Below are 72,089 nucleotides of genomic sequence, written 5' to 3'. Positions count from 1 at the left end.
AATACCAGTGTTCAGCTCTATTCTGACAAGAAAGGCAGAGTTATGTTGATCCCTCTATTCACGTTGTTAGCCATTGTTTTAGTGTATTTCACACCAAGCCATATTGGAATCCCTGCCTAATAGAAGTGATCAGGAAATGTTTCAATGGTTTCTCTCTATTTTTATTGCCAGTAGTAGTTGCTTTTTTATTTAAACAAAATCTCTGATGTTACCAGTATCATCTGTGTCTCCCAGTACATGGTAATATAACTAATTGAACACATAATTAGGTAATTTAAGCCTGCTGTAAATGCTATGTTATTTGGAAGTGACAAGCCTTTCCTTACTCAGTTCCAGGCATAGTGGTAAATGCTTTATCAATACATTGTATACCTTGTGTAAAGCTTGGCAAGGTAGACATCATCATTATCACCATTTCAACATAAAAAGTTCAGACATATAGACAGAGTTAGGACACAGGGTTCTCTGACTTCTAAGTCTGCAATAATTTCTCTACTACAGAATTCTTAGTAATACAAATTACAAATGTTAATTTGACTTCCACATTTCTATAAATAACATGACCAGTGATAAAGTTACATTTTTAGTCAAGCCCAGAGCTGACACATTACAAGTTCGTTTCTTTGCAATAAACTTTGACTTAGGACCAGAATAGAACTAGAATTTCCCTTTTCTAGCTGTCTTGTAAATACCTAAAGATATAAATATGCATTTATTAAAGTAATTTTCAGTGAATAGGCATTTGTTTTAGACGCAGGGGCTTTCAGGAAGCACATCCGAAGGACAATCAATTTGACAATCCTTTCATTTCAGACGCCTCATCACTAATGTGCAAAGTCCTCTCAATTGATTGAAAATATTAGCTCTGTAAAAACAGCAGTGATTACAACCTTCCTGTAGGTTTACAGCATATAGAGAGTGAAATTGTATGGCCCATTCAGTCTGAGTTGCCGAACAGTAATAATTTATAAATCATTTATAAATCATTTTATTTCAACTTTATGCCTAAGTCTACAATCACCTTGTCTCTGTATTGCAAACCTTTGTTTTTGCAACAGGAAATATTTAAGGAAAGGTATTTTGGGACCTACATTTCTGAATATAATGTAGAAAACACCAAGTGCCTTTCCCCTAGTGGGTTGTCTTGTACTATACAACAGTTTGATTCTATCAGAGAGAGACTAAAAATGCACATGAACTTCTCATTTTAGTTCATCATGAGGACTCTTTGTGACATTTTCAATGAGGTTAAAAGAAAAAAAATTCCCTGTTGTTGCAGTTTTCAATTACAGGGAAAGCCGCTAGATACTGTGTCCCACACCGTTCTAGGGCACGACCTCTCTCTAATCTCTTTTTGTCCCCATGTGTTATTTAACATGTGGGGCAAGTTTTGTGTGTCTCATAAGCTGAAATATGGATCACATTAATATTTTTAAAGGGATAAGAGGGCAGTTGGATTCAGGAAAGAGGTCAGGTATTGTATATCTAAGTGGATAGAGAATGAAGCTGCCCTCACCCGTCCCGGCAAACCAGTGTCACCTTCCTGTGCCATGGCATGGGGACACCGAGTTAAGCATGATGTCCTTGAAGTCTCTCACTTTGCCAAGTGTGTGCTCTCCACTTTGTGTCCTGAATCTGCCATTCTTGTATCTTCAAAAATTAAGATTTTTTTCTTCTACACAAACTCTTCATTGAACACAGTGTTGCACCTCTCACTGATTTTTGGCTTTGTGTTGTTCTTGATCAGTTTTAATGATGCACTATTGGTAGTGATAACACCATGAGGCACATTTTCTTATCCACTACAATGCAAGTAAGGCATCCAAGTCAGCATTCTTCCTCAAAACCATCCCATTTGGGTTTATAATAACTCTTTTCATGGAATGCACATGTCCCTGTCCCTAATTGGAAAGCCCTTACTCTTCTTAAATATTTTTCTGAACTGGCTTATTAGCTACAAGAGAAAACAAATATAAACATACAATAATCACAAAATGCATATACAGCTGAAATTTTATTTTTTTCTTCACCTTTTCATATACGTAATCCTGTCTTTTGTTTTCTCCTTTGTGGTGGTAACACAACACCATTTTAAGATGCAATCTCTGAATCACATTTTGGATATTAATAGAATGCTAAAGTCACACTAGCTGGAATACCATTTTCTTGTAACTGCAGGAAAAGAAATTCCCTTGCTTTAAAGCCCTGAGATACTTGATGACTTAATTGTTTTTAGCTAGTCTTTGCTGTATAAAAAGCAACAAAAATATGAAGTGTTTTTACAATATTCTATATACGACAATGCTTTTTAATGGTCCAAACCAAAGCGTATGAAAGCCTAAGAAAATCTCTCTTGGTTGGTGTTTAATTAGGCGTCTTTCGAAGTATGTGCTTACTTAGACACCTTTTACAAGCTCCCCAGGCTGCTGAATAAGTAAGCAAAGCCTGAGGGCGTAAGAACTGTGCAAAGTCACCTTGTTGATCTAATCCTTTGTTTGAGTTCCTTTTATTGGATGGAGCACTAGTGAACCATCCAGGTGAACCTGATGACAATTGACCAGTGTCATATGAGGAAAGGTGACTACAATCTCTGAGGCGGAGAGCCATTTGCTACATCACCCAGTGGGCTCTGCAGAAGAAAGAGCTGCCTCCCCTTATTCCCTTAGTTCATGTGGAGCTGAGCATGTACCCCTCCCCTTTGCCACTGTGCACTGAGTCCTTCCTGGTTGCCCATGTGATGGGCATGACTTTCAGTTAGGGTGTCTCCATGCCGTTCCACCTCCTACACCTTTTGTAGACAAGAGCTTGTAAAAGGCAATATAAAATTAATTTTCTTGTCTATTGTTAACATAACCAAAAGTTAAATATCTGCACACACGGATCACTTTATAAGGTATATAATGTCTAATTACTATGCTGTACAACTGCAACTAACTTAATATTGCATGTCAACTATAATTTCAAAGTATTTTAATTTAATCTTGATTGTATTTTTTCCATTACCCTTTAGGCCCCATATACTCCTCTCCCTCAGCAATCACTACATTTTTGTCCATGTCCATGAGCCTTTTTTCCTTTTTGCTCAATCCACCCTCTCATATCCCCACATTAGCTGTCATTCTGCTCTCCATCTCTGAGTCTGTCCCCATTTTCTTTGTTAGTTCACTTTGTTCATTAGATTCCACGTAGGAGTAAAATCATATGGTATTTGTCTTTGACTGGTTTATTTCACTTAATGTAATATTCTCCAGGCCTATCCCTATAGGGAAACAAAATAAAAAATAAACAAATGTGACTGAATCAAATTTTAAAAGTTTTTACACAGCAAAAGAAACCATCAGCAAAATAAAAGGACAACCCACAGAATGGAAGAACATATTCGCAGATACATCTGATAAAGGGTTAATGTCCAAAATTTATAAAGAACTTACAAAACTCAACAACAACAACAAAAGAAAACAACCCAGCTAAAAAATGGATAAAGCGCCTGAATAGACACTTCTCCAAAAAGAATATACAGGTGGCTGATAGACATATAAAATATTTTTTTTAATTTATAAAAAGAAGCCAGAAAAAATGTCCACAAAGAGCTAGCACTTTAACTTCAATTCCAGCTCTTGGCCATCACTAGCAATATAGCTGTAGGGACCAATATCAAAATGTTATATGTTCTTGAAATTGATGAAACATATTTAATATCATGAATTGATCATAAGCATTGAATAGTATAATTGATTTGTGTAGATTCATGTGGTATCTAAAGAGACAGAACTCAAATAGACAAGGATTGTTGGAAGGATAAGCATGCTAGGCAGCTCAGATATTGTAGAGAAAGGATAAATAGTGTCAAAATAAAGCAATTTACCAAGAAAAAAAGAAAATTGTTGAAGGCCATGCACAAAGTCATAGCTCTTGATATGGTGTATGCATGCCTTCCAAAGACAATGTGGGGTGGTTGGGAAGGGCAGAGTTCAGAAAAAGAAGCCTGAGACTTGGTGTGAGGGATTAGCTGTGAATTTCAGCCTTTAATTGACGGCTCCTCATGCTCTGGGCCACTGTGACCCTGCCAGAGCAGTGGCAGTCACCCACTGAGCCTCACTAAGTTATGCGTTCACATGGAAATGGGACTGCCACTCCAGGAGGGAAAGCCAACAGTGGACTCCTGCTTTCTCACCACTTGTAGCTGCCCTTTAACCACTGAGGTATCTTGAATAATATTTTTACTTGAAATAACTTATTGGATGTCTATTTCCTATATGAAGACTTTGCCTCACTCACAATATATGCCATTTTATCACTTAACATTATCACACACACACACAACTAAAAAACAGGTGATTCCATTGAATGTACTTAAATATGAAATGTCATTTTTCCTCTGATTGTATCTATGGCATTATTCACTCACAGAAACATTTGATGAAAAATCCGCTAACTCATTTAATACATGGGATGGAGGTTTGATAAGAATCTGATGGCTCTAAATGATTTTTTTAGTATTTATTTCACCTGTTTTTACAAGTAATGTCTCTTTCATAATGAGTAAAATTAACAAGGTAACAGATGATTAATCAAATTTTAATCAGTGATATAACCTGGCAATTCTAATTCCTCATGAGAAATCAATAATAAAACCTCTGTATTTCAGTACATGGAGCTACTATATTAACCACAGTGGACAAATTTCTATTTATTATGGTTTTTGAGACAGGACAATATTGCACTGTCAGATAGTTATTTTTTTAGAGAGAGAAAATAGCCATGCAACACAACTTAGGAATATTTATCTTTACTTTGTGTCAAAAAGCCATACCATTACACTTGGTAATGGAAGTGCTGCCTCTTCCAGCTTTCATCAGCAGTCAAAATGCCATGCAATGTGCATTTAATTGGACTAAAGTGACTATTTGACATGCAGAACTGAGCTATGTCATCAAGACTCCACAGGTAGTGAACACTTGGTGAATGGTGGGTGGGAGAAAATGTACATTCTAATAAGGGGTCAGGGGACTTCAGGAGTTCTACTGTGTAATTACCTAGCAGCAGGTGAGATGGTGCACGTCAAATAAGAAAATTATAATTCTATCACTGAAGAACAGGAGATTATATATATATATATATATATATATATATACACACAGACAGAAGCCAAAGTTATCTAAAACTGTGTTACTCTGTGATAAGCTTTTAAAACTCTCTTTAAGTGGAACACACAGTGTAAACTTTCTGTAATACTAATGTTGTATGACAAGGTGAATAACTACTTCATTGGCCAGTCTATTCATGGCAGGCTTTGTTCAAATGGCAGTCGGTGGGGGCCAAGTACTGACTTCAGTAAAATTGCTTGCGTGTAATAAGAGGTAATATATGTTATGGGATTACAGATATAAACTTTTAAATGTTTTTCCATATTCTATAATAGTGAATTTAGTTAGAGTTTATATATTTGTTCTGATTATGTGAATGAAGGATGAAAACTTTAGATTAACTTGAATTTTCTGGTAAACAGAGCACTAGTCCACGTACAATAGTGGGATGTTAGTGGGTGCCTACTGCAGCAGCTGTGCCTGGAAACTCCTCAGGTAGGATGTGTGATTGCATTTGCTCACATTTGACTTGTGTTATTATCTTGAGGAAAGCTTTCCTTTATGAACCTCAAAACTTCAATATAATAACACAATAATTAAGCACATTAGTAACTGCATTGTTTAAAACTCACAAATTAGATTCTAGTTTTTTTAATTCAATTTTTCAAAAGTCAGAATATATTTTTAATGTAATTAAAATAAATAGTCTTTCAACTTGGAAGCAAGCTCATATAAATTTAATGTAGAAAGAAAAAAGTGCTGGAAGAAAGATACATGTTCTAGATATCCAAGAAGTGTTATGTACATAACCTCTGTTTATCCATGTCTTTATGCTGAACTCATTTAGGGATTTGATTTGGAGTATCAGTACATTGTTTCTCCTGCCCAGTTCTTCAGTGAAAGAAGGTGGATACAGAACTCAACATCAGGAAATTATAAGTTCTTCAAAATGAAAAACTTCCAAACAATTGTCTTCTGCTGCATGGGTGAAGAACATAAGGTGGAAAAAGCAGAAGAGAAGACTGGGGGAGATTTCGGGAGAAAGTTGGTTAGAGTGAGAGGCATAGGGAATGAGTGAATGAATTTCAAGTTGGAGCTGGTCCAGTGGGGTTCTTGGCAAAGGACAGATGGGAGAAGGAGTTAGTTCTGGAGGATAGAGAAAGAACATATGAGGGACTGGCAGGCAGAGCTGGCTCTGTGTGTAATGAAACTCCTAGGACAACAATAAGGAATATCTATGCAGACAGAGTTCAAGATCTGTCTTGCACAGTGATCTCAAAGAGAGGAAATGATGAGAAACTCATGGAGGTGTAGCCTCACACAGTCACACACAACCTTTTGAAGAGTGTATTCAAGGAGGGTATAGACTTCTGCAGTCATGACACATGGAAGTCTCAGTATTTGAAGGCTATTTGTTAAGCACATGTATAAACAAAGATGAAGCCCAGTAACGAGGGAGAGTCAGAGTGAGAGTCATCCCAGGGCGGGATTAAACAACATATTGAATAGGTCCCTGAGCACCAATGACCAGGGGCACTGAACAGTATTTTCTCAAACTACGATGTAGTTTTAGAAAGGATTTATAAACTTTTGTTCCTGCTTACAAATTGTATGATTCTATGGTAATCTAGACCTTTATCTAGATAAAATAAAATAAAGACATGAAAAACAATTAAAAAGTAATACTTATTTTTAATACTTAAGTGTGTTCTCATAAACCTCATACCTAAAGACTATGAAAAATAATATAAATATAAATATAAATGTAAACATAAATGTAAATAGTGTGTGTATGTTTCCTCTAAAGGTTGTTAAGACATCAGGACCCAAGAAAGGACACTGGAGAAGCCAACAACACAGAAAATTATAACATTGTTTGACGTGGTTCTCAATAGAGTTAATATTTAACTCTAAGTAAATATTTAGAGTCAATATTTAATACAATTACAATGGGGAAAAGTCAAGGGTCTAAAGGGAGGTAAGCTTTCTCGTCATCACTCAAATTAGTAAAATGATGACACAACTAAACCATGGTAAGTTACATATGTATCATGCAATGTCTAGAATGATCACAAAATAGCTGCACCAAGAAATGAACTAAGAAAAAAACTATAAATAACAAAATAGTTCATTGCATAGGGAAATGTGATGGAAAACCCTGCTATTGTTTCTTTGTTATAACTGTCCCCATCTTTATTCAGGAGAGGAATTCTGTGTTGCATCACCTTCCCTCATTGGGCAATTTCCTAAGGACTGGAGACTTCTCTTGAGGAGTTCCAATGTTGCTGAAATGTTACAGTAAACAGGAGAGCTGACTTGCAGGGGTATTGTTATAATTTTTACAAACAGTTACTACTGTTGTTACTTAACCTGCTTATGTATTACATTGACATAAATCAAATCTGTGTTAACCTTGCTCTAAGAGACAGAAGGAATTTTTATGTCCAGATGGTCTTACTACCTCAAAAGTGTTAAGCAAGGACCTTCTGATTGAAGTAAGTGCTTTGCTCACCCCTAATTTAACATCTTTGTGAGGTATAATTGATATATAGTTAACTGCATGTAATTAAAGTTTAAAATCTTACATATTGCATGATTTCATTTATATAACATTCTCCAAATCCAGTATACACTTGGAGTACATGTCCACATTTGTCACGTGTCACATGTGATAAAATGGTGCAGAACTACACACACATACACTATGCTGATGTAAATTCCTGACTTGGATATTGTATTTTAGTTACATGAGATGTCACCATCTGGGAAAATGTGTTGAATGGTAAATGGGTTTTCTCTGTACTATTGCTATAGCTTCCTGGGAACCTATAGTTATTTCCAAACAAAAGGACAAAACTGGCATTGACAGATACAAATGACCATGTATTGTGCAACTCTAACTACATAAAGTTCTACAAAAGGCAAATAAATCTATAAAACCAGAAAATAGATCTATAACTGACCAACACTAGCAGTGGTAGAACAGTAGAAGCGACTGACTGCAAATGGATATGAGGAAACCTTGGGGGATAATGAAAATGTTCTACAACTGCATAGTGGTTATGTCTACACCACTCCTTAAGGTTACTAAACTCATTGAATTACACAATTTTGATGGGTGTATTTTATGGAATGTAAATTATACACCAATATAACTGTTAAAAATGGGTCATCCTAGTGATCATGGAAAAATAAGGCCATGTTGAACTTTTCCTAACTCTTCGGTTAGAACTTGGTAGCACTGAAGTTTGAATTGCAGAGTGTTTCTGTAGGAGCCGTGGGAAGGCAGCCACAGATCATCTATGCTCTAGGGCTCCAGAGGTCTTTTCCAAGCACTGGTGCACACATGTCAAGGCAGATGGCTCAGGAAGGGAGCCTTGCAGGATGTATTGAAGGGAATCTTTTATTCCCGTAGCCACATTGGCTCAGCATTATTATCTGTTCTTATAAGGAGAGAAGACGACACTCCTATCAACTTCTACTTCTGTATGTCCTTTACAGTTTGCTGTCTGTGGATATGTATGGCACACATATAGGAAGCTGTAAAATAGGTGCCATTGCAGAGTACGTACTCATTCATTGCAACAAATCATGTTGTCATCTTTACAAAGCTCTAAGGAAAAAATACATGTTCCCACAGATGAAAACCCTCTAACCTCTATAACCATGGTTGAATCTCTCCAACTATTTAATATCAAGATTCCAGTGCCCAGCATGAGAAAATAAGACTAGTGTTACATTTGGAAGTTAGGAACTTTGCAGATTTTAGATTGATAACATATTATTTATAAAATACAAAGTTAAAACAATTCTTTGTGGTTGTTAAGCTTCCTAGGTTAAACAAAACCATATCTTGTCACAGAAGGTAGGAATCTGAACCATTCAAGAATGTATGGCCTGGGACAAATATTTGAAACATAAAGTTGGATTTAAAAGGTAATTAAACTATAGATGGCTCTTTAAAACAAACAAACAAACAAACAAAAACAATGCAGCAAATAAACTAGAACTTGGTAGCACTGAAGTTTGAATTGCAGATTGTTTCTACCATAGCAGATAGTCATCTACCTGCTATGGTCAAAATGGTTGGGTCCCCTTCAAATCCTTATGTTGAAATCTTAGCACCTGAAGGTGATGGATTAGGAGGTGGAGCTTTGGGAGGTATGAAGTCACCAGGGGAGAGTCCTCATGAATGGAAACAGTGCCCTCATAAAAGAGGCTCCAGAGAGGTCTCTCATGTCTTCAACCACATGAGGACACAGCAATGTGGTGTCAAGTATGAATCAGGAATGAGCACTCCCTTGAACATGACAATGCTGGTAGCTTCATCCTGGACTTCCAGCCTCCAGAACTGTGAGAAATACCATGTCTGTTGTTTATGAGGTACCCAGTCTGTGCTACTTTGTTACAGGAACATGAGCAGACAAAGACATTGCCATATTTTATATGGTGTATGTAGATTTTAAAGGGGATGTCTTTGTCTGCTTGGGCTGGTATAACAAAACACCACAAACTAGGAGGCTTAAACAAGAGAAATGTATTCTGTTGCAATTCTGGATGCCAGAAGTCCAAGGTAAAGTTTCCAGCTGATTTGGTTTCTGGTGAGGAATATTTTTGTGGTTAGCAGATGGTCCTTTTCTTACTGTGCCCACAGACAACAGAGAGAGAGAGAGAGAGAGAGAGAGAGTGGGTAAAGGATTTATAGGCTTAAGGCCCCAGCCTATGATCTCATTTAACCTTTATCACCTCCTCATAAGCCCCATCTCAATAGTCACATTGGGTTTACGACTTCAATTTGTGAACTTTAGAGGGATACAATTCAGTCCACAGCAGGGGTGAGATAAAGATAGACATGGCATATGTTAAATCTCTGCCATGGGCCAACGCCTGAGCTGGGCATATTCTTTTAATAGTCTCAACAAAGCTTCAGAGTAGTTTTACATTGTCCTACTTTAGTTTTTAAAGAAAAATGATGGAGATATCAAATATGTTTATCAAGATTGCACAACTACTATTAGAGGATTTTTTATCCAGGTGTTTCTGGTTTAAAAGCTGGATTTCTTACTTAATTTCTTTTTGAAAAATGATGGGTGGATGAGTTATACTTTCTATTACATGAGTACTTTATTTCACACAGTTTCCCCTTTGTAATATATGGAATATTTTGTTTCATGAATGTTTTTCTATTAACATGCTTCATACCTCCTCAGCTAAGCTTCAAGTTCAGCTATGGCCAAGGCGCATGATTCCCACACATACAGATGGCTTCCCAATGAGCTTCTGCACCTCTCTGCTTTTCTTCCTTGGGACTTTGTCTAGCACTGTGGACACTTGCTGAGCCCAAGGGCAGGACAGTCTAGATGTAGCAGGTTGTTAACACACTCAGATACCACCACCCCAAAACAAACAAATGACAACAACAACAAAAAAACTCATGCTAATCTTGGAAAATACAGGATGGGACAAAAGTAGATTTACAGATGAGACTGGGCGTATTCCAGGTGGTGTGGCCATAACAACTAGACAAAGAACATGTATGAATGACCTATGGCCATTGACAACAGTGTGGGGATTGACTGTGGGAGTGGGTATGCAATGGGTGGAGGAGGGCAAAGGGGGAAAAGTTGAGACAACTCTTATAGAGTAACAATGAAAAATGATTGTAAGAAAGTAGGTTTCTTATAAACATATGAACTTGTATAAACTTGTTCATATGGAAAACAATACAAAAATTAATAAATAATAATACAAGTGTAAACTCTGTGTTTTGTGTACTCCTGACTTTACGCCTACATTTGCCCCACCCTGTATTGTCGGTGAGGAACAATTCTGAGAGGTTCTATCAGATTCCTCAAAGGGGGTCCAGGAGGATGAAGCCTCAGTGGTCCAGAGTAGTCAGGTATGTATTATGCTTCCTCCCCACCTCTAGCCCATACTTCTCAGGATTATCCCAGTGCCCTCATGTCCTGATCTCAGAGTCTACTTTCAGGAGCCGTTCCTTAGAAGGATGCCCCTGGTCAGCCCACCTCCAATCCAGGGCAACTTCTGCAGTAATTCTTTAAACCTAATGACTCTTGGGAACACATATCAATTTATTTATAGCAACTAATTTTAAAATGGCATTACTTTGCAGTGCAGATTTAATAATAATTAAAATAAAATATGCATTATTTAATTAGTGATAATGTCTAAAGAAAAACCATTTCCTTCATCATCATCATCATCACCATCATCACCAAAAGCATTAAAGCACAATGACTCTTCAACCTTTCTTTTTCACCGTATGAATGTCATTTCCAAGTTCACCTATGGCAAATGAATTTATAGTATTCTGAGTGATTATCATCTTTTTTACACACATAAAGAGTATTATTAGATTCCCATTGTGTTCTCTCATTTGTACCTCATAGCTATGAGTTAAATAGGATGGATGTTATCATAATTTTATACATCAGGGGATAAAAGCTTTGCAGGAGCTAAGTCAAGCTCGGCTACTCTGTTTTCTTCATATAAACAGAAAGATAATGATTTATAGTCTATAAATCTAATGTTGTACTTAGAGCTGTGTTGTTTTGTTTATAGTAATTAAATCTTTAAAGAATTTTATATGTACTTTTTGACTAATCGTTTATTTCCTGATCGCTATAACTTTAATTAGAATTGCAGCCTCTTATGACCCAGAATACTAAAGCGAACCCAATTTCTTCAACCTGGGTCTCCTGCTTTCTTAAAGATTAACATCAACTTCGTTTTTAAGAGGAAGTACTTTTTTTCCCTGAGATACATAGTGTCATATCTATCTAATTTATTTTGATGTCCAGGAGGAAATGTGTCAATATAGGGTGACATTATTTCTGTATATTGACTCTTACCACTCACTCAGTGAACTTCCCCATCTCCAAGCCCTGCATAGCTTCTGACCAGGAACCGCACCCCTTTGCTTCAGGTTTCCCATAAAGACCTCCAGCTTTTTCTATATATGGAAGCTTCCATGGGAGAGAGCTGCCACTTTATCACGCAACCATTGTTTCCCAATACTGCCAACATCTCCATCACCCCATAGGGCACTAACCTCTGCACATCCCACCTCCTTCTCAACAACGCGAATGGGAGCAGTGCCTGTGGTCTGCCAGTGCTTGGCCCTCTCCTAGTGAGGATAGTTACAGACTTCAAGCTCTTTGTGAACAGACTGGTGCAGTGCCCGACTGTTTTAGGAAAAGTCAGTTTTCTACCTGTCTTTCCATTTGTGTGCTTCTCCTTTACTCTCATGCTACTACTATACTCACAACATTTCTGACACCAGGTGTGTGGGGTTTCTACTCCCCCACCAAACAGCTCTGCAATATCAGCTAGGTGTCCTACAATGTGACTCAATTCTGACACTCTATGCCCGAAGATACTACAGATTAAAGGCTCAGTCCCAGGAAACTGACTGCCCCTCACACACACACACACACACACACACACACACACACACTTCAGATGCCAATAGCAAGTAGTAGTTTCTATGGACGCCATATTCTTTTCCCTATAGTGTGGGATGATATCCTGAACCAAGATAGCATGTTGCATGCAGTACACTGAGTCAAATCTGGCTACAAATTTGGAGGTTTCCATGATCCCTTTCTTGAGTTTCATTAATTGTTAGAGTCACTCACAAACTCAGGAAAACACTTACTGACTTTACCAGCTGTTTAAAAGACATGATCAAGGATACAGAAGACAAGCCAAATGAAGGACAATGTAGGGGGAGGTCTGGGAGCGTTCCAAGCACAAGAGCTTCTGCACCCTCCTGGTATGTGGATGTGTTCATCAACCAGGACGCCTTCTCAACTGTTTACTTTTGGGAATTTTTATGCAGATTTTATCACTTAGACATTATCTATCATTAACTCCTTGCTCTTATCATTCAAGATGATGAGGGGTTCAGGGCCTGAAAATTCCAAGGTCCTAACCATGACTTGGTCTATTCAGCAACAAGTTCTCATCCAACAGCCATCCAGGGGCACACTCAGAGTCACCTCATTAGAACAAAAACATTCCTATCACCCATAAAATTGCCAGGTTCTCAGAAGCTCTGTGCCAAGAACCAGGGTCAGAGACCATAAACATTTTCTGTTACCCACATAGACACAATTATGTTCTTAATAAGTGCTGTCTGTGGTCATGCTTATGTTATAAACAGGCAGATGTTTTCAAAAAGGGGATTTATGGGCCATCTGAGACCAGTGTGCCATCATCACAAGATTGGTCTCAATCTTGTTGCAAGACCATCTTGCAACAATATTCCTTTCATAATTCTGCAAATATATTCTGGTAAATGGAATGGGAGATGGAAATCTTTTTTCAAGAATCCATGTTTTTATTAAGTACACTGAATATTGTGAACAAGGTATAAAAATTAAAGTCACTGAGCAGACTTTATATCTTTCATGAGTTTGATGATATCCCTAGATGTGATCCTTTAAGGTCATTTAACATGCTTGTTTTGTTTTTATTAAATTTGATAGATTCAGACTATAGATAGCTATGATTATATAATTCTGAAAGAAATTGCTTCAGAATATAACAAAAATACTTTATCAGGAAACAAATAATTAGGTAAGTCAATCTGGTATTATTAGTCTGCTTGACAGTGTCAATGATGTTAAAACTGTTAACTAGCCATAACTGGTGTGGCTCAGTGGGTTGAGTGCCAGCTCATGAACCAAAGGGTTGCTGGTTTGATTCCCAGTCAGGACATATGCCTGGGTTGTGGGCTAGGTCCCCAGTAGGGGACAAGTGAGAGGCAACCACATGTTGATGTTTCTCCCACTCTCTTTCTCCCTCCCTTCCCCTCTGTCTAAAAATAAATAAATAAAAGTTTAAAAAATAAAGAAGTAAAACTGTTAACTAATGAACCAGAGTAACCTCAAAATTATTCTGACACACTATAATTTTAAGTAAGACTTTAGTTTGAATAGTGTCATGTCTTCAAATGGAAGAATTATTTTTGGTAAAACTTTCAAGTGCAGGACAATCTCTTTGTTTACTTTTTTGCTCTGTTTTACTTTTAAAAATGTTCAGGACTCATATTTTCCCCTTACCAATTTGATTACTGAGCTTTCATATCAAATGTATGTAATAAGAAAGAAATCAGTTCCTTTTGCATTTTCATAAGGAGCAAAGACTTAAGACTTAACGAGCATCAAAGTTGCATTCCTTTGTAATGTCACTTAGCTGTCTGGTTTCTCTGAGAAATTCACTGAGGTAAAAATCTGATAAGGTAATAATGGGGTTAAAACTAGACCTTCAGATACAATAAAACATTAGTAAACAGTTAAGGGATAAAAATGAAGTATTTCCATATTGATACAAAAAGAATGGAACAAAATGATGGGTTAGCTTGTTAAATAAAGAAACACAATGTCAATAAATTATTTTACTATATGCTAGTATTTTACACAGAGCAAAATCCTTGTTGAGACAGCTGTGACTAGAATATTTACCATTCAAATGTCTTCAGTTTAAGTAGATGCCTGCCTCTGATACTTCATGAGGAATAGTAATCTCCTCTGCTTGTTTTTTGTTTAGTCAGTGTGGTGTGTTGGTTTATTTTAGTTTAGTTTAGTTTAGTTTAGTTTAGTTACTCCAGTGCAAGTGCCATTCATTTAAAAGATACTGAGATAATATCTTGATTAAATTACTAAGAATATTGCTTAACTTTTATGGAAACTTCAAAACAGAAATATGTGCACATTTAGTTGTTAAATTAAAAAAAAACAGCAAAGAGACTATCTTTTGTGGGTTATTAGAATATCACCATAAGACTTGTTCTTAAGCAAGTAAAACTCAGGGAATATTTCTGGATATGTCTACCTATCAATGAGGTTGAAAATTCTCCCTTAACATTATTAATGGTAAAAATTACCAACTAAAATATTTTTCTTGGGTGACAAAAATCTTCATGCTTCATGTTTTAACTATTGTAGGTTTTTTTCTAATTATATTGTATGTATCATTATAGAAATTGACACAATTTCAACAACAACAAAAGGCTCCTGCAATCCCATCATCAAAGATACATTATTGACATTTTGTTATATTTGTTTGAATATGTGTATACACATACATACACATGATTGAAATTATATATACTGTTCAATTTATTCAATATTTTAGCCTTCGTTGATGTGACTCTGGGTTGAGTGGCAGCCTGTGAATCAAAGGGTCGCTGGTTTGATTCCCAGTCTGGGAACATGCCTGGGTTGCAGGCCAAGTCCCCAGGAGGGGGCGACCACACATTGATGTTTCTCTCCATCTCTTTCTCCTTCCCTTGTCCTCTCTTTAAAAATAAAAACAAATAAAAAATATTTTAGATATACTATGTAAGTGGTTTATAATATTCATTGCATTAACATTCATTGTGTTAATATGCTATAATTTATTCAAATATTATGTATTTAAAATTATTTTTCATTTCTGCTTTTATATGCAATGCTGGGATGATCATCTTCATTCTTAAAATTGGGTCCACATTTGTAATGTTTCAGAAGGGAAAAAGAATTCTCAGGACAAGTAATGTAAAATTTCATCCCTTGCAATCCATATTACCAAATTATTTTTGTAATTTTTTTTACCAGAACTCTGAAGTCAGGTATATATTGAATTCTACCAAATGTTACATTATAGCATATTAAGTCTAAACTGTTTTTGGTTTTAAATTTCACCATTATCCTTGCTTGTTACAATGGAACTATTCCAAGTATGAGGAAGATAATTGACTACTGTCAAAAACTGTGATAAAAGTCTATGTGCCACCATTTATCTATGAATAAATAATGATGCATTTGATAACCTTTATATTGCACAGAAATACAGTGCTCTAGTACTGTTCAGTTGTATGCATTTAATTCATTTTAATATCAACTTGTAAAATATTTCTGTTAGCTAACCAAAGCATGAAAGCACCCTGGAAATGCATAATATAGAAGACAACAATAGATCTGAAAACTTTAGAGAGTTGTCACATCCTTATTTTTTTGACTCTCAGGTTGAATAAGGTTAGGGTCATATGTCAATTTGAATCAAAGAACTGTAGACAAAGTCAAAGCTATAGCTGGAAACAATGAACCATAACACCTTCAGCTAAATTTTGCTGCCTCAGAAGTATCCTGTCAAATGATGCACAAATAGACAAGGGACTAGAAAGCATAGCAAGATACCCTGACCATCTGTTGGTAGATTTTTAAACAGAGGTTGGTGCCAATAAGGCAGTAAATGTAATGTCAGGGTCAGCATCTAAAATGTTAAGGTACTATCTTTTCAAAAACCATGATGTGGGTTGAGACCCAAACATCTTTCCTGTGCTAAAATCAAAAAATGATGTGAGGGAGAATTTTAGCTGCATTTTGCATGTTGCATTCAGGATCAAGTGTAGAAAGAGATGGTCTCATCTCTTAGGTCATGTATCTCAGTTTATTACTATTGCTTCCCATGGAGAAAGCTTGTGTCTCCTTTCCAACCTCCTACTTTCTCCATTCTGTCCTGCCCAGGGATTATGGTTACAGAACAGAATGCACTGAAATGTTGAGATCCTCACTCCACACTGCACTCTTAAGATAATACTTGAACCTAAATTCCAGATTAGCTCTACAAAAAAAAATTATATTTCAACTAAAGTAGGTAGGGCAGGCCTGATTTAGATGCACATATGTTTGTTTGTTTTTTTAAATTGAGGTATAATTGACACATAACATTATAGTAGTTTCATATGTGCAATGCAATGTTTCAATATTTGCATATACTGTGAAATGATCTCCACAATAGGTTGAGTTAGCAGTTGTCATTATACGTACTTACAATTTTTCTTGTGATAAAAACTTTTAAGATCTACTTTCTTGACATCCTTCAGTTGTGCAGTACAGTATTATTAACTATAGTCATTATATTGTATATTCATTCTCATAACTTGTTGTATAACTGACAGCTCATACTTTTTAACCCCCTTCACCAATTTTAACCCCCCAACTCCCCTCCTCTGGCAACCACCAATTTGCCCTCTGTTTTTATTACCTCAAGTTTGTTGTTTGTGGGCTTGCTTAGATTCCATTTAACAACTAATTTATAAAATGTTTGTTTTTCTCTGACTTCTTTAACTTAGCCTAATGCTCTCAAGGTCTATCAATGATGTCACAAAAAGCAAGATTTCATTTTGTTTTATGGCTGAATAATATTGCATTGTGTATATATACACTGTGTCTCCTTTATCCATTCACTCTTCTGTAACCATTTAGGTTGTTTCATGTCTTGGCAATTATAAAAAATGTTGCAATGAACACGGGGTGCACATGTCTTTCCCAATTAGTGTTTTTGTTTTTCTAGCATTAATACCAATAAGTGGAATTGCTGGATTATGTGAAAGTTCTGTTTTTTAACTTTTTGAAGAAATTTAATAATGTTTTCCATAGTGGTTTCTTCAATTTACTTGCCCATCAACAGTGTATAAGGGTTCCCTTTTGTCTATATCCTTGCCAACACTTGTTATTTCTTGTCTTTTTAAACAATTTTATTTATTTATTTTTAAATATAGAGGGGATGTGTGGAAGAGAAACAACAATGTGAAAGAGAAATATCAATCATGATATTTCTGATTGCCTCTCACATATGCCCTACTGGGGACTGAACCCACAACATAAGCATGTGCCCTGACCTTGAAATTGAAACAGTGAACTTTGGCTTTGTGGAATGAGGCCCAACCAAATGAGTCACACCAGTGAGGGATATTTTGTGTCTTCTTGATAATAACCATGCTAACAGGTGTGAAATGATATCTCATTGTGGTTTTGATTTTCATTTCCCTGATGATTAATGACGTTGAGCATCTACCCATGTACCTGTTTGCTATCCATAATTCTTTGGAAAAATATCTATTCGTATCTTCTGCCCATTTTTAAAATGGTTTGTTCATTTTTGTGATTAAATTGTATGAGTTAATTATATATTTTGTATGTGTTAGCTCGTTTTTAGACATACAAGACCTGTCTGGAAAAAAGTCCAGCCATTATTAATATAATGTGAATAGTTTGTGTGACATTGATGTAACCTGGTAGCCAAGGAGAGTGGACTGGAATGCACATGCATAAACAATGACTTCACTGTTCTAGTCAGTGGGGGGTAGTAGGCACCATTGAGTGAGCATACATACTGTGTGGCTGTAGCATTCAAAATGACTGAGTGAGTAGAACAAGAAAACTGCCTCAAATTTTGCATTAAGCTTGAACATTCCTCCATGGAAACTATTCAGAGGATTCAGAAGACTGCACCTATGGGCAATTGGTGATTGGCAGCTTCATCATGACAATGCCCTGCTTATAGATCACTTCTCATGCAGAGTTTTTCAGTGAAACAGCAAATCACCCAGGTGACTCAGCCCTCTACAGCCCAGATTTGGTGCCCTGTGACTTCTGGCTTTTTCCAAAACTAAAATCACCTTTGAAATGGAAGAGATTTCAGGCTATTAATGAGAATCAGGAAAATACAACAGGGCAGCTAATGGTGATTGGGAGAACTGTATGAGGTATCAAGGTGCCTACTTTGAAGGGGACTGAGGCATCGTTGTCCTGTGTACAATGTTTCTTGTATCCTGTATGTTCTTCAGTAAATGTTTCTATTTTTCATGTTATAGGGCTGGATTCCTTCTGGACAGACCTCATATGTGGCACATAGAAACTGGCATTCCAGTCAGAATAAAGAGGGCTGAAAAAGGAGAAGAAGCCAAAAACCTCGTCAAGAGACCTTATTAGTGGATGTGACATCTCAGTTTATGAGTTTTCAATAATGAGAAGAAACTTGCTAGCCATGGGGCTGGCTGAAGGATGTGACATCCTGCACACAAGTTCAGCATGGCACTTTCCAGGATCCTTAACTAGTTAAGAGTGTCTGGATGATAAAACTGCATGAGTCAGAAAAGTTCAGTCTGCAGAGTTTGAGGGGTAGATGCCAGATAATGGGGCAGACTTGGCCATGCTTTGCATTTTGAATTTTGTCCTGAAGGGGAGCAAGGAAGGGGTTTTAGAAGTGAAGCAACAACTTTTTAGGTTTCTCACTGGTTAAATTCTTAATTCATCTTTCAGCAGGTAGAATATAAAAAGGATCAGAAACCAAACCAACCCAGAGCCTGGAAAAGCAGTCACAATAATTCATCTGTGATGTGGTGCAGGTGACAGAACAGAGAAGTTGTAAGAACCAACAGGAAGTGATGCAGTTGAGCATGACTCAAAGTCAAAACTGATGGGCCTTGGTCACCACTGGGTTGGGAGAGATAAGGAAGAAGAAGGACAGATTGAGAAGAGCAGTGTTGTGAAGACCCATTAGTCCTGGACACAAGGCTTTTCCAGTTCCTCTGCTACTGACCTCCTAACTCATTGGACAAAATGTCTACAATGAACGTATCTTGCTATGGGCAAATGAAAGACTATGTAGTAACAATGGCTAATGCATTCTTGGGAGGTTAGCCAGAAGGACTTTCAGCTTCTCAGAAAAGGGAAGAGGAGGATGATGGCATTTTTTCCAACACACTTTCTTCACTTAACTTTTGATTCAGTAGGAAGAAATAAAATCAAGTCAGAGCCTAAAGTCAGTGTTCAATGATAAGCATATACTCAAAGCACAATTCCGGCCCTGTCATTCCGCAAAAAAGTGCATTACAATTTCAAGTAACTTTTATTCCCAGCTAGATTTTTTCAAAGTATGGATTGTGTCCTACCATAGTAGCTTGATGAGGAAAAAAAAGTATGTTGCAAAGTTAAATCTTTAAAGACAATCTTCTTAAGGCTCACAAACTCCACTCAGCACATAGCAATGTGAATATAGCATTTCTAAGTTGCTATCCTTCTCAGAGCAAGCATTTATATAGCATATAAAATGCACCACACACTGTTCTAGTGGCTAAAGAAATAGCAGTTACCAAAACAGGCACAAATATCTGTCTTCATAGAGCTCACATTTTAGGGAAGGACAGATAATACATAAGATATACAAGGAAAATGCAGAGTATGTTAGATGGTGGTAAATGCTGAGGGAAAGCATGAAACAGAGAGAGGGAACAAGGAGTGTTAAAGATGGCTATGATTTTAGATAGAGTGGCCACATCTGGTTGCTTTGAAACGGTGATATTTGAAAAAATATCAAGATGAAGCTAAGGAACAAATGATAAAGATACTGGGGGAGTGGGGGTGGGAATCTTTCCCATTTGGGGAGAAGAACATACAAAGGCCTTGAGATGGGAGTGTGTCCAGAGTTTTTTCAGGAAGAGCACAGGCATAAAAGGGATGACAGAGAGAATGAGAGGACAAAGAGTAAGGTATGGGATCGGAGAGATAGTGAGTAGCTGTATCGACATGTCCAGGTAAAACTGACTTTTATTCTGAGAAAGATGACAGCCATTGGAGAGTTCTTAGCAGAGAAATGGACGGTCTGACATGTTTTAACAGGCTCACTCTGGCTGCTGTGTTGGGAATAGGTGATGAGAGGGAGGTCAAAGTGGGAAGAAATTTAGAAGGCTTCTGCAATTATCTAGGCAAAAAATGAAGGCAGCTCCACATTTGCAGCAAGATTGTAGAAGCATAGGAAGTTAGCATTGGACAGCGGAATACACTATTAAAGTTTTCATGCTGAGGGTCAGAAGCCCATTTCAGAGAGGTTTGAACTTTAGATGCCAAGATCTGCTGTGTTTGAGTTGGAGACGTGGGGGATTCAATGAGTGGTTCCAAGAAAACTGGCAGAACTGAGACCAAAGAAGAGCTGATGTCTCAATCTGGACCAAAGGCCAGGAGAAACCAATGTTGCAAGTCGAGCAGTCAGGTAGGAGTTCCCTCTCACTCAGGCTTTTTGTTCTACTCAGATCTTCGAATCCTTATCTGATGCCCACCCGTTTGAGTGAGGAAAGCCTGCTTTACTCAGGTTGCCAATTCAAACATTAATTTCATCTAGAAATATCTTCAGAAACAACCAGAGTAATGTTTGGTCAAATATCTGGGCATAAAAGTGACCATCACACCAAGCTTTGCTCTGGCCTAGCTTTAAGAATGGATGTGCATGCAGCAAATGGATGTGCTCAGCACCAAAGTCCAGTGCCTTCAACTTTTCTGGGAAGCCCTCTGACCAGGGCTCTTCAAGTTGATCCAGCCCACAGTCTCTTCTCTGTCGGGATGCTTGCTTTTCGGGAGGCATGGGGAGAGCAGAGCTTTGGCTGTCCTTAAACTGCTGAAGTATATTAGGTTGGATTTGTTAAGTGTTTAATGCACGGACATAATAAACTACAGGAGTTCAGGGGCTACTATTTTAAAAAGATACTTTTATGGGAGGTAACCAAAGTTAATCTTGCCAAGTATGGTGTAAAGACACAAAGCTTAAAATAGATATAAATTTAACATGAAGAAGGTACAATCATAATAGAAAAGTTAGCACACCCAATACATAAGAATGAAAGGAGGTCAAGAAATATATATTGATTTGTATTTTAAGCCACAGTATTGGGCCTTCTAGGCATAACACAAAAAGTTTTGAACAGTTACTAGGGGTTGAGAATGTATTTTTGAGTCAGAGGGTGGGAATTCAAATCCTAGCTATCTTTCTTCCTAAACTTAGGAAGTCACCTATTCTCTCTGTGAATCAATTTGCTCATCTGTAATATGGGAATAACAATAGTGTGAATTAAAAGACAGACTACATGGTAAGCGGCACATTATAAAGTATGCAAGAACTATTAACTGTTATTAATCTTAGTATTGTCATAACTAGCATTAACCTTACTCTGAGGTACACCTAAAGTGTTTAGGTGCACAAAGATTTGTTGCTCTCTGAATAAAAATAAAGTGGAGAATTTTTAAGAACATCTCACCAGTCACAGCATTCTTTTAAGAATCTGAAGCTTTGTGGCGGCTCAAGTGTCTGATACTCCTAGACCTCACTTGGAGTGGTACGAGTCTGTCCTACTCGGTATTCTCCTAATTACATACGTTGTTAAGGAAAAAAAGCAACCCATGTTTCTTCAGTGTCATTTAATAAATTAAACCAATCAATCAATAAATTTCACCTTCAGTTGTGCGTTGCATTGCCCGCTGGCTGACTGCCAGGGGTGAGGTGAGTCCTGGGGCGGGGATGGTACACAGTCCCATCAGGTCGCATCTCCTCTCATCGTAAGCTGTTCAATCCATACAGCCTAGAGCATAGAGACATGCTTTTATTAACCATGCTTTTGATCAGAGAAAGAGAGAATAAAGGCTTTTCCTTTGTGGGTATGACTTGAGAGTTTTTGCATTACTATCTTATGAGTACTGATAATGCAAGGACTCTTAAGGTCATGTTATTTGGTCCCTTGTTTAGGTTGCAACTCTGAGCTATTTAGTTGCTATGATAACAATAACAATAAAGGCTGATTGGAAGAAGATCACATCTTATTTGGGATTTTTTTTTTGTCAAAAGAGGAGAACACATTTCATATTGCCCTATTAGACATGATATTGGGTTATATACATTTCAATTAGCAGGTCTCTCTCTCACTCTCTTTCTTTAGTACAGATTGTTTCAGCATGGTACTTTATGACTAAACTTTCTAATAACTGAGCTGGGATTTAGTAAGCTTAAAAGAATCTAATCTCCATCTAATGGGATTTTTCTGAAAGTAGTTGCTCAATATACGAATTATTATTAGACAAGAAATATTAAATTTAATATCAAAAAGCCAACTTCACAAGTTTAAGCAATGCACAATATGCCTTTTCCACTGATAGAAATATTTAATTAGAATCTATTAACAAAAAAACTATAGAAACTCTAGCAATAAGTAAATTACGAGGACTTATTTCTCTTTAATTCTCTGACCCCAGCTGGAGCAAGGTGTGATTGGACAATGGTTTAATTGTTCATGGACATCTGTCTTTGGAGTAAATTGAAAAATAATATCCTGAGTATAATATGACCTACAGAATTTTTGACATTTTTATATCTTTCACAATCAAGGCTTTGTCAAAAAGTCAGGTAGCGCAACTCTTAAAAACTTACGGATACATTTAAGTAGAAGGGAATAAAAACCTGGTAATATATCAATATGCACAGCTGGAAAGCAGATGTTCAACTGAATGATCTCAGTACTTAGAGAAAGCTATTAAACCTGTTACTTACTTAAATGAGAAATTCTCATAATTTATTGTCCTCATATTTGACTTACTTCTCTTTAAGTCTTTAAATTAGCTCTGGAATTATTATTATTTCTATTATTGTTGTTGTTGTTGAAGCCAATTACCACTGAAGTTTGACTCCACGCAGTACAGAACATGAATGCTAAGAAATGCCCAAGGCTGCTGTCAATCAAACCAACCGGTGAGTTACAAGTTGTTTACTGTACTGGGAAATGAAGTGATAAGTGTGTGCCAACCAGAAAACATCACATTTAGTATTAGATACACCAACTTTAAAAGGGTTTTCATTTAACTATCAGATTGCCAAAACAGGCCTTTAATGGAGCATTTATTATCAAAAGAGACATACACCAGTCAGCCTCTCACAGTACCAGTGACTAGAGCCCACTGAGAGTGAGAAGGGAAAGCATGCCTTCATGGAGCCCATTTTTATCTTTTTTTAATCATTGCTGGCCAGTCATGTAAGTTTCCACCAATTCCTTTGATTCTACCAAATTATTTGGATGAATATTGCTGGATCATACTACTACTAATTTAGTGAACCTGAAAGAGAGGACACTTCACAGGGGTTTTTATTATCCTTAAAAAAATTAAAGGCCACATCTTGATAGCATTATTGATGTCACATCCTTAGTTTAGGTTCACGTTGCATGACTTCTTAGTCTGTGATTTACTAACAGCACTTCTTTGAGGGTCCTATCAGAGGGCAACACTGTCCTGCATTACAGAAACGCTTAAGGAGATGCCCAGAGGGGCTGGCAAGGAAAATTCCAATTCTGAAAGTACCACTTAGGCATAAGTACTGTGTCCCCCTCCAGAGGGAAAAAAGATCCCCTTTCTCGTTGCCTCTTATTAAAAACAAAAATTAAATGTTTGTGAATTGGTGCTCCATGAGTCTTGCTATGCTATCTCCCAGAACACATAATTAGATAATTACATTTTAGACAAAAGAGTACTATAGTAATTCGCAGCACAAATTCTAGCTAGGGAATAGAAATTGATACATGAAATATGTATCAATACAAATATAAATACATGCATATGTGTTCCGTGCAGGCGTGAGCTATTATGGGCTATTAAAAACACTGGAGCAGATAGCTCCTGGGGATTAAGCTCTCAGAGCTCTCTTTATAATTAGAAGGCAGCTAATCCCTGCTCACCTATTTGAGTGCTTAGCTTCCCCAATGTAACATTAAACTATTTTTTTTCGATACTGCTTGAGCATGTGAATATTGGCAAAAATGCCATCCCCCAAAGATTTTTAGGATACTTTCAGACTGAATAAACCTAGAGGTAAAACATGGAGCTTGGATCAGGTAACTAACTTTTAAAAAGTTTAGCTATAGGTTAAATTCACTAACTCATTCATACTTGCTACCCTGCCTTTTCCTCTGATCATCATTCCTCACAAAACTTGCTCACGCTTCTCCTCAAAACCTGCGTGATGTGGTTCAGAGAATTGCTCTCTAATGTTTCCCAACTTCTACCTGTTAATTCCCCATCTAGGGCCTGAAGCTTTTATACTTTTTTCATAGCAGAACTTGTGCACCAGCTTGTCTGCTAAAACATAATGGTCTAGAATGACTCCTACAAAGATGCTACCTTCTGTCTTCTTTGACTCAGACCATTGATGATAAGAAGTGACTGTTGTGATTCTGCTGAGGAGGGAGCTGAAACATGCTGGTGTTTTTCTCTCTAAACATTTTATATATTCAAGGTGTTTCCAGAAAAAATCCAACCATTGTTAATACCACAATAACGGTTTACCCAACATAAATGCAACCTGGTAGCCAAGAAGAATGGACTGGAATGTACATGCATAAGCAATGATGACTTCATTGTACTAGACAGTAGGGGCGGTAGACCCTGTTGTGTGACCATGTGTACTGTGTGGTCATTGTGCTCACAATGACTGAACAAGTACAACAATGAATCTGTATCAAATTTTGTGTTGAGCTTGAACATTTTTCCACAGAGTTTCCCATGATTCAGAAGGCCATAGCTTTGGGCAACTGGTGATTGGCGGCTTCATCATGACAATGCAACCACTCATTTATCATGTCTCATGCAGAGTGTTTCAGTGAAACAGCAAATCTCCAGGTGACTCAGCCCCCCTAGGGCCCAGATTTGGTGCCCTGTGACTTCTGGTTTTTCCTAAAACTAAAATCACCTTTGAAAGGGAAGAGATTTCAGACCATCAGTGAGATTCAGGAAAATACAATGGGGCCGCTGATGGTAACTGAGAGAACTGTGTGAGGTCCCAAGGTGTCTACTTTGAAGGGGACTGAGGTATCATTGTCCTATGTACAATGTTTCCTGTATCTCGTATCTTCTTCAATAAATATCTCTATTTTTCATACTACATGGCTGAATGTGTTCTATACAGTCCTCATGTGTACATATACTGTTGGTATAAAAGCATAAGTGATAAATATACCATTAGCATTAAATACTGAGCCTTCTATTTTCCTATTAGATTTCAAAACAAAATGCTTCTGAGAATCCTCCTTATCTCTCCAATCATAGCTACTTCATTTGTAACACCAATGGGGATATACATACTCAAAAATTTTTTTAATTAATTAAACTTTTATATTTATTTGTGTAATTTTTCTATTCAAAAAGAAAGTAACACAGTATAAGTGTAATAAAATTGATTGTATAGCTTATGAGTAAAAATGCAATAAAACTGAGCCCTGGCTGGTATGGCTCATTGGATTGAGTGCCAGCCTATGCACCAAAGGGTCACTGGTTCAACTCCCAATCAGGGCACATGCCTGGGCTGCCTGCCAGGTCCCCAGTGGGAGCCATATGTTAATGTTTCTCTCCCTCTCTGTCTCCCTCTCTTCCCCTTGCTCTAAAAATAAATAAATAAAATCTTTTAAAAATGTAATAAAATTGATTGTATTGCTTTTAACATATGGGTTAAATGCTCTGTTACCACATCTTTTATATTAACATTACAAATTCAATGAGAAGCATTTTTTCCTCTTACAACTCATTTCCTTCCTTAATCTTATCCTTTGTTCCTAAGGAAGGTGTTCAATGCCTGCCTTCTGATTTTCCAGCTAGTATTTTCTTAGTCTAAAACAATAGTTCTTTAAAGATAAATATATTTTAATCATAAGTATAAATAGATTTCAAATGTACAAATACATATGTTCATGTACATGCAAATAATTATATATATCCATATTCATACATATGATGCTGTTTCAATCCATGATCCTTCTGCAATTGCCTTAGAAAGCCATTTGAATTGTTATGAAATTGTGTGCTGATTCAGTACCACTACAGACCCAAGGGAAGGAACGCTTTGCCCTCTTGTGCTTTAGGGGCCTCACATATCACCAACCCCAGAACATAAATGTATCCAAGGCTCTAGATGTCCCTCTCACTAGAAGCGAGCAGTCAACATGGGCGTGCACCCCACCTCGGGACCCCGCACACCCTTTTGTGCACCTAACATCTTTGGAGCTGCAAGGATACACTGTTCTGCCTCTTTTGTTCTATTTCTTCCAGTTTAGAGATTTGTTCTATTTCTTCCAATTGAGAGGACAGGCAATTTACCTGCAGATATGCTTAGGTAAGAAAAATTCAAATTAATTAACTAGTCAAATCTTTCTCTCAGATAGTAGAAATACAGAAGATTCTTTCATGACAAAGATGGTTTCCCAGTAGTGTTGAGTATCCATTTACTTGCTTCTGTTCACATTCCAATTCACAATCCAGAACACTAAAAATTTAGGTCATGATGTACACTGGAAGCTGAAAAACCTTTTGCAATGTTAGACAACTCTTATTATTCTTGAATTTGTATTTATGTTGGTGTCAATTTTGCATGCATGAACTATGACAACAGTTTTTGACAATGCCATGTTAAAACTGTGAATGGTTTTATTTGCATAAAAACATAAAATTTAATTAATTTTACAAAAATTCATTAAAATGTTACATTTATATGTGTAAGCTGTTATTTATTTATTTTTAGGGAGCAGGGAAGGGAAGAAAAAAGAGAGAGAGGGAAACATTAAATTGTGGTTGCCTCTCATGTGCCCCCAACTGGGGACCTGGCCTGAAACCCAGGAATGTGCCCTGATTGAGAAGTGAACCAGTGACCCTTTTGTTAGCAGACTGGCCCTCAATCCACTGAGCCACACCAGCCAGGGAAATATGTGTAAGTTGTTATTTAACATTTATAAATTATATTTTGCATAGATAAATTTTAATACAAATGCTCCCAGACCTATAATGGGATTACATTTCATTAAACCCATTGTAAAATAAAATTATTTTAAGCCAAAAATACATTTAATGCACCTAACCTACTGAACATCATTGCTTAGCCTAGCTAACCTTAAATGAGCTCAGAACACAATATTCATAAAAGGCTGGTAACATAATTCGCTATAGAGTATCGGTTGTTTACCATTGAGATAGGGCACCTTAATAGGGGCTGCTGTTCACTCTGCTGCCCAGCATCATGAGAGAGTATGTACAGTTGCTAACTCAGGAAAATATTAAAATTCAAAGTATAGTTTCTACCAAATGCATATCAATTTGCACCATTGTAAAGTCAAAAAGTCCTTCAGTCACACAATGGTAAATCAAGGACCATCTGTACTTAAGAAAACATTTACTCTTGAACAAATGAAAAAATAATTTTGATTTCTTACATTTACTTTAAGATACATTTCCTAGGTTCTTACATTTAAGTTATATTCTGTTAAAAGAATAAAATAAAATTATATTAAAATGCACACATTGCTATCAGTAGAATACAAAATATAATAAATTCTTCATTATAATAAAATCATTTTGCTGAAAAGTTAAGATCAAAAGAGGGATCTGGTTTGTAACAATACATATAAATGTAATTTATACTTGTTAAACTGCCGTGCTGCTAAAATTGAAATCCACTTATGATTATAGCATTTTTCACATCTGATGATATAAAAAACATCTGAAATTTCACAATAGTGTACTAATGTTTGTATTTGCATCTTTGTACAATATTCTAAAATATTTTTCTAACAGTAACTTCTGAATATTTAGGAGTAATATTTGCCTCTTAGAACCATGTCTGTGTGCTTAGCATAATATGAACCACTTTTAAAGGAAGAATTTCATTTCAGCAAATTTAACAAACACTTTAATTGCCGTTTAAATCACAGTGGAAACATACACTAATGACATTTTCTAACATTTTATATGGTTTACAAGTCAGTGTTAACAAACATATTTATAAAATCTTTAATAAAGAACATGAGGCAAGACCTTTAAAAAATTAAAGAATATATATTTCTATAAAGCAATTCCAAGCGTACTTGTATTCGATATTTGTCACCAATGGATTTTCAGGACATATTGAGTAAATTTAGTCTGATAGCTAATGTATTCTTTAACTCTGAATTTTTTTCTATAGCTTTAATCTTCAAAAATGTTTTTAGTGGAACATGTTACCATCTAATTTTCAAGTACCATGGTCCAGAAATGTAGGCACCACTCTTAAACTGTGGAAACTGACACTTCAATGAGAATTGAAGCCCCTGAAAGTACTGCCGTGTTCAGTGTATTCCAGACATTTTCATCCTGAAACTCTTTTTCAATAAAAGGCACTTAGAAACTCTTTTCCTTCACAGAATGTTCTTAAGAGCATATCTAGAAATCAATTTCAATGGTTAATTATTGGTTGATTATTTATATTCCCCCATGAGTTGTCAATCATCATGGTGATGGTGATGATATTTTAAAGTGTTTGATTTCCCATCTTGATTTTTATAACACCATTGGGTAGCTTCATTTTTAATAGTATATTAACATTCCTGAAATACTTCAATTTTCAAAATAAAACTATTTTAATATAATTTACCTAAAATAGAAATACATGTATATACATCATAAAATAAAACAATGATTCAAATGTGAGACATACAACCTGGCCCAGGTTAACCTAATGGATTTCCTTGGGTTACTTAATCTACAAAGTAAATATGTATTTTCCACAAGAGATGGACCCATAAGAAATAAGGGCACTAAATGCTAATGCAAAAAAGTACAATGAAGATTAAATTAAAAAATAAACCTGTTATATTCTTAAACATGTGATCATTTAAAATAAAATAGATACATGATACTTATACTGTTGTAATTTATGTAGTTTAATATTTTAAAAACTTCTAAATATTTTTTCCTTTGGAAAGCCTTTATTGATCACTTATTGTACATCAGGCAATTGATTAAGGATATTATAATGAGTTAGATACACCTGCTCCCTATTCTCACAGCTTTTTTGTATTTAGTAATAAAGACAAGCAAGTGCACAATGATTTCTGAATTAGAAAAACACAGAGTTAGAATTGTACATAAAACATCATCAACTTTTACATAAATTTGTCTCCTACCTTTTTTTCTACTATACCAAGCAAACTAGTTATTGCTAACAATAATTAAATTTATCTTATATGTAAATATTAAAATTTAATTATCAAATGGTTTGAGTTAGCTATGGACTTTTAATGTTTTTTTTCCTACTCTATTCAAGGTACTTTCTCTATCTAAGGTAGAAGAAAATGTTTCAGGGTCATGTGTAAGGGACATTGTTAGGGGACTATTTTCTTAAAGGGTAGCTAAAATGTTGATGGGCATAGAAAAACAGCAGGTGGAATGGTGTCCAACTATTTCATTAAGTCATGTAACATTTTTAACTATAATAATGTCAGTTATGAGGTTTTTTAAAGGGAATTTTACTGTATAATGTAGTGAGGTATTTTGCAAAGCAAAGATTATTATGAAAGTGAGAGATATTTTATTTTTGGAATTCTAATGTTGAAACATCTGTTTCCACAAATAAAAATAATGACAAGAGGATGGTCATCCATATACATTAAGTATTTAGTTTATAAATACTCACTTAGAGAATTCTCCCACCTCCACAGGTATCTGGTAGGCTGCAGAATGAAACTGTTCTTTGTAATTCCTCTCATCAAGAGCTAGAGCATATTTCTTCACTTCTTGAATTCCAGTTGGACTTACACATTGTTTTGGTTAAATAATGTGCAAGTTCTGAACTTGTTCAAGAGGCCATGCATTCTGTTGCACCTTACCCTTCTGTGAGTACATATCTCAGCTTGCCTGCTGCATAATGGCAAGCCACCTGGAAGAGGACCAAGGTATCCCTGCCAACTGTCAGCCAGAAATCAAGGCAGCCACCCAAGTGCATAGAGGTGCACACTAACACAACCACCCAGCTGAGTTGAGCTCGGAGTGCAAATCCATACAAATCATTTTTAAGTCACTAAATGTTGATGTGGTAGTTGTCACTCAGCAAGTATGAACTGGTAGAGAGCACTAAAAAATTCATTTTATAAAACTTAGATGTTTCTGCCCTGCTATGTTCATAGCTTACTAAGAAAAATGACATTGGACACAAGACTAATCTCTCATCTGTATAAGAATATTTATGGAAGTGAATCATGCCCAACTGGGATGATTTTAAGGATATTTACAAATAACTTAGACATGAATGAAGCATGTGCTTCATTGCATGTCTAAAAAAAAGCACATTGCATGTGCTTTTAAGTTTTTGGCCAGTTGGAAACTTCATTGACATTTGTCTCCTTGCTGTCAGGCCTAATAACCTCAGCATCCTCAATGTAAAGTTGACATAGGTGGTGTGGGGTATATCCCTGTTGGAGTGCAGAGGGAAGCCTTTCAACACTAAAAGTGTATTCTGTGTAAGCCATCCTACAGAAAATGTAAATAGTAAGCTACTCTGACACTTTTTTCAACTAACTAGTCATCTGTTTGTTAAATGAGTTTACAAATTGCCTCAGGCACCATTTAAATACCATTTTAGGCTTGATTATTTAACTTTATTGCCAAATCTAAAATGTCTTTTTCTTACAATTCTCATTGTTCATAAGAGAAAATAAGACGGGCACAACAAATGTAGTTGGCAAAGTTAATTAACCTATATTTCTTCCATTCCAGAGGTGGAGAAGATTCAGCCCCAGTCAAGTCCACTGACCTGGAGTAAATATACAAATAGACTCATGTCTTATACAAGAGTCTATACACCTTTAAAAAGCTATACACAGACAAAGGTATGAAGAGAAACTTCCCACCCATATTTTCTTGCAATTCATACAATTGTCACAGTTGAAGAGGACAAGTGTCACTGATGAAAAATTAATGCAAAAGTTCAATGGTGACCAGGAAGTCAAAAGAAGTGGTGTCTCTGAAAAAGATGTTTTCATTCTAAAATCAAGTCTCCCAGGTACATCGAGCATATTTGATATCAGTATCATAATTTTGCATTTTTGAGTAAACTGGCTTTGAAGTTATAATGCCCATCATACATTTTCCAGAGAGAAAAGTTAAGACCCTTCAAATAGTAATATTTTAAAAAACAAAGTCCTAATATTCAAACTGAATATTGAATAACTATAAGTAGAAATGTTCGTGCATTTATTTATTTGTTCAGTAGCTTTTTATAGGAGTGTACACATTGCTTATGTTATGGGGAAACATCACAGGAAGGTTTCCACAGGTCTCTCAGCTTCAGCTTTCCTACACAGAAACTTAGACTTCTATTTTATCCTTGGTTAAAACTAATTTCCTTCAGGTACTTAGTCAGATATATTTTCCCAACTAAAATACTGACTCACTTTTTAATTTTTCCCCGTACTACTTATATTTCAGCCACATGAGCAATTGGCGTGGTGACTGTTCAGTGCAGCTTCCCGCTGGGATGAGGGTCAGTCACACTGAGACTGCTGAGAGTGCACCGACCACTTACTTCATCCAGGACAGCTTGTTAGAAAAATTGTAACCACAAGTCCATGAATAACTGTGAAAGCTACTAACGTTTTCTCCAAAGCAAGAAAATTTATCTCAGCAATGCAAGAGAGGTCATTTAAAAGATGAAATTACTACACTAATATGTCAGAGAATAAAAATACAAATAACATTTAAGCCCACTTTAAAAATAGCACATTCATGTAAAATTTCAGATGCTTTTCCTATAAATATGAAAAAAAATTAGGGTAATACATTATGGAGTGCCAAGATTTAATATTTTAAAAAACCAGTACTGTAAATAATAAAAATAGGCACTCAAAATTATTCAATGGACCTTCACTATGAGTAATTTTTACAATAGGATATTTTGAAAATCATACCTTAATCAAATGTTTAAACTTAGTATAACTAATAGTAGCACAACCTGAAATTATGCAGCTCATAAAGTAATGCAATATAATGTATACACAATGATTTTTAATCTGAACTTAATTTTGCCTTTAGATTTAAATTTTGGTCTACAAAATATATAGGAGATGAAGAAACAAACACAATGAGGAAATAATCAGGCCAAGATCAAACATGGGACATTCTGTAAAACCACTGGCTTAGATTCTTCAAAAGACAACATCATGTAAAATAAATAAAAAGATAGTTGGGGAGAAAAATTTAAAAAACTTAAGAGACATGGTAATAAAATGCAATATGTAAACTATCCAAGCTCAGGAAAAATATGTAGACCAAATGGAAGATTCATATATGATTTGGATAGTAGATGACATTAGGGAATCATTGTTAATTTTTTCTAAATATGATAATAGCATTTTGGTTATGTAGAAAAATGTCCTTACTCATAGGGAATGCCTTCTGAAATATATAGGAGTAGTATAATTCTGCAACACACATGTGCACAGCTTATGTGTGCAATTATGCATATGTATTTTCCAAAATGTTAACTATTAATGAACCTAGATGGAGAATTTACAGGTATTTGTTCTGCCAGTTTTGTTTTTTTCAATTTCACTTTGCAGTTAGAGATTTTTATAAACCAAATTTAGAAACAAGTATCTTGTATTTACACAGGTATATAGTTGAACTTTGACCAGCGCAGAGGTGAGGGATGCCAACCCTCGCCACAGTCAAAAGTCCGCTGGATGGAAATGAAATACTTGAAGGAAGGGAACAATCCCTTTGCTGTGTCTATGATACATGTATTATAAGAAAGGAGGAAGCTTCCTGCTCCATCCAGGAAAATAGTTTGTGCTTCACTTCACAGGCTCTGAGGGAGGACTGGTGGGGAAAGGTGCTGGTACAGTATGGAGTGATGTCAAACAACAGCCACAGGAGCCAGCCCTGGTATAGGTGGACAGTGCCTATGCAGGCAGACAGCGACTGGGCAGAGCTTTCTCTAATCCTTCACAGCATATACATGGGCGGCTTACTTGGCCCCCTACTTGTCAAGCCTGACTCCCCTTCCTTCTTGATAGCAGAGGTTTCCTTCTTCATTGAACCTCCATGTGCCTTTGGGGAGGATCATTTCCTCCCCAGACATACTGAGTAAATTATGATTGATCAAAGCCAATCACTTATAATTCCTTTTATCAATAACTGCTTTAAGCATGGGCATAGAAAGTAATTCTAACCAATGATTCAGTAACAGACGCCTTCTGAGAGACTGCTGGGAATGGTTTTCCTCATGGATAAAAATATATGCAATGGATTTAACATTCCTATCTTTCTGCCTTTGATGTCACTATGATACCTGAAACTGAAACAGCTAACTAGTAATCATAAAAGGAACAAACCATAAGGACAAGCCCACATGCTAAGAGAGCAGAATAGAAAGACAGAAAGTCTGCAGTTTCTTGGTGACACCACTGAACTGTCCAATTAAACAATCCTGGTGCTACCTTACATGCAGATTCATATTATATGAAATAATAAATGTTCCTTATTTCAGCCATCTGAGTCAAGGTTTATTGTTTGCTGATGAAAGCATCCTAACAGATCCTACTCTAAGTGGAGAGGATCACGAACATCTTGCAGCTCAGAAGTTTGTCTCAGAATTTGACATGGTCGGCAATCAAGCAAGTAGGAAAGGGGAAGTAGTTGGGACAAGAATTAAATCCACACACTCAATCAAAAAATGGCTTAGTGGACTGGTCAACTAAGACCACATATGGAGGTAGAGCTGACCTAAAAATCACAATGATCAGATCAGAGAGAGAAATCTCTGGACTGTGTTTGAAACCTGGCAAACTTGAGTCCATGACTAGCACCAGGATGTCAAGGTGAGATAATGAAATACAAGGAGTTTGGAAGATCACACAGATATGCCCCTGTCCAGGCCACACTCAGTAGCAAGGGAGAGCAGGCAGAGCCTCATCATCAGAGAGGTAAGTTCACAGGACAGTCTTGCAGCCCATCAGAGTGGACCCTGTTATGAGATAGCATCACCAGATGAAACTTCTGGGTTGGCACTAAGGTCTATGTACTCAGTCATAATGTAAATAAGAAAGAACATGAGTTATGATTTTGGGGGGGAAACCAGGTGGTTGAGCATTGTAAACCAGGGATAGGAGAGAGAACAGAAATTCATGAGTGTAATAGTGAAAGATAAGCTATGCCAAGTATCACACATTTTAAAGAAAGGACCATTAGGGTCAATATACAAGATGAGTGAGGAGATATCACTTACCTTGTTGTGCTTGGGAGATAAACTGTACTGTGTCATGCAGTGCTGGGGATAAGAGATGCAGGATCCAAAAAATGAGGCCAGGGGTAGTGGAGCTTAGTTTCATTGTGTCTGAACTCATGGGAAGTGGCAGCCTAGGGGCATATGGAGCCTAAACGAAAGACCCCAGTCCTGGACTTGTGAGTCCATCTCGTGACAGCAAAGGAAGCTACTTCTGCTGTTACAATAGGCAAAATTCTATTTCTTCAAGCCTTGCAGTCCCATCCAAGTACGCCCTGTGAGGTCCAGAGTCTCAGGCTGGTTGCTGGCGGCAACAGGTATCATGTCTCGTTGACAATAAAGGGGATATTGGAAACAGTGCAGTAGCCCAATAAAGGTCAGCGAGACATGAAGTGTGCAATATTTAGCCTCAAAGGCTGTGGGAAACATGGTGCTCATGGTCCATGGAGGTCGCCGCCTGTCCATATTTATGTAAATCCAGAGCTCAGCCAGAAGACGAGGAGCTGTGGTGGCAAGACCCGTGCACCGGGTGGTCAGGGGAGGTGCTGATGAAGATCTAACACAGACAAAGGCTGGAGGGAAATCCAGCTGGAGCTATGCCCTATGCACTTTTCATCCTGAATTCCTAGCAAATTGCCTGGCACACAGCGGGTGTTTAATAAATAAGTGTTGGATGAATGATTTAATTAATTGAGGATGTTTGGGAGCCCATTATGATCTAAGGGTAATACTTCACAGTGAGAAGTGTATGTTTACTGCTGTGTTCCACAAGCTGACCTTAAGTTTCTTGGCCACTGTATCTTCAACACTTAAAACTGGCCATATTTCTCATTTTATAAAATGAGATCATGCTAATGTGCTAGCAAGGGAATGTAAACAAATGTTGTTAGACAAATTCAATGTGACTAAAAAGAAACTCTAGCAGGTGGATGAAAGAGGGACCAATTAAGGTATATTTGCTTTTGTGCCAGCAGCTCCATGCTTTTTCAAGTGGAACTGTTAGGTGATAAGAGAATGGGGACTATTTCTGACTCAGTTTTTTCTAAGTATGTGAGAAACATCTTTTATCATCAATATTTTATGTTGTTCTCTTTTTATACTTCACTTTTGTGATGCTTCCTTTAAAGACATTTTGTTCCTTTTTACTTTGTGCTATTGTTTATGCTGAATTTGTTGTTATTTTTGCATTTACATTTCACAGAGAAATGATACTCAACAGCACAAAATCCAAGAACCACATTGGGATAAAAGAGGAGATTTATAAACACATAATAGTCGATTTGATAATTTTTATCATTAGTCAAGCTGAGAGAACAAATTGGAATTTGAGTTTCTGGTGGGTTTTCTGAAGGGATCCTCAAATAAATGTAGCCAAATATAAAAAATAATTCCAATTAAAAGATATTGGATATTATACACAATTACAGCTGTGGCCAAGTCAAAGCATTTTGAAGTTAAATGTCTTTGTGTGTAAAATCACAATGTTAAAAAAAACAACCAACAAGAATTTATTTCTGCTTCCTTTGCTCATATCAACTCACATGCACATTCCCTATTTTGGTAGAACGTTTTAACTCTGTTTAAATAAAAAGAAAGCTAAACTTTCCATCCTGGAGTAAAGTGTAGTATTTAAACTAGCCCAGTACTAAGATTATATAAACTCTTCAGAATATAGCATCTGATCACATTTATGTCAATTTAATTTTGCTCACCAAGAGCCCCAAACCACAAACTTCTGCCCAGTACATAACATCTGACCTGATGCTGACTCTTCTGTGAATTTTCCATGCTCAGTTTACCTTAGCCAAATATCTTATCTATGAGGAATTATGATAAAATATACAATAGAAGAAATGATGGGATTATCAGTGGGAACTGTATCTACCACTCATCAGTTCATTGATCTAACTATACCTGAGTCACACAGGGTTGTGGCAAAAAGAGGAGAGCAAAAACTAGAAGAATAAGGTGAGTAAAACAAGTATACCATTGAGTCCGGCAAAACCACTAGACTCTAATGAGTCACTAATGTGAATATGTCAGGTGCAGATCTAAAAATAATAATTTTAAAACTGTCTTTTTTCCTTGCTAGCACATTGACCATCTGATGTTACAAATGATAAAGTGGACTTCTCTAATTTCATGGGAAATGTGTTATTGCAGTGTTCAGTGTCATCAGAGGAGATTAAAAAAACCATTAGCAAATATATGTAGATGAAACTCAGAGTCAGGGATTATCATGAATTATCATTTCATGCTTGATTCATTTTAAATTCCCACAATCTCCTTAATCTTTAAGGCAATTTAATCCTTTGCCCCATGGATCTTTTCTATGTACCACATAATAATTTACCCCTGAAGCTCTGTGGCTGGTACCTGCAGATTATTAAAAGTTGGCACCATAGAAAAACAAATCAGATCTCAGGACTCATCCTATTTTGCTCTGTTAGGGCTCTCTCTGATGGGTCAGGTAAATAGAAACTGCTCCATCTCTCTAGAAACTGTATGTGGAGATCATGCCTATTAATTTAATTTCTTTGTTTTTGCCCAGTCCCCAATTTCAAAACACAGGGAATGGGAGGGAGGATTTGAAATTAGAACTGGCTATCAAGACACTCCCCAAATTGGGCTTGGGGGACGTTTTGGGAAAGGGCACAATAGGGCCCCTAATGTTTATTGCTCCCATTGCAAAGAATACAATTAAAGCCCCTTAATGTTTATTGCTCCAGCTCTGAAAGAATACCATTAAGTCACAAACATCACCTGATGGCATCCTCATCAAGCCACACTCCGTGAGCACAGATGGAACATTATGTAACACAAAGAGAGCAGGGCTGCTCACCCGGCTGCATTTGGAGAATGGTGTCAAGAACCTTTTTTAAACAAATCCAATAACATGATAATGTGGCAGCCCACCTCCACCCGTAAACTCTCTAAACTCTGTGGCAACCTGAACAGAACTGCATTAATATTCATGATCCGTGGTCTTAAAAAAAAAAAAAGAAAGGAAGGAAAGTACCACCACTGTATGTTCTGCTGTATTAGTGTGTCTAATGAGAATAAATTAAAACCCAGCTGAGACATGACCCTGAACCTTTTGCTTCCTCTTAACTGTCAATTTGACTTTCCTTAGCACTGTGATCAACTGCATTCTAAGTGGAAGTTGACACGGGCTCAACTTTCTGCGAATACAGGTAAAATGAAATGGGAACTGCCTAAAACTCAATGCTGATGTAACTTGGTTCTGCACCATTACCCATAATCTGTGCCTTCAGCTTCGTGTAGCTCCAATTTCATTTCTTTAATAGAAAGGCTTTTGATAAGAATCTTACCTTCTCTCCCCCTCCCATCACCAAGTCCCTCTTGTGGTGTCATTGCTAACTTCTTACACAATGCAACTTCATTTCTCTAAGAAATTCCCATCAGTGCTCTTTAATAGCAGGTTAATGGGCTGTTAAATCTCAAATTTTTCCAGAATGATTTTGTTACCAGAAGTAGTCTTCCTCATATTTCCAGTGTGGTCAATAAGAGGCTTGTTTTAAAGACAAGCCTCCCCTTAATGCTTCACACACTAAGGGGATTGTGCCCCAAATCAGACCAAACAAGAGATACTTTTTATTCCCTTATGATATCGACACCATTTTAGCAAAATGTCTGCCATGGGTCCTATTTGTTATGGCTACATAAATCAATAAAGGTTCTGAAAATACAGAATGCTTTGCCAGTTATGTGCTTACAAATATTAGATGAGACGGTTCACAGACAGCAGATCATTCATAAGCTGGTTTCAAACGTTTGTTGTCATACGCTCCATGACTTGTTTCATTATCTGCCACGGCTGCTTTATGTTGGCTATTTCTTTCTGGATCCCTCATAAACAAAATCCTTAATGATATATAGCCCAAGTGAGTTCATTTACCAAAACATAGAGTGCAAGATTATATATGAGCCAAAAACCCAGGTGTCTTGCTGCAGGATTTTCGTAAAGTCAAATAGCCAATGGGAGTTTTTCATCATGTCTAATTGGATTGGTGCTATAGACAGTAAGAAACCTAGACAATGCACGTATCAGATTTTTCCTAATGATTTTTAAGAATGGTAGGTAACTATTAAAACCATGGTAATTGGAATAGGTGGTAAAGAGTAAATGACACAATAAAGCACTTTCCAGGTGCATAGTTCTTGGATCTGATGCTTTTCATGGATAACGCTTTAGGCCAAAATAATGTATTACCCATTTTTATGGAATGTTTAAGATGAAGGTGGTTATGTGCCAGTTTATATAATTTTTATAGAACATAGTAATATTTTAAGTCAAATACTACAGATAGATGTACCATCATTTATTATAAATGAAATAGAACCAGTCCAAGAAGCTATTTTTTACCAAGAAACTTAAAATGTAGTAGAAGAAAAACTTACAAGTACACAAAAAGACTAAAGTACAAAATAAAAATATAAAAATGTTTGAGACACTTTTCTTTGATATGTTATTAATAAATGAGATTACTTAGGGTCTTGCTAATAGTCAGAAAATAGGCAGAAAATTGTTATAATGGTACAAACATAACAGTAGATAGTTTCTCATGCATGTGAAAGTTCAAATCAAATGACTTTCCTCCATGTGGGAATTCAACAATGCAGTGTCTTTCTGTCTGGTGGACCCACCATTCCTGAGGTCTCATTGTCATTTGCATCTGTCTTCAGTGGATATACCTGTGTAAGGAAGATAAGATAATTTTGCCTTTATCTGCCTAGGTTTTTGACTAGTCTAATAATTAAAGTATTATAAAATAAATTAATGGGAGAAAAACAAATTTAACTTCATATATATGAGAGCCCCATAAAAATATGAGACTTGAAGGCAGTCAGGCAATTAAGGTGTCTGTACTGCCCTGAGTGAAGGGAAAGGCTAGGGGCCAGGGCTTCAAAGGAGAGGTAGACAATTCACAGGAAAGTGAGCAGAGCAAATGTTTGACAAACAAACGTTTTCCCTGCCATGCAGATAGGTCTTGCACACGAAGAAGTTCTTCTGGTAATAGCTCTATTCCAGGGACAAGCAGGCCTCCTTTCTAAAATTTTTAGTCCATTAAGGAGAAGGTAAAAACCTTTCCTTAGCCTGTGACATCTTGATTTTCTTTAGCTCCTCATGCCAAAGTGGCATATTTTGGGGTAGCATATTCTTCCCCCTTCACCTGACACTTAAAAAACTTGGGACAGAAGTAGCACATATTGCTTTCACTCATATTCCATTTGTTAGAACACAATAGCAAGGGTGTACCCAAATGTAAAAGAAAGTAGGAATTAGATCCTTGCCTGAAAAGAGCAGAAAATGAATTTTGGTGAAGAGCTGGATGGTGCTTTTATTTTCAAATTAGAAAACTCTAGGATCAACCTTTATCATCCTCTGAATAGGAATTTCTGAAGTAGGAATCTAAGAGTTCTTTAAAAGTGGGAATACAAGAGAAACTCCATAAAGAGTAGATCTGGATTTGAAATTAGGCTGTTATAATAGTACAAATGAAGTAAATACATATTATATTAGATGTTCTTGGGAAGTGAATACTGGGGACCAAAAGGAAGTAAAGAGTGGGAATGTACACTGTTGGATTGCCCTGCTGTGAATGGCAGAAGAGTAAGAGTGAGTTGGTCTTAACTGTTTATAAGAAACTAATATGACTGAGAGGGGTTCAGACCAAAGAGGATTGGACATGAAATTAAGGTGAAAAAAAAATTGAATGCCTTCTAAGCCAAATGTCAAATGCCTTCTAAGCCAAAAGTTCAGTGGTAAATAGGAGAATATAAAAAAGAAAGTCTATGGAAGAGTAATTTCAAGGTAGGATATTGGAAAATATGTCATTTTAATTGATGTAGTTGTGAGATAGGGTATTGCCAGTTGGTAGCCGAGCCAAGATAATGATCACGGGAAGAGATGACACTGAGAACTTGGGAGTGCAGGGTGTTAAGAAGCATCAGGATAAACAAGGAAGGTTCTAATGGTGATGGAAAGACTGAAGAGTCAAAAAGGAATATGCCCCAGGAAATATTGTTGTGAGACATGAAAGTATGTCAATGTCAATGTCTTGCCACATTACTGAAAATAAAATTTATGAATAGAAGTTACAATCTTTGATAATGGATTTTAGGACCCATGTCTTAATACTCCATAAAAAGCATATCTGAATTTGAAATTGGATTGTTATAATAAAATGAATAAAATTAGAGACATATTACATTAGACATATGTCTGTTAATTTAAAATAACTTTGGAAATAATATTTTGTTAGATGTTAAATATCATATCTTAACTCATTTCTCTGAGAGCTAAAAAAATGGAATCTAATTAGTTTGATGGTATTACATTTAGATGTATTATGTTTAGAAGCAGGGATAACAAGGAAGGACAAAATGTAAAGCCATAAACAATTTTGTCTTTAAATCTATTTGCAAATCTACTTGTAAAACATAACCTTAGATATTATCCCTTGCTAAGTATAAAAATTTTTATTGAATGTAAATACTGCCAAATGATTATGGGCATAATATAAGCTTATTTTTATTTAGTAAAGTTAAAAAAGTTAATTAGTTCATTTTAGCTGTCTTGAACATTAGAGATGAGTGAGAAATATAATAAATTATTTAGATAGTTAATCTTTGTTTTCATAAACTTCAGGTATGTAATGATAGTCCTTAGTGATAGCATGTGGGAGACTCAGAGGGGCTGCCTGGATCAGCACACACTTTGATGGGAGTCGGACAGTGAGTGACAAGTGCAGGTCGGTCCGGGTCTATCGTGTTCTGTAAGTATTCATTGTTGGAGGAGTAGGTCTCAATCAGGAGCTACCTAGATATAAATAGGAGTAAAAATTAAAACTCAAACCCATACAACATGAGGAGAACAGAGAAAAATTTTAATAATTATTTTCTGGTATCTGCATGTAAGAGAATATTGTTACAGAGAAAGAAAAAAGAAAGAGATAGAGGGAGGGAAAGAACAAAGAAAGAATACATGAAAGTATTTCATTTAGAAGAGACACATTTTGTCTCATTTTAGAAAACATTCCATGTAAAATTATATGTGAAAGCCTAGTAACTTGATTTTCTAAAAAAGTTAAATTTTAGAGTACACAATAGTTATTTTATGTTTTTTGTAGTCTATAATAAATACTAACTATAAATATTTATATATCACCCATCACTAAATGTTGAATAAGCACTTTCTAAATATTTATTGAATGAATGAATGGTAGTTACAACAAATTTTATTTTATGAAGGATAAATAAAATAGTAAGAAGACTATGAAATGCATCTTATACCTTATTAATAGTTGTGTGCTTCCTATTCTTCAGAAAACATTTCACTACTCTTTCTATGGGGAAGCATGAATCAGATTTATTATATTTTAGTATTTTGACTATAAAAATTCCTGTAGAATAAAAAGGACGGGCATGGATTCCATGTAATATCATGTCAGTTACTTAATAATAAAAGAAAATACCATATTCAACTGATGTCTGAAAACACAGGCTCAAGAATATGAAAGCTGCCAATGGAATTCCACAGAGATGCATTGAAAAGTTGAATGCACTTTCTTTCTGTCCATGAAGTTAGGAAAGGACTGACTCGAAGACTCAGCACCTAACAAAACTGTGGAGCTGGTTGGAAAGAAGAAAGCAATGTCACAAGCAGACAGGCAGTCCCAGGGCAATGCTTTGGTGTAAGGAGGTCAATGGAAACTGCACTGGACAATGACACTTCAATAACATTTTCATGATGATTCTTAGGAGGCTTAGACAGGAATTCATTTTCTTTCTCATAAAAGAATATAATTTGATGCAATTTTTTATCCTTTTTTATTGTCTCTGCTGCTTTTTATACTTCCAAAACTAAGTTTATTTTTTCTCTCCCTTTTCTACATATGCAAATTGCCAGAAATGCCATTGCTGCCCCATTTCTTCAATGCTGCATGCAGGCCAGTCTTGCTCATCACTTATTCATTTCTGAGGTCCCCAGGAGGCAAAGTAAGCAGACTTTCATATACCAATTGTAAGGTTTTGCTGCATTCAAACATTTACTAATGTTACATTTGGAAATGTGTTTGTTAGCGGCTGGTAGTCCTTGGCGGTCTTATTACAAGTGTCATTAAAGCATCATAATATTTGGAGGAATAGTTCTGCTTCAAGATATTCAGGTTCATTAATGAACATTATCCATCTGACACATTTGGTAAACACCAGAGCTTCGGAGAACGGCTCATCAGGGAGAAACTCGGCCCTTTAGGCTCACTTGGAGAAGCTCATGAACTCACTACTGTTCACCCTCATTAAGCTTGAGATGCAGAGGAAAAAGAAAAAAACACTGAAAACTGCCAATATTTGTATTTCAGAATTTAGGGGGTTTAATGCCTTCTTTTGTTATCATTGCCATCAACATCTTTGTTGTTGTCGAAATTGGGGGACAGGAGAAAAAATGCTGCGTGCAAGTTCTCTTTGTTTTTCTTTGGAAAATGTCAGTGTTATCTTTTTATTATATTCAGAGAAAATAAAAAACAAGGTTGAAATGAAAAACTAAGAAACAACTCTCTATCTAGTCCCTCAGTTTTGAAAAGAATATGGAGCATGTTCCAGGGCACAGATATAATCATTGCCTAGTATCTTCAGGGGATTGGTTCCAGGACCCCCTAGTGTTCCCCAAATCTGAGAATGCTCAAGTCCTTTATATAAAATGATTCAGCATTTGCATATAACCTATGTGCATCCTCCCATATATTTTAAATCATCTCTACATAATTTGTAATACCTAATGCAATATAAATGCTTTATAAATAGTTGCTACACTGTATTGTTAATGAAATAATGACAAGATTAAAAAATATGCATATGTTCAGTACAGATGAACCACCATCGGCTTACACCATTTAATATGTAGAAAAGGGAGAAAGGATTAACTTAGTTACAGAAGTATAAAAAGAAGCAAATATATTTTTGATCCATGGTTGGTTGAGTCCATGGGTATGGAACCTACCTATCAGGTGGGCCAGCTGTATTGCTGAGAAAAAGACAAGAAAAATATAAATGCTATTTTTCTCTAAAAAGACATTTGTCCTAAAATAGTGGTCTGTGAAGCAGGAGCCATGGGCCATGTTCAGCCATGGCCCATATATGATGGCCCATAGAAATAAATGTCTTTGGACATACATATGTTTTACCAATGACCACATAAATTATAGATTAAAATATTTTGGTGCATAAAGGACACTTATACATATTTTACAGTCTTTACTTGGGAATCAAAGGATTCTAAATGAAGCCCAATCATTGAAAAATATTTTTAAAAGCCCTGGCTGGTGTGGCTCAGTGGATTGAGTGCCAGGTTACAAACCAAAGGGTTGCTGGTTTGATTCCCAGTCAGGGCACATGCCTGGGTTGCAGGCCAGGTCTCCAGTAGGGGTGTACAAGAGGCAATCACACATCGATATTTTGCTCCCTCTCTTTCTCTTTCCCCTCCTTTCTCTCTAAAAGTAAAAATAAAAATAAAGAAAAACATTTTTAACATTGTAACTACCCATAATTTATCATTGTAAAAATTTTCATGTTGACTTATAAGAACTTGACAAAGGCATTACAAATTTCTCTTTAAAATCATAAAAAGTTCTCTATTAAACATGTAAACTTGTACAAGGTTGCTCATTTTAAGGGTATATTGAGATTCAGCCTCTTGAATCACCTGAAATCTCTACATTCCTAGTATGTCCACGGAGGCCATGTAGACATTCGGTCCAGACTATAAAAATAAGAATCCATTTACATAACTCAAAATTATTTCATGAAACTACTATCACATTATTGAGTCTCATTATGATCAATAATCTTCATCTGTCAAATATTCATATTATTTACTGCTCTTATTTTTAAATTTGGCATTTTTAATAAAATCAGAATGATTTTTAAATGTGTAGATATAATAGTTTAGTGAATTAACAAAAATAATGCTCCTATGGTAATTTCATATTTTTCCAAAACTTGAAAAGGAGGTACAGTTGATTCTCATTTTTCATGGATTCCCTATTTGCCCATTCATGTACTTGCTAAAATTTATTTGTAACCCCCAAAAATTCTTTATAGGACTTTCACAGTCATTTGCACTCATGTGTAGAGCAACAAGAATTTTAATTTGCCCAGTGTCCATGTTTACAGCTGAAGTCGAAAAAGCCATCACTGTGTTTCAGCTCTCACAATGTAAATGAGCATCCTCGCCAAGGTCTGTTTAGTGTCAGGTTTTCACACTTTGTGGCTTACGTCGGTGATTTCACTGATTTCTCTGACTAGTGCTGCATTGATTAGTGCTCTAGTATTCCTTACTCCAAGAAGTTTGTGGTGGGCCTTATGAAGAAAATACATATGTTAAATAAGCTTCATTCAGGAATGAGTTATTGTTGTTGACACAAACTTTACTGGTAATGAATCAATAATGCATATTAAATAAGGTGACTTTAATCAGAAACACAGATAAAACAAGGTAATGTGTTGGTCAGTTGATGAAAATACTGTGAGCAGAGGCTCATAGGAACCTAACCCTTTATTTCCCTTAAAAGCAATAGTTTTATATTCACTAATTTAATGTTTATGGCAATGCATAGACATAACTACCATGAATAATAGACCAAATGCATTTTTTATAAGACCTCTTAGGTGAGACTGGGGCTGTTGTTATTACAATTGTCTTTATGAATTTACAAATTGTGTTCACTGTACCCCAAAGCCCTTGTGTGCTATGTCATAATGCATTTCTTATATGAAAAAAATGCAATGTGTAAGCATTGTCTCAACTTTTTCTGGGTTGTCTGAGCATTTAGAAAATGCCAGTTAATGAAGACTATCATTTGATTAGAATAACTATCTTCTAAAAATTTTGATTGGGTTGTGTTTATGTAAGTCATACTAAGATATTATTGTCATATCATCTTGGCCTATTAAGGTTTCTAGCATATTTTTGTTAAATAGCATAAGATAAAATATTTGCTATATATAACTATGATGAACCTGACAGTATATATATGTATACATGCATATATACATTTGTGTTTCATATTTTTATTTACAGAAATGTATATATGCATATAATATATGACTATTGCATATGTAGTACAATTACCTCAGATAATTTTGAAGATAATTATGCATTCATTATAGAAGTAATCTAAAGAAAACAACTATTTCAATGCTGTTAACATAACTGATACCCAGAATTGAGTTAAAAATGTAGCAAATAAAAAATAATGCACTTATGGTATTTTTTAACATCAGAAGCTTACAAGTACACCTAATTAAAATAACTTCATTTGCAAGATAAAAATATATTATTGTTTCAAGTCTCTGAGCCAAGTTCTAAGAGAATTATGAACTTTTCAAAGTCTCGCCGGCTTTTGGTTGAGCATTCTTGTGCACTTGGAGTTGATATTGACATCAATAGTCAGGAAGATAGATATAACATTAAATGCTAAAATAAACAAATACATACATAATAGTAAAACTGCATTTAATCTGAATATACATGGAAACAAAAACCCATTGAGGAGCATAACAGGAAAGGTCATCAGTTAGAACAGATAGCATAAAAAGTAGGCTATGGCAAGTCTAGAAGTTCTTTCAGGTAAAGCTCAGATTGAGGGGGCCGTCTTTGACCAGGGCCAAGGCGAGGCACGGAGTGTTAGTAGTGGCAATATGAATAGAGTTTTAATCTTGACTAGCTGGAGAGTTCATGCCTGCATACACTGTTTTCCTTTGAGGGGGACCCTTACTTATTTGAGAAAGTCTTGCCTAGGATTCTTACTGTAATTTTTATCCATAGTTGGCCACTTAGGAAGCAACAGAGCTTAAGAGGCAGCATTTGTTGTTCCAGAAAGGTTTCTGGGTACTTATAGTACCATCAGAACTGTCATAAAAACCAAGAGCACTGATTTAAATTCTTCAGTGTGTTACTTAATTACCTTTTTAATTAGGATAAAATGTCTTTTCACCCTCTCCTATTTGAATACCGCCATTCCTGCTTTCGGGGCCAAGTTATAAATACACTGCAATGAATAGCTCTCACTCCCTCCCCTTTCTTTCCCCACTGAGCCAGCTGTTCCTGTGTGTTCAACTGTCAGTATCAGTGCTGCAGAGACGCTCCAAATGCTCCCTAGTAACTCAGGGAATCGGTGCTGCTCATCGCTGAGGCTGACAGCTGAACACAGCTCAGGGGAACTGCATGTGCAAGAAGAGCAGAAAGCAGAAGAGAGACTGATTCTTTGAGATGCAAGGATAAAATGCCTATAAAAATAGCCATGATCCTGCTGGGTGGGTGGTGAAGGTGAGGGCTAGGAAACGTGTTAGTCAAAGTGGGAAAGGAGCTAAAACTCGAATTCAAAAGTCTAAGGAAACATAATTTACAACACCTTATTTATTTTCACAAAAACATGTAATTCAGGTGGAGAGAATTGGAAGAAATCTCTTTTGTCTTCTGGGACAGAACTCCCGGAACTGAGAGACACAGATGACTGAAGTGGAGGACCATGTGCCCAGCCCTGCCACACAAAGCTGTTTCCTTTAAGAAAGAGATGATCTCTCTGAGCTCTTTGCATAGTCTCTATGAGAGGTTCTAGGATTATAAAACATTCTAACAAGAAGAATCCTGAGATACAACTTTTAAAATTACTTTTAATTATGTAAAACTTATGTTACATAAAATTTACCATCTTAAATGTTTTAAGTATACAGTTCAGCGCATTAAGTACATTGCATAATTGTGCCGCCACCATTACCACTTATCTCCAGAATTCTTTTCATCTTGTGAAACTAAAACTCTGAACCCGTTAAACAATAATGCTCCATCCTTTCCTACCTCCAGTACCTGTTAACCACCATTTTACTCTCTGTCTCCATGAATTTGACCACTCTAGGTACCTCATATAACTGTGATCAAATGGTGTTTTCCTTCTTGCTACTGGCTTATTTTACTTAGCATAATGCCCTTAAGGTTCATCTACACCACAGCATGTGTCAGAACGCCCTCCTTTAAGAGACTGATTGGATTATCTAGTCATCTATGTGGACACTTGGGTTGCTTTTTTTCTTTAGGCTATTTTGAATAATGTTGCTATGAATGTGGCTGTACACATTTATTTTTGAGATCCTGTTTTCAATTCTTTTGAATATATACTCCAAAGTGGTATTGTTAGATTATATGATAATTCTAGCTTTAATGTTTTGAGGACCCCCCATATTGTTTTTCACAGTGGCTATACCATTTTACATTTCCATTACTCATGCAAAAAGATTCCAAAACTTCTTTACATGCTTGCCACTACTTGTTCTATCCTTCCTGGTTTATTTGATAGTAACCAAACTAATGGGCGTACAGTTCCTCATATACAATTTATCTAGCTTCTTTATTTTGCAGATGGAAAATGGTGGGCCAGACAATTTGTTTCTATTTAGTTAAATAGCAAGTGCTAAACTAAGAACCTAGGTCTCTTGGTCAATAACTTGAATTCAGGCGTCCAAAGTGTTTTGTTTTATATTTTGTTTTATAAATGGCAGTCAACAACAATGCATCTAACCAGACTACAGTCATCCCTTAATTTACATGGTAAAATGAGGGACAATATATCTGCACATATATAGACATTTTGAGACCATGGTTCTGGAGCACTGAATATCCAACCTGAATAGGAGAATGGGGGGCACATGAAAGAATATGTCAAAAGGAGCTACGATTTCAACACAAGCCAATAGACAATGTTTCCAGTGCATACTCATAAAAGCTGAGAACCTGTAGAGCAATGAAGGGAGAAACATCAACAAAATCTTATAGCAATTCTATATTTCAGGTAAAACCTGGTAATATAGTCTACCCTGTAGAAAATTATTGTAATACTGGATAATAAATTATGAGAAATCAAGTGACCAGAAAAATGTGTATGGTAAAGTTATCAGATTGTTATTGTTGTTCTTATTAATGTGTATCTATAGGAAAAGGTATTGTATAAATACTAAAATGTTATCTTCAAATTTTGAGATTCATTTGTTCAACCAATATTAATCAAATACCTACTACAAGAGAGGAATCAAGGACATAGCCCAGAATAAGATAAATAAGGCTTTGGCTTTCTTGGAGTGTTTTTTCTAATAGGAGATGAATTAACCACGTTTATGCAGTTCTAGGAAAAGAACATTTAAGGCAGAAGGAACAAGAAGCACAAAGTCCTAGAAAATGGTAAAAACTGGAACAGAGTAGGTCGGTGAGGTGGAAGGTTATGTCCCAAGATGTGATAAGAAGTTCAGTTTGCCTGTAAAAGTGAGATGTTAAGCCAGAGAGACATGGAGTAATTTCTTTTTTTTACTTAGTATTTTTCCAAATATGTCAATATAAAGATACATATCATCTTTATTATTAGATAAGAAATATTTTAAAATACAAAGAAAAAATACTTTCTTCATTAACATGTGTTTTAAATAAAATTTAAAATGAGGGGAAAGTAAATCATTAAAAAGCAAGGTTACTACTGTAGTTATTGAATTTAGCTATGGCCCTAACTTGAAAGTCATTACTCCACAGGTTCTCAGCACTTATAAACTTGCCCCTTGTGGCAGAGATGATGGAGAGGAGATTGGACAACTCCTGAAGGATTATTGGGAAACGTGGCAGGAGTTAGTAACGTCACTATCTCTTGGGTAGATCTGATCTATAAAGGTAAAACCGAGCACTGCACTCAGTCACAAAATGTGAATGCACTGGGTAATTTTTTGGTGGCATGAGCTTTTAAGAAAATATTATGTTTTCTACTTACCAAAAAAGAAACATTTTTGAGTCAGGAAAATAATGAAAACAAAGAAAGGGGCAACATGTAACATAAAGGATAGGAATTCAAAGAATTCACAATAATAAGTTCAATGAATTCAAATAAGACTAGTCCTTGTTCAGGCCCAAATTGTACAATGAGTGCCCATGTAACTGATGGCTGTATAAACTTAAACAGAGACCCCAAACTTGATCTCAGATCTTTTTTGCTGTAACAGAATTCTGTGATGTTTAAGAATTATACTTCACTGACTCTTAGACTCATTGGTAAAGCCATCACACGATCACCTCTAAAATGAGTCCTGCAAGACTGAGAGAGGGACAAGGCAAGTGGGATTGTACAGCAATTTCAACATGGAACTTCCTCTCATGAGTTCATTTTCTTTTTGTTTTATGTGTTTGATTATTTTGCTTGTGTGTTTTCTCATAATTTTTCAAATGAGATAATAAGGTAAAGAGTTAAAATGTAAGCAATATGCATCAGAAAATTTGTAAAACATTTCTGTCAGAGTAGACTCCACTATATGTAGAGAATGCTGGAGTACTATTGGCCTCAGTAATAAATTATTGAAATAGTTTTTCTTTGAAGGGAAATAATAGAGTATTAAATCAATACAAAGGTGTGAAAATGAACTATGGCTCAAGCTGAGTTTGTGGGGTTGTTTGAAAAGGTATTATGATATTGGATCGATTTAAAATATAAATATGAGTTCCCATATATTCTTAAAATCATTCCTAAATTGACATTCAGTGAAAATGAAAAGCTTATATCTGGATAAGTAAAGAAATATGACTACCTTTTAAAAGATATGATCAGTCATTAAAGCTTAATTTTTAAATCAATTATGGGAATAAATAGAACTCTTTAAGTAATCAACAATTCATGATCAAAAATTATTTTCCAACACCCTATTCTCTCCTTATTCAAAGAAATCACAAATCCTATCAAGTCTGCATTTTTAAGTGTCTGGTTTCATTACTTCTGCTTTATCTACCATACTATTGTCCCATCAATGCATAAGTCATATTTCTGAGATATTATACAAATCTGACTATGCTATCTATCTATTCAAAGTCCTTCAACTTCCAGTCCTTCTAAGAAAAGAAAAAAAAGAGAGAAATAAATCTTGACCTTGATATATAGAATAAAACCTGCTATGACCTAGCTCTTGCCTCTCTATTCTCATGTTTTGCCATTCTCCTCTCACACATCCACATTCCAGGAACATGGAAATAATTAACAATTATTTTGTTGAGTACCTTATATGTACTAGGCTGGGAATGCTGTAGTTCTTGCCCTCAAATGCATTATTCCACAGGACATAAGAAAGGTAGTAAATAAATCATAGCTTCCTATTCTCAGAAGAGCTACACAGCAAAAATAAGTGGCAATACAATACATAAGAAATAGTCAGTGGGGGAAGAAACTCCTTTGACTACAAGGTCATGGCAGGTCTCTTGGAAATGAGTAACATTTGAGCTGAGACAGGCAGTTAAAGAAGAATCAGCCATTTGAAGCACAGAGGATAAATCATTTCACATAAGAGAACAAGAAAAGCCAAGGCCCAAAGGAAAGGAAGGAGGTGACCAGAGGAAGTTGAACAAGGTGCCTCATGGTAGATGCTATTAGAGACACAGGTAGTCTCCAGGTCATAGAAGAGTTTTTAGGCCACAATGAAGAATTGGGATTTAATACTAAGTGTGGATGAATTTAAGCAAGGAGTAACATGAGCTAACTTTTTCAAAGCTCACTGTAACCACAGTGTGGAGAATGCACTGGCTCCAGAATGGTAGCAGAAACACCAGCCTCTGCTGTACTGCCATGTTCATACAGTACGAAGAATATTTGCAACCAAGAGACTTTGGTTTTAAGTCCCAAATTATTCTCTTATCAAAGAGTTGACTTGGAACTGCAAGCCTGGAAGAGAGAGTATCCAAGGAAAGCAGTTCCAGCATCTCCTACAAAAAGGGTGCTGTACCTTGGCACTTCCTGGAGGATAGCAGCCATGGACAGCCCATTCCACCTCTGCCAGGTACCACGGCTTATGGCTTTGCATGTCATAAACCTCTCATCCAGCAATTTTCTTCATGGGTCAGTGTAGAAGATAACAGTGGTAGTAATACATAAGTAATAGTAACCATAATTAACCAATTGCTGCCCACAGATTGTTCATGATGGACACCTTATCACCTCAAATGCTCTCATCAACTCTGCAAGGTTAATAGTTTTCCTTATTTTAGAAATAATAAACTTAGAGTGTCTGAGATGTTGAATCTCATGGCAGAGGAAACATTCAAGCAGCAGTCTTGCCTGACTTTCAAGTCTACTTACTTTTCATTACACTGTGTCAAAGAGAAAAGGTTTTGAAGAGAGTTCATTTTGTATTTTTCTAGACGATAAGATAATTAAACTAGCACTTTAAAAACAAAACCTCATCCACCATGACTAAGCCCCCCCCAAAAAAAGTGAGTACAGTTTTGGAAAGAAGCACAGAAAAATAATTAATAAGAAACTTGAAAAATGAAAATGAAATATTCTCTAACATTAAAAAGCAAAGAAAGGGAGCTCGAAAAGTGGTGTGTCCTAATTCAAATCTCCCAGGGTGGCAGCACCAGCTGGCAAGAAAGTGCCTGTTAAAGTAGGTGAGTGTCACGCTTCCTTCTCTGCACGGAGGCAGCGCCTGTCAGTGCAGTTAGAATGACTGCTAAGTGGGCCTCAAGCAAGACAAGAAGAATGAGGACCAAATCCCTTACTGTGCAAAGCCAAAGGACAGCTAATGTTCTCAAATGGCTTCAGAACTTGTCGTGGCACTTCCGGTCTTGAGAGCAGTCTTGATAAAGTGGACAGGAAGGCTGTGTGACCTGAGGAGAGGTGCTGATGACTTCCATCACCTCTGACTTCACTTAGCACCTAAAGAGTGTGCAGCATAATTCTGGTGCTGGAGATGGAAGCCTGTGAGTGAGGTACCAGTTCTACTAATAGCCCATTGGTACTTGTAATGTATCTAATTCTATCCTTAGCTTCCACCTTTTATATTTAATTACGGAAGAAACAGAGCAGGAGAGTCAAATGTCATGGCAGATATTTCTTCTGCTGAGTGCTAATGGCTGCCCTGGCAGAGGAAAAGCAGGAAGGGCATCATCATAGATAGATAACTGGTGCACAGGTTATCTTGTTTGGCAGGGAAAGTTTTAATCAGTGGAATGGGCATGGGCTTTGGAGTCAGGTATAACTAGATTTCAATGCAGAGTTCCCAGCTATTCTGTGACCTTAGGCAGGTTAATTGAGTTATAGTGAACCACAGCACCAATGTTTATAAAATGGGGATAATAAACAACTTATAACTTATGTGAAAACATGCCTCACATAAAGGTGGTGCACAATAAATATTTGTGTTTTTTCCTCTTATTGTAGTTTCTGGTAGCAAAAAGAGTTTAGCCATGAAAAACTGCTTAAACACAGCATGTTGGAAAAAAAAACACTAAGAAGATATGTTTCCTTCACCAATACATTTAACATCTCTGAGTCTTAGTTTCAACATCTCCCAAAAGCAATTGTGGAACAAAAGATAAGAATAATTACAATTCTCCTAATCTTTATTCAGAGACCTTTACTCAAAGAGTTTGAGAAAAAAAACATTAAAAAAGTCAGGTATTTTGATTGTTATAACATAATCATATTTCTTATTGGGCCTCATCAATACCAAATATGAACACTATAGATAAGAAATATTTGAAAAGCAGTGTAATTCCTTTGGAAGTTGCTCCTTTCTGAAATGTATGATGATTTCGATGTTTCCTTAGATTGTTTTCTTGTGAGAATTGTTTTATATTGATACGTACCTATCAAATTCTTAGCTATTAGTACTAAAATGTGTTTTCTCTCTGGGATATAAATAATGTTCAAAGGCCAATCATTCTATACAAATGTCACCATCCTCAAGATTGATTTAGCATTTCTCCACCTTGAACAGATTCTTGCATCAGTATTACTTGGAGACACCAAGCACATCAGATATAATAGTGTAATACTTACAAAATCAATAAATAGTGGTCTTATGAGTCTCGTTATGTCTATTTTATTGATTGAGTTTTTATTATATCTGTAATTACAGTTCAAAAATACAATTTGATGATCTTAAAAAAAGTATTAACTCTTAAATCTCCTAACTATAGGGCCTTGACTCTCTCTTTTTTTTTTCTATTATGCTACAGTTTAAGTTGTTTCACACCCAGACAAACAACAAGACTCACTAAGTAAGCTCTGTCTGAGGTTCAGGGACTGGAATAGAGGTTCTTAACTGTAATAGTCCAATAGGTCCACCTATACTCACAGACTCCTTTAACTCAGACATTTATGCAGATAAATAATTTGTTGAGCTTGATTCCTCTTATAGTATCTAATCAGAATCATACTTGTATATAATAAACCCTATGTAGTGGGTGGTGTTTTTTGATTGTCTTTAGTTTCTTTTCACCAACAAATTGGTAATACCAGTGACATGACTAAAGAAATGGTTGTGGTTCAATTTTACTCCTTTTCTGGTTCTTCCACTTCCTATTCCTTCTACAAAAAAAATGACTACTAAGAGTACCTTTTCTGTGCTCCAATGTTCTTATTATCACTTCCTGTGATGAATAGGATTCATTTAAAAATGCCTTAGGGCAGGTCATATGTGTGACAGCTACTTTAGAGGTGGTCAGTTGTCCTAATCATACATTCACTCCAAGGAGCAGTGACTATCTAATTAGAAAGGACACTACCAAATGCCATTTTTGTTGATCAAACACAGTCGAGTATTATCAGTTTCCTAAGGTTCAAATTAATATAATCACTTCAGCAATTCATGAGTCTATCAACATAGGAGCCCTATCTATTTAGTTTAACTCATTTTTGAAGATGTGGGTTTTTTGGGGTTTTTTTGTACATTATTGACTTGACATGTATGTTAACATATTTTGGAAATCATCTTTCTTTGAAAAAATAATGTTTTTTTGATATGTGGATTGGCTTGATTATTTCAGAGACAAGCTCTACTTCCTTATAAACAGGGTATAAAACTATAACAAGCCTTTTAGGTCATAACCTTAAGTTTTATGCCTTAATAGTTTTGTGTTCAGCCACTGGTCCATAGAATATTGTTATATCCATTAGTGACCCTCACATGCAAAGCATGATAGCAGGATCTGCAAATATGGGAGACTGAAGTTTCATTCATTTGTTAGAGTAAGTTGTTTGAAATACTTTGCATTTGCTTGATAAGAAATGATTGTTTAATATCTATCTGAGTATAATTTTACCTGATACTCATTTTCATTGTTGCTTGATTGGGAAATATGGGAAGTGGTAACTACATAACTAAAATAGCCTAATAGCTGCGTATAACTAAGTTTTCTTAGGTCATTTTGTGGCACAATATCTTAATATTCAATATGTGTCCTTGATCAATGTATAGTCACTGTGAGGTAATTACTCATTGGTCTCTATGGGAGACTGTCCTTCCTGCCATGAGCACTGCACTGTGCTGAGTGGCTCAGCGATGTCATAGTTCAATGACTCTAAACCAAATGCTCTGTGTTAAAACCACATGGATTGTAGCAGCTCTCACTGGGATAAGCATGCTGTTTGAGAAGAATTAAACCCTATCAGCTGAGTCGCTTCTTGCTCAGGGTTAGAACTTCAAATGGACACTGTCTAATCAATTTGAACAGTGATGGGATGGGATGGGAACCATGACCCAACTATACTCCCTGCCCCAAAGTGTGGGTCATTACTGCTTTATGGTTCCATGTCCAGTGTCATGGGGGAAAGATAGTGCGTCTGTTCTCTAAATTCTGTTTTACAAATTAAGTGGAAATGATGTATCATATGCTGTTATATCTAAATATAACATATCATCACCTATTAATTTTGGAACACACAAGTCAGAATTCAGGTTCCCTGGACATCAGATTCTGAGACACTGAAGTTTATATCGACTGGTCATTAGTTGTGAGTTACTCTCATAAAAGCACCATAATGTTAAGCAAGGCAGCTTCTTTCTGACAAGAACAGCTCCTGGAGAGGGACCAAGCTGTGAGCTGTCAGCCTTTTGGGAGCCTAAAGATTAAGTACCTCAGTCCTGAGGAGAGTCAGGTTGGTATACTACAGTACCCCCCTAAATTGACTTCTTGTTTTTGACAATTCCCAATGAGTATTAAGTCCTCTTTCTCTTTCTAAGGGTGCCCCCCTTATCTGCTCTTGACTCAATCTCAATTTTACCCTGGATTTCTCCAGTGCTAGCTTAATTATCTGAATTCCCCCATCTCTCCTCATAAATATCATGAACCCTGAGGGGACAATAATCATCAAGAGAATATTAGAGTCTCCCTTTCCTGTTGAACATCAACCCAAACTGCTTCCACAACTAATACAGAGACAAACCACCACTAAAAAGGAAAATTGGAAAAAAAAATGGTTTATAAGAATCTCTGCCTCCTTGAGTGTGAAGATAGAAACAAACAAACAATAAATAGAAAGAAGAAAGATAATTCAGACATGGAACCAAGTGCCCTAAGGAGTAGGAGAGGCTGAGAAAGAGAGAACAGACTAAGTAAATATTTTCCATGATTTAGTAAATGAAAAAATGACTGGATGACTAAGAAGAAGTGATCAAAGATGAGTTCACAACCAGGAGATTAGAACTGTACCAAAGTGAAGAAAGGAAACTATGGTGGGAAAAGAAATTCAAGAAAATGTTAAATTATTTTGAAAAACTATTTCTCAGAAAGCAGAGAGTGAGAAAGAAAGAACTGGACTGATCACAGGGCAAGTGGAGTGACTTTTGTTACACATAGGACACATGTGTTATCAGACAGTGTTCACCTTGGACACTGTCTGTCCTCAGTGTTCCTCAGGTTTATGCGACTCCACATTAATGCAACTCACGGTCTAAGACAGCAAAAGAGTGATTAGGGAAGAACTAATACCATCAGCAAAAATGTAATACTTTAAAAAGCATATTTTTTCCCAGAATTTCTAGATAACATTTCTAATTTTGACCTTCTACTTAAATCACTTGCAGGAGTGTCTTACCAATTCTCGACTAATCAGTTCTCCTTTCATTCAAATTGTGATTGGAATGCAACTTCCACCACATAGTCTTCCCTTATAAGAATATTTGCAGTTCTATCTAATCTGAACATTCAAATCTATTGTTGCTCTGACTTATCCCTGCCCAGATGTCACGTGTCCTGAATGTTATTTGTTGAATTATACATTCATGCTTGTGGAGAAACCTACTCCCAGTTTTCCTCATCCAACTCACCAATCCCAGAACTTGGCAGGTAGCTTTGATGTCAGTGCACTATTGCAGAATAAAAAAGTGGTAGTAATGACATAGTTTGTCACTCAAAATGACATCTATTTTAAATGTCCTATGGCAATATTTCACAGAGTACACACTTCAGAAAAGTCAGAAATCCGTAAGCAGCTATTAGTCATCTCTCAGATTTCTTTATTATGGAATTCACTCATATCAATATTTGTTTTTTATTAAAAATTTCGTTTTTAAAAGATTTTATTTATTTTTTAGACAGAGGGGAAGGGAAGGAGAAAGAAAGAGAAAAAAACATCAGTGTGTGGTTGCCTCTTTCACACCCTCTACTGGGGACCTGGCCTACAACCCAGGCTTGTGCCCTGACTGGGCATGGGACCAGTGACCTTTTGGTCTTCAGGCTGGCACTCAATCCACTAAGCCACACCAGCCAGGGATCATATCTATATTTGTATCTGCCAATATTAATATCTATAACTATCCCTAGTTCTATAATATGCACATCTATATCCACAAATAGAGAAATAAAGGTGTAAAAAGGATCAGGACTTACCCATCATCTTTAAATACAAGAGAGCAATGATCTTCACAGACTATCTCAATGCAGAAGAAAGTCCCCATAAGGTCTGTAAACAGAATGACAGTGCAGTGATATTTTATTCCAAGATATCAGTGTTTATTTTTAAACAAAAAGGAAAGCTCCCAAGACCCATTAGTTTTCTCTTAAACACAGGCAAACTTCACCTACAGCCTTTGGAAGCTGTGATAATATTCATAGTACTCTAGATCATTTCAAAAAGAATAAAATATAATTAGGGGCTTCTCTTACAAAAACAGATTTTGCAGAATCCTTTGGACAGGCAGCTTTGGAAATTCTCTCAGGGGAAGTGAATTTAAGTGGAGCTGTAGTTGAGTTCAGTTTGAAATCCCCTCTCAATTACCATCAATGCAGCTGAATCAGGAGCTACACCAAAATTCCTGAGATAGCTTTATAAAAATCTAAAATGAAGAAAACGTTATTGCAGATGGAGGTGAAAGAAACCTTGATACAAGAGGGACAAAAACCCTGGAGGGAGGGAGCTGAGGGCAGGAAATAATGATGCGTAAACTTGAAATATGCAAAGCAGAATATGCGTTTGTGATCCTTGTTCTTTTTTCTCTTTCCATGATTCAGGCCTGCAAATATTTGATCTGATATATAGTAATTTTAACAGATATGTAACAAATAACCCAGGTGATTATCATAATATAGGAAAGAGACAGTCCTATGTAATATGTTTGGGAGTCACTCCTTTGTGTATGATTAGAAAACTCCCAAAAACATAGTGCAGACAGCATGCAGAGGAAGAGTTTCTGTCATATCTTATTGCTTCAGCATGAGTCTGGTGACCACTATATCAGCGTTTCATGGCTCAAAACAATACGGCATGTTTTTAAGACACAAACATTATTCATCAGTACTTCTTTACTAAGGGTAGATAGATCATTGCTTGGGGTTTGAGTTTTCAGTAAGAAGCATTTTTACTAATTAAAATTTGAAATTAAGTTTCAGAGCTGATTGCTGCATTATTGCAATTGCAGGAAAACAGCTTGCTTGGAGATAATAATGCAATCTGATATTTATAAAATGCTACTGAAATTTAATAGGCAAAATGGAGTAATTAGAAGTGGAGCTGTTCATCTCTTACTTACCTTCGTGCCTTAGCTGAGATCCAAAATCCCAGCCATACAAAAAAAATCAACCAATTTCTGAAAGCTCCTAAGTGCTATTGTGAGGGGGTTTTAAAATAGCACTAGGACTGCCTGTGGGAACATTATTAAAGTTGCCCAGAATGTGCATCTTGATGCATTATTTCTGGGGTGATAGCTCTGCTCTGCAGAACACATTCGGGCTCACGCACACACGTCAGCACCACAGCAGTGTTCTTGCTGCTGACCTGCAGGGCCATGGGGCATATCTGTATTGTGTCTACACAGTGGGGACCTCAGTCTGTTGGATAATAAAACCAGACTTGTCTGATTACAGAAAGATTTTTGAGGATACTTGAACAAGTATATAAAAACAAAAATAATAACCACAACAAAAATTTGGTCTGTATTTTATAAGTTGACCAAACTAATAGGTGTCAGATTTGTGACAGTAAATGTAACATTTATATTTTGATTCTCAAATGTTCTATCACAATATAGAACCCATTTTCTCTGAGTCCGTGGTAGTTAGTACACTAAATACTGTGAATATAGAGATGGAAGAGATCAGGGTTCCAAGAATCACATGAATGTTTACAAACACACAAAATTTATGAAGATAAGAATTGGATGGAGTTAAGATTTTAGTGTATTTGGGACTTTAGTGTGAGCCTTGTCTAAGGCAGAGACCTGGTTCTGCTGGTTACAGTTGTGTAACCTTGGGCAGACTACAGCATCACCGTACACCTCAGTTTCTTGGTGTGTCAAATGGAATTCACATTAAAACCTGCCTCGCTGGGTGCTTTTGAGATGTAAGTGATGTAATCATGTAATTAATTCAATGTAACACCATGCTGATAATAAGTACTCAATTAGTGTTAGCTAAAAGATATTTTAACCAAACACTTAAAAAAAACAGGCTTTAGATTTGAACTTCCAAATATGCAACAATCATAAAGGTCCTAGTCGAAGTGAAAGATACAGAGAGAAATGATGGTTAATGTATGTTTCCCTGGAACCTTTAAGTTCCACTTACTAGAGCTGTTCAAGGACATAATAACGGGCCACAAACACACTGCCTTTCAATAACATGAAGGTGAGCTGCACGCAGAAGGAGGGCAGCAGGACTACAAAGGTGCAGTGAAGCACAATGGGAGGAGACATAAAATAGCTGTTGATCACTGGAAAGTAGTAACAGCAAACAGGCAGTGCTGGCAGGGACCAGGCAGAGAAGAGGTGGCTCAGAGGAAGGGCAACAACTGAGCTTCCCATGAGGCAGATTCACTGAGCTTCTAACAGCAGGCAGCTGGGCAAGTCAACCAAAGGATCCCTCCTTGATCTCTGGCCTGGGGTACTGCGCAGGTCAGCTGGCCTTGTTTCTCCCTGCAGTTGGTCTACAGAGCCAGACAACAACTTCTAGAAACAGCCTGGGAGAATGGAAAGAGCAGAAGCTGGGTGTTTTTTTTTTTTTTTTCATCGCTCCACCACCTACCAACTCCATGCACTTGGGCAAGCCACTTGACCTCTGTATTTTGTACGGTCTATAAAATGAGATGATATTGTCAACCCAATCAGCAATCAATACATGTTAGTAGTATCCTTCTCTGATTTCCTTCCCACATCCCCATAATTTAACCTTTGACTTGTTTATTTGTACGCCTTTACTTTAGTGCAGGATCTAGTGCTTAAAGCATCCGTTGCTTCTTTGGCATGGGTACCGAGCAGATTTCCCTTCTCTGTAACAATGGAAAATCATCACCACCCATCATCCCTCCGCAATCATTTCAGCTGCTGCAGAAATTGTTCCCATTCTTTATCTTGGGATTACTTTTGTTCTGGGAAGCTCTCTAGAGCTTCAAAATACTTGGTGCATTTGACAAATTTTGTTTTCAGTCCAGATCCCAGATGCAGACATTTTATTTTTATTTTTATTTTTTTAAATCCTTGGTGACCAAACTTCAAGTCTTTTAAAATCTCAAGGAAAGCCTGCTGTCATTGGTTTTGCCCTTATCCAAATCTGCATGTACTTCCTGACCACAAATTAGGTCACAGATAAGTTTGGAGCTGCCAATCAGCTTTGGATTCATCAAGCATTTTAAACTGCTGGTGCTCGGTACAATCACCAGTGTGAGTCACAGATAACGGTGTCATTTGCATAGTTACAATCAGTTAGTGATAGAATGCCTGAGAGGCAGAGGGGATGTGTGGCAAATGCAAAGTCACTTTCAGATTTGCATTCATTTCGGTTGTAAATGGAGAACAGAGGCTTGACTGAAAGGGGCATCGCCTCCTATTCAGCTTGATTCTGCAGAGCCTGTGCTTATGGAGCATTTCAACTCTTTGAAAGTGCTTTATGATCTTCCTATGAGCCATTCTTCTCAACAATGTATGACATACCTAGTAGGCATTATTATCCATAATTTAGTGAAAGGGAAGTAAATCAAAAACAGGTTGAATGGCTTGTTCAACACCGCAGGAAGTCGCAGCACAGGCAGAGGAAGAACCCACAGCTTTGTACCAGCTCCCCATCTGTTGTTAAGCCCTATTAGCCACGTTTCTTACCTGTACCTAGTAATTAGCCAAACTAAGTGATGCCACAAAAGGACATTGCATTCATCTTTTTTAGCATTTCCTCTCTTTTGAACTTACTCATTTGACTTGCAAAACATTGTCAAAATACCCATCCCCCCCCCAAAATACCTACAAAAACTAAAAAAAGAAAGCCAGCTGGAGTTCATTTGTTCTGAGGATGCAGAGCACAAGGAGTTAATATTTCTAAAAGCTCTGGCTGGTGCTGTGAGAGAGACTGGTAAACCTGGAGAGAATTGTGTTCCACTTAAATGACAAGTACCAGGATCTGATTGATATTCTCTGCAAAGTTTTCCCCAGTTACATAGTTTTTCCTTGGCACCTATGATTTATGGAATATCCTTGTATTAATTAGGCATATGCTAGTATTTTGGAGGGAGAGGTAATAAGACAATTCTGTAGCACTTCATTGTATAATATATACAGCTTATTGAAAAGACATGATTTTAGAAACTGGAAAAAAAGGTTAAATACCTTCTTCAGGTACTACAATGGAAAATGTTGTCATGAATAGCTAGCAACCCCCTAAATAGAAAATAATTTTGAAAAAGACTAAGTAACTTCTTGAGTAGGAGGAGAAAAAAAGTTGAACACCGCAGCAATCCCTGACTCAGCAAACAAAAGCAGTTGATAAATGCACCTGCTACCCTGTCTAGAGCTGATGTAGCCTTTTCAGGGTGGCCTTATCAAGTTACGATCTTGTTGGAGAGTAATGAACATGAGGAAAGACGCTGCTCCTCAATTGCTCATCATTAGAGCTCTGTACACGGCTGGAGGGGGAGCAGGGACTGGGATAAATCAGTGCTTTGAACCTCCTGATAATTGGTGCTCAAATCTCAGAATCTGGATATTATTCTTGACTAGAGTATCTGCCACATAGCTGTTGAAGACAAAGCGGTGCAGGCTTTCATCCTGTCAAAGGGGATTAGCAGAACTGGACTACGCATGAGACTGGCCCAGTGTGTCACGCTACGTAGCCTCTTAGTGCCTCAGTTTCTCCCACAGGGAATGAGAATGACAGTCACTTCTGGTAAGTTAGTGCATACTAGTGGAGAGTTTACTTTTAATTAAAGTGCCACATAAATGTAAAAGCAAAACCACATTTTTGCAGAAATTTAACAACATGAGTGAAACTTTCTATGAATAACTACTCATATGTAAACTCTAGGCACTTTACAAAGGATATTTCTGAACATCACAGGGACTCTATAGAGCAGGTGGATCAGAATGACTTGCCTAGGTAGCTAAAGAGGTGACTGGAGAGGTCTCTAACTCTGGAGCCAGATGACATAACCCCAGATGCCTTTGGACAATTTATAGGAAATCTTAAAATGAGCCTCTCTTTCTGTTATCTATAATCTCCTAGTTTTCCTCAACCCTCAATCCACTCATTAATAAAGCAACCTCCAGGGATACTGATCTTTCTTCCATTTGCCTTTTTTTTTTTTGTCAGAATCAAGTGTGACATCTGGAGCATCCTGAGCCATTCCACCACAGGCTGACAGACACCTTGCTGTAAGTAGGAGGGCGTTCTCTCCTCCCTCTCCACTCCATCAACTACAGATTCTTTACTTCTGCTGTAGTTTTAGGGAGGGAATACTTCTAAGAGCCTGGAGACAGAGGCTTGATATGAATTTAGTGTTATATTAGATAGTTCCAGATATTTTACTATTTTAGAGTAGTTCACTCAATGGTTTGTGGAAGGACAAAAGTATAGGACCAGTTTTTTTTTTTTAGTGTTTCTGAGATGGTACAAAAACATGAGTGGCAATGATTACTCAGCCTGGCTTAGTAAAGGGCCTGCTGATGAGGTTCAGTCCACAGGGGTTTAAATCATTTTCTAGGCTGTGAGCAGTGGGGGTATGATTATACCAGAGTGGTCACTTTGTCCATCCCACATACATCTTTATCTAGTTGCTTAAAAGGAAATCCTTAAATTTCTTTGTCCCTATCTTGTACATATTCATCCTGTATGAGATGGATAGAATGCTCTGCACATGAATAACTAGTTTTTACTAAATGTATCCAAGACATACAAATATATACAATATATTTCCCAAAATAAGGAATCTAGACTGCACTGTAACAAGGTGATTAAGAGTCTAAGCTCTGCAGGCAGTTACCAAACTCCTTAGCTGTGAGGTTTGGGGAAATTTCCTTCATTTCTTTTTTTTTTCTTTTGAAGACTTTGTTTATTTTTAGAGAGACGGGAGGGAGGGAAGCAGGAGGGGATAGAAACATTGATGTGTGAGAGAAATATTGCTCAATTGGTTGTGTCATAATGGAGGGCCTGGCCCACAACCCAGGCAATGTGCCCTGACTGGGTATCGAACCAGCAACCTTTTGATTAGTGGGGGACACCAAACCCACTGAGCCATACCAGTCAGGGCTCCTTCATTTCTTTTGAACTGTTGGCTTCCTTCTATATAAAACAAAAATTTAAAAAAAAACATATAATAAGGTTGTTTTGAAGATTAAATATGATAATGTATATTAAGAGTAGAGCCCAGCTCCCAACACATACTAAACACTTGGTAATTGTTTTTATAGATACATCTGTCCAAGTTCATACAAAGGGCACACAAGAGAGAAGCAGTGAGATGGGATGGGTTCTTCCTATGTGAGACATTTACTCCTTTAGATATTACTGTTCTCATCTTATCCATGAGGGAAATGCATAGATAGATTAAAGTGGCTTTCCCAAGCTCTCAGGACTAGTTATTGATCAAGCTGGAATTAATTCAGGATTCTAATCTCAGCTTGTTTATACATGTAGGATCTTTAAATTGCCGTGCTTGGGCTTTCACAACATAGCCCTTTCTCTGCTATAGGATAATCAGCATGAACAAAAAGCGAAGGGAAAAAAAAAGGCTTCATGAAAACTGCTTTCAACTACATCCAACTTCCTCTTTCCACAAATGCCCAGGGGGTATAATACCCAGGGGTATCTGACCCTTTGGTATCTCTGGGCCACACTGGAAGAAAAAGAGTTGTCGTCGGCTACCCATTAAATATTTTGCAACATGTAATCACCAAAAAAATCTCACAATGTTTTTAAGTAAATTTACAATTTTGTGTTGGGCCACATGCATAGCTATCCTGGGCCACGTATGTGGGTTGGACACTCCTTAAACATTTATCCCCCAGTTACCTTGGATGAAGGATATGCAAGGCTATACTTCCTTCCACTGATCTTTACTCCGGGAAAGTTACCATTTCCACAGTTCTAAGTGGATAATATTTTCAGGGAGCATTCTACCCTCTAAGAATCTGTAATTTAAAAAAAAAAGATTCTTGAAGACCCACAGGTATAACATCAAAACAAAACAACAACAACAAAAAAAGGTCGACAATGGCAGATGAGATGAGACAAGGAGAAACTGGGATATGAAAAGGTAACATTTGGTTGTAACTGAGGAACTCTCCTGAGACGCTCATGCTCCTCCCTGTTCAGGAACCCTCCTGCTCCACACAATGCTTCATTTTTCATAGTTATTTGCCTTCTTTTGTTTCTGTTTTCCCACTGAATGTGATTATAATCACATACAAAATTTCCCCCTGACTGGTCCTTTAAAATATGGACTCAATAAATAATTTTGATGTTTTAACCAATAAGTATGCATAATTCTGATTTGACCTCATAAAATTTTGTGATATTTAGTAAAAATATATTCCATTGTATAAATGAAAATTAGCACCAATCTTCAAAAGATCCTTTTTATATGTAAAAATTAAATAAACATAAAATGGCATTTGATAAATATTTTAACTTAATAATAAGCAATATAGTTCACATAAAACCCGTAATACATTTTATTTTTAATTATTTTTTAATTATTTTTATTGCTGTTTAATTACATTTGTCCCCATTTTTCCTCAGTTGTTCTCCCCTGCCCTGCCCATCCTCTACTCTCATAAGAACCTTCCAAATCTGAGTATAAAGTTAACTCAGAAATAGATAATTCCCATTCTAATGGGTGAGATGCCCTGTACATCAGGATGTGTAGTTAAGTCTTATTTCTACCACTTTCTACCTGTGTGAACTTGGACAAGTTTGTAAATATCTGTGCTTCATCATCTCATGTGAATACAAAACTAAGGGTAATTTCTACTTTCTGGAGTTGAAGTACTAAATGGGATAATTCATGCAAGATGCTTTAAAAACGTCTCTTTGATACAGGTTTTGCTATCATTATTAACATTACTACAGTTAGGAACATCTCAAGGTAACTAAATCTGTACAAGTAGAAGGCAATTTTAATAGTTTTTGTTTACAACATTTTCAAAATAGTTATAATAAAATGGTATGTATTAGCTAACTGGACTTTTAATATATGCTTTACTAAAAAATCTTGTTTACAAAGAATAGAAACCTATTCAATATAGCTTTAATAAAAGGGATTGTAATTACCACAGCTATCTAAGCTCAAGACACACAATCTGTCTGGGCCAAAGTCTTACCAAATACCAATCTTTCAACACCCAATAGTCAATGTCATTTTGGCTTCTCCTTGCATCTGTTTCATTCTGTGCTATCTCTCAACCAGCTCCCTTCTCTCACCAATAATCCAATATTCCCACCACTTTTGAGTCCTTACTGGGGATTTCAAATCCAAATATCACCTGATATCTCAATATTCATATTATCAAAAAAGGTTCTGGTTGGGTTTGAGTCATCTAATAGATTGTGATCCATCTGTGTCTAATCAGCCAAAGCCTGGGTATAGCACGGGTGCACAGAGGCTGTGGGGATGCCAAGTAGTAGAACTTTTAAATCAGAAATGAATAAAATCAAAAATGTTTTTAAACACAAGGATTATGTATTGAAGTTATTTTCATATCCAGTTATTTTTTTCATTTACATTTGTTATTTTCACATAAATCTTGTTTTTATGCATTTTAAATTTCTATAGAATGTGTAGTAGCTCTGGCTTCCTTTTTTATATAGATCTGTATCATTGTTATTGACTTTACCTAATGAAATATTGGCTTCCCAGTGTCATCGGTATTGATTTTGATGAGGGTGAAAGTGACTGTTAACTCTGAAAATCATCTGTAAATATTTAGTCATTCCCATTGATACTACAAGAAATAGATCAAGTGTTTATTTCCTTTGCTACAATAAGAATACTTGACTGTAAATGGAAGAAATCTGTATTTCCATGGTAAGAAATAACACAAAGCAAATCAAAACACACATACACAGAAACCCTGGATCTATGTAAAAAGCTTCTTAGATTTCAATAAAACAATAAGGACATAAAAATTCTGAAAATAAAACTTTGTTTTAATGTATTCTTTTACCTCACTGTGAACAATAGACATTTAAAATTATCTGTGAGAAGCAGCAGTCAACATTAGAGATGCTTGTCAATATTTCCAGGACTCCTTTCTGGGGACACAATAGAATTAACCTTCAGACCTATATAATCGGGCATGGACATGTGCTTTTCTTTTCTTGCTTAAATATTAGCAGAAGTGAAATATTTTAGTCTGACATGTTTAATCATGAGTGTCAAATCTCTAGCTCTTTCTTGCCTTTTGAGGTCAATTGTAGAAGAGTCCTCATAATAAAATTTGAAGAAGCCCACGTCTCCTACTGAGGGTGGCTGCCCTGGACTCAGATGGCTTTGGGTGATTGAAAACTCTGCTTCATTTTGTTAAACCACTCAGGTTAGAGGGGTTGTTTGTTACCACAGCTTAACCAAACCTATGTTCATTCTCTCACTAAAAGCAAAGGTTTGAAAAAACATACCCACAGACTTTCTTTACATCAAAATGTGGCCAATTTTGTCCATTTAAGTGGTTAGAAATGTGAGACAACAAGAATTAATGTCATAAAGTTTAGCCGACATTTTATCTCCTCTAAATTAACCTTTACTCAAGGTCATGAATGAGTGAAATAAACAATCATCATTAAACTCTCTTAGCCCATAATTTCTATCAAACAAAAGAAAATGGCATAAAAGAACTTCAGTGATATAAAGTCATTCAATATTACACTTTAATCTTAAAGGATATATGGAGAAAAAGAATTGAAAGGAAATGTATGTATATAAAAAGTTCTATTAGAGTGGGAGAAAAATGTTATTTTAGTCATTATTCCAGCTAATATATTTTTACAGTTTGGCCTCCCTTCCTTCCTTCCCTCCCTCCCTTCCTCCCTCCCTCCCTTCCTTCCTTCCTTCCTTCCTTCCTTCCTTCTTTCCTCCCTCCCTTCCTTCCTTCCTTTTTCTTGGCTTAAAACAACACACATTTAATAGCTCACAATTTCTGTGGGTCAGTGGTCAGGGCCGAGCCTAGCTGGATCCTCTGCTTTAGAGTCACAAAAAAGTTCAAGCACAATGTCAGAAAGGAACATGCTTCCATGTGAGACACAACTGGGGAATGATTTGCTTCTAACCTTGTGTGGTTGTCAGCAGCATTCAATTTTTTTTATCAATGTTTTATTGTTTATGCTCTTATAGTTCTCTCAATTTTTCCCTCTTTGCAGCATTCAATTTCTTATGGGCTATTGTACTGAGACCCTTAGCTTCTTGCCAGCTATTGGCCAAAGGCCACCCTCAGTTCCTAGAGTCCTCCCTCAATTCTTCCTGGGATATGTTCTGTTAATATCTAGAGATTTCTATGAACTGTATCAAATGAGCTCATTTGCCTTCCAAACTTCTGGTTGGGTTTGACCAATGGGAAGAACCAGCATAAAATGCAGCCAAGGAGGACATTGAGTTGGTATTTACATGAGCTTGGCTCCCTCCCTGGCGGGGCTTGAGTTGGCTAATTTTTTCTAACAAAGATCATTGCATTGTTTTACTCCAGCTGCTTTCAGCTCCAGTTATTATTTCTGGAACCTCACAATTGCTTCCTTCCCTCACCATTCAGACAAATGGTAGTGAGGGCATCCCCAGTTTTTTGGTGGGAGGCTTCACCATCTTTGTCAGTTTCAATTAAATTGCTCACACTTTGAAAGATATTTCCTTAAACTCTCCCTATTTCTCTCATTTGATGGTGCCATTTATTTGTCTAATACCCTGATATAATGTCCTTTCTCCAAAAAAAAAAAGTTTAACCTACTACTCAGTAACATCAATAGCTTTTTTCTCCCTACCATTGTTTATTTTGGCAAAATATACACAACATAAAATTTACTGTCTTAACTATTTTAAAGTGCATTAACTCCATTCATATTGTTGTAAAAAACTACTATCCATTTCTAGAACTTTTTATCCTGCAAAGCTGGAACCCTATACCCATTAAAAAATAACTTCTATTTGTCCATGCAGCAGCCCCTGACAACAACCATGTCACTTCCTGACAACAATTCATGTCACTGAATTAACAATTATAAATACTTCACATAATTAGAATCATGCAGTACTTCTCGTTTGTGGCTTATTTCACCTAGCATAATGTCCATATTTTATCATGTGTTTTCCCTTCATAAGGCTAAATAATATTCTATTTCATATATATATACCACATTTTTGCCTATTTATTTGTCTATGAACAACTTGGATTAGGTCCACATTTTAGTTACCATGAATAATGCTGCTATGAGCCTAGCTGAATAAATATCTCTTTGAGATCCTGCTGTCAATTCCTTTGAGTATATACCTAGAAGTGGAATTGCTGGGTTATATGGTAATTTCATTTTTAATGTTTTGAGTTACCACCATACTGTTTTACACAGTGTATGTTCCATTTTATATCTCCATCAATAATGCACAGGGTTCAAATTTTCCACATCCTCACCAGCATCTGATTTTTTATATTTTTAAAAAGTAATTTTTACTTTTAACAAACTTGCCATACAACAGTATATTAGTTTTAGGTATACAATATAATGATATCTATATAACTTAAGTGATCATCCTAATAAGTCTAGTACCCATTTGACACCTTACATAATTATTACAATATTATTGACTATATTTCCTCTGCTATATTTTATATCCCTTGTTTTCATAACTGCCAATTGGCATGTTTTAATCCCTTCCTCTTTCAACCAGTCCCTCCAATACCCTTCCTATTTCTCAATCATCAAAATGTTCTCTGTATTTGAGTTTGTTTCTGTTTTTTTTTATTTTTTTAGATACTACATATAAGTGAAATAATATGGTTTTTGAGCTATTTCAGTTAGCATAATACCCTCTTGGTCCATCAATGCTGTTGCAAGTAACAAGATTTCATTGCTTTTTATGGTTGAGTAATGTTTTACTGTACATGTGTACCACTTTTTCTATCATTGTATTTTCAACCTATTTGTGTCTTTGAATCTAAGGTGAACTTCTCTGTAGACAACTTAATTTACACTGTGTTCTTTTCTTTATTCTTTCAATCTATTTCTTTTCGTTGAAAAAATTAATTTACACACATTTAAAGTAATTTCTGATAAAAATACTTGCTTGTGTCATTGTCCTGTTTGTTTTCTATATGCTTTATAACATTTTTATTCTCATTTACAATTTTATTGCTTCATGCTCATTTGATTTTTTTTGTAACAACACACTTAAACGTTTCTTGCATTTTCTTTGCATGTATGTTTTAGCTGTGTCCTCTGTGGTTACCATGGGAATTACATTTAAATTCTTAAAGTTATAACATTATACTTTCAGTTTCTAAGATGGCTGCAGAGTAGCTGGAAGCTCTGTCTACTTGCTTCCCGCCTGACAGGTCTTGCAGCTAAACCAGATAGCAATCAACTGGAAAATCCAGCTGAGTCTGAGTGTGAAATTGTGTGAGTGAGCATGTGTGCGGATGAGTGTGCAGTGAGTGTGTGCTAATGTGCAAGTGCCTGTCCATCTGCAGGACACTCAGGGGCAGCCGGCCCAGGTTCTTCTCGTGGAGTCCCTGCCACCACTGTCACCCAGCCTGACATTTCTGGCTTCTCAGATTTGGAGCAAGAGCCATTTTGTGGAATTTACAATATCCTCCTCAGGAAGAAGCCACTGGATCGGCCATGCCTTGGTGCCTGGACTTGACTTTGTGGCCTTAGTGCTGGGCCACATACCCACCACTGATGAGAGCCAGGACCCAGGGGCTGTTCTACTTGCCAGGGGCTATCACCTCTCTGGTCCCAGGTGGCACTGGAACTACAAACCAGACAGAGTCTGGCTGAGGAGGCTGCCAGTCAGCTCAAGAACCAGGAGTGCTGGGAGTGGAGAGAAGCAGCCGGGGTGGCGCTGCCTGCAGAGACAGTAGCAGGAGCACAGCAGTGGGAGGCCAAGGCTGAGACTCACTGGAGGGAGCAGCACAGGTGCCCTACCACCATCAGGTTCTATAGTGTTTGTGTGGGACTATTTCCTTCCTTCACCCACCCCATCAGGAAATTCTGAGACTTAAAAGAAGATAATGCATACAAGACATAATTAATTTGATTCGGGGGAGAGGTGGAGGCATGTCCATGTGAGAGAGAAGCCTTGATGGATGGGCTCTTGTACGTGCCCTGACTGGGGATCTAATCCATACCTAGAAGTCTTCTCAAGGCAAAGGTGGTTGTGGTGGGGTCAAGCCCCTTAGTCAGTCAGATAGGGAAAAGTTACCAACAATGTATGGGCCAATACAAATCAGAATCCAAATACAACAGAAGAGTCCACATAACCCACACAACAAAGTCCTAGAGCATACAGATCCAGACATGAGAAATCTGCACTGTGGGAGCTGTCTGCACTGGGGAGAGATGAAAACCACTAGATACAAACTCACCATCTTGTTTATTCCTTAAAGGGACAGAGCACAGGTTTTGTGTTTGCAGCTACCCACCTTGGGCCCTGGCTAAGGGATGGTGGCACAGACTGGGATTGCGCAAGGAGAATCTGGAGTGGGAGGTACTGGGGTGTCTTGTGGGATCAGCTGTGGGACTTTTGGGGACTGTATACCTGAGCTCCACAGCAACCAACTTTCTTGAGAAGAGCTAACCCCTCCGAGGAGAAAAATCAATTACCTTATTTTGTGGGATACTGCTCCCCTGACCTTCTGGAAATCTCTTGCCACAACTTCTGAAATCTTGTTTGCTCCACTCAGAAACATTTTTTGCTCTTTTTTCCAGTTTTGCTCTGTCTTGGTATTCCATTTTATTTGTTTGTTTTCTTCTTTTCCCCTATCCCACATCTTAACCCTTGTTGAGGAGACAGCAACATAAAGAGACTCAGGAGTCATCAAAACCTAGTGGTAAGGCACAGCCAAATCATACACTATCCTGGGAAACAGACTGGTGCTTTTTCCTCACAGGCGGCCCACAGAAACACCCTCCTGGCATCAGGCAGACACAAAATCTGGGCTCTGGAACACTACTAGTGGTCTTGCCCTGCCCAGTACAGGGAAATAATCCCAGACAAACTCATATATGTGACTCAGGGGAGAGAGAACACACTCACCATTTTCCCTGAAGTCTGAAAGGCACCTGCCATGGGAGATCCAGGAATCACAGTCCCCTATTTCTGCCAGAAGCCCTCTCAGAAACAGTCAGGTCTGTGACTAGTCTAAGATTGACAGCAGGCCAGCAGGCAGAGACAGGCAGAGAAAGATCCTGTGGTGACTTAGGACATTTGCTGACACACCCTTGGATCCAGTACAAATAAAAGTCAGCTTTGCAAAGCAGCTTGGCCTACCCTGGGAGCAGCCAGACCCAGAGGAATCAACCATAAACTGTGGATTGCCCATAGCTTTGAAAATTCAGCTGAGGGCCAGAAGTGGACAGCACCTGACATTGGCTTACAGCAGACTCAGACATCAGAGTGGCATCGAAAGGGAGGAACCAGAAGGCAAGATCTAAACTGTGCTGAGACAAATCTATCTGGCTCTTTTTCATTATCTTATCTTTTTTTTCTTTGTCATAGCTTTTTATTTATTTTTTATCTATTTTTCTCTTTTATTTTTAGTGCTCTAATT

At 36.7% G+C, this 72,089-nt stretch overlaps 1 long non-coding RNA gene across 2 annotated transcripts; it reads right to left on the bottom strand.

Annotated features, from left to right (window-relative positions):
• Positions 1-22,172: 22,172 nt before the first annotated feature.
• Positions 22,173-71,659, bottom strand: LOC123821291. 2 transcript variants are annotated; one of them, XR_006786100.1, is made up of 3 exons: positions 71,576-71,659; positions 57,478-57,550; positions 22,173-22,290 (listed from the first exon to the last, which is right to left on the bottom strand). It is a non-coding gene; the product is annotated as an uncharacterized LOC123821291 (long non-coding RNA). The 2 variants fall into 2 exon arrangements; XR_006786099.1 differs by lacking the exon at positions 22,173-22,290 and adding an exon at positions 39,253-39,482.
• Positions 71,660-72,089: the final 430 nt, after the last annotated feature.

The sequence above is a fragment of the Phyllostomus hastatus genome, unplaced genomic scaffold, assembly GCF_019186645.2.
Source record: "Phyllostomus hastatus isolate PE091 unplaced genomic scaffold, TTU_PhHast_1.1 phas_contig_40, whole genome shotgun sequence".
NCBI lineage: Eukaryota > Metazoa > Chordata > Mammalia > Chiroptera > Phyllostomidae > Phyllostomus > Phyllostomus hastatus.
This window is presented reverse-complemented; position numbering and strand designations above follow the sequence as displayed.